The following is a 63,931-nucleotide window of genomic DNA, read 5'->3' on the forward strand; positions in this document are numbered from 1 at the left end:
TGTTTGAAAGTTGCAAAACTCGGGTCGTACGGACAAGAGAAAGTTCGAGAAAGAAGGAGAGGGTGAGGGAGGTTTGGCACGTGTGTATATGTGTGTGGTCACATATTGGCCACCTTAAAAAAAAGTCTCAAGCCCTAATTGGGCTACAATGTTTAAGGTTCAAGCAATTGGATCCAACTAAAAAGAAACCAACCCAAATTCCACTTATTCATTTGTAACATTTTTGCTACAAACCCGATTCAGCCCTAATTCGTGCCAACACTCTCGTAACAACACGTATGATTTAATTACGTCAGGGAGAAAAATAATTTAAAACTATATACGTAAATCCACGTCACTAAGCCTCGAGAGCATTATGGTCACTTTACATAGTCAGGGATTAAATATATACAATAAATTGGGAAGGGACATTACATAAAGGTTTATGATCACCTCTCCAAAAAATCCTCTCTTTTTTGTACGTGAAGATAACCCAAATGTCTCTCTCTCTCTCTCTCTCTCTCGTTGATGAATCAATACAAGCCATGAATCCATAACTGAAACCCAACAATAAAAATCACTCTCTCACTCTCTCTCTCTCTCTCTCTCTTTCTCTCTCTCATTGATATATGAATCAATACAAGCCATGAATCTATACTTTAAAGGCCATCAATAAAAATCTCTTCGGTTGTAGCAATGGGCACGAAAATCTCATCGCCGCCACTAAATTTATTGTTCAACTATTATATCTCATCGATTTGCCACTGATTTCATTAATTCATGGCTAATCTCATTGATCATTGGCTAGACAAGTGGTTGTCAATCGAGTTCATAATAACAATGAGAGATCAAGAGGGGAGAGTGTTGTTGATTGACTTTACACAGAGAAAAGCGATGAAGGAAGGAGAAAGAAGGGAAAAAATGAAATTAGTTTATTTTCAATTTGGGTCTAGTTTTTGGAACGTGCAAGTTGATTTTTTGGGTTTTTTTTGTTGGGTTAGAGGTTTGGGATGAAGAACGAAAGACAAATTGGTTTTCAACATGTTTTAATTGAAGCCCAAATCAGATAATGCATAAAAAAAAACAGAACCAGAAAACGGACACTGCATTGCAGTGTCTGAATCAAAATGTCAAAAAAAAAAAAATAGAGTTAGGAAATGAACGCTGCATTTTAATGTCTAAATCAAAATGTAAAATATATATATATATATATATAGAACTAGAAAACTAACACTATATTTGACACACCCCGACCGGGATAGAGGCATGCTGGCCGTCACGTGAGAGTGACGTAGCCTTGTGCACAGTGCGGAAGCGATAAAGATAATAGTTATGAATAAATAAAAACAGAAAGCTACTAGAGTGCACTAATAAACGAGAAGTGTTAGGAGTAAGATACAAAAGTAAATACTCATAATCAGAGCATAGCAAGTCTAGGTGCAATCCAATATGACAAGTACTAATTATACAGTACCATAAGATGTCCTACAATTATTTGATTATGTCAGAACTGCCGAAGTCCTCAAGGCCACCAACAGCAAACTTACCTAAAACCTGGAGGGGCGTAAAACAGAAAACGTGAGTGGGCAAAACAAATGTTTTACAAAACCATTTCATTTATCAATATTTCTAACCCCTCACTGTAAAACATGTATAATTTTCCCAGAATTAGAATATAAGCATATACATAAATATATATGTAAATATATCAATTCAAATCATACTTCACATAATCATATTCATATGTATACCATGCCAAGATATAACAGAGTAAGTAATTCAGGTGAGAATAACTTCATAGAAATATAACATATTAACCGGAACTCCTGCATAAGTCTGTACGGCTGAATTCATAGCTCAATAGTCAATCTAGTCGGAGTCACTCTAATGACCTAGACAACACTATATTGCACAAGAGTCGAAACCAAATCAAAAGGTATGTACAACAATATTGGGTGTAATATAATTATACTCAACACTACACTCTCATAATAGTTGGGTGATAAATCGCTAGTCACCTTCGAGTCGGAACCATAGTAAAGGTCTGTACGACAAGACTGTGCACCTAAATTGGATCCGATATAAGCATATGGTGCGGGAGGTGACATTATAAACAGGCATGTGCCATATCTCTAGCTAAATCACAATCACCCTAGGTGCAAGTTTATAAATGCTATGCTTCACAATTAATCACAACTTTAAATCACATCACAATGCATAACTCATCTAAGCTTACCTATGCATCCACAGCACCATAATTATATATATCATGCATCATATACCAACTCATATACGAATTATAAATTTATATGCAAGGCATTCAAGGCATAATCTCATTTAAATGTATATTCTGGGAAAATATCAAGTATATAAATATATACTGAAAACCAAAAGCCCACTCACTGGTATGTCGAAGGGTTGTAGCCCTTGAGTCGCCCTTGAACGTGCTCGTCCTCAGGATAAATCTCACCTATATACGAATTAACTGAATAAACGTTATTTAAAGCACATAGATAAAACTAGCTAATAACTTCTCATACAATGCTCAAATGGGGTGTTTGAATATACCAACGTGATCTACACAACCTCACGAACATCCCTATATTTTTAGAAAAAATTTCCGACCACCCACGCGCCGCCACTCTCCAGCCAAGGCACAGCAACACGCGCGGCCACGCACAGGGAACCCTAACGGAAACCCAACTGCGTTAGGAATATTCCGTTAAATAGTAACAGAATTCGTTAAAGTTAACTAATGCCGTTGGAATATTCCGTCATCCCTAACCTCAAACCTCCGACAACCGTCGCCGTCGCCGGCGCCGGAAATTGGGAAATTTTTCTAAACCTTATATCTCCGTCGTTTTTCATCCAAATTCCATGAAACTTGAACCAAAATGAAGCTTAGGATGGATAGAACACAACTATACCTTTTAAAAGCTCTAAAACCCACGGAATTCGCCGGAAAACTCCTCGATATGCCTGCCAAACCTGTAACTCATCGAATCTCAACTTTCCGACATCCAAATCACTTCATTTTTCTTCTCCGAGCTTCGTGAAGACGATCTAAAGCTTCCTATGCCTTTAAAAACTCCTAAAACCTCACATTAATTAGTGCATGAACAATGCATGAAATTTTGAAGGTTTTAAGGTTTAAAAATGGTATATATGAACTCAGATACTTGCAAGGAGTTCGAATCTTACCTTCTTGACGTCGATCCGTGCACGAAATGGTCGGTTTGACATTCGTCCATACGTGAGGGAAGGAGAGAGAACACGGGAGAGGAAAAGAGTAAGTGTGTGTGTGTGTGGCACAAGTGGGTCACCCACCAAAACCAACAACCAAGTCCTTTTTAGTTCCAAATAATAAGGACTTAAAGAATTAGTTCACTCCCAAACTTAAATCACACAATCACTCAACACGTCCGAGGGCAAAATAGTCATTTCACATTGCTAAAACTGAATATTTCGAGACGGGTTGTGACAGTATTGCAATGTTTGAATCCAAATTTAAATAAATATATAAATAAATAAAAACCCCCAAGAAATAGCCACTGCATTGCAGTGTGTCTGAATCCAAATGTAAAAAATGAACCAAGAAACAAACGTTTCATTGCAGTGTCTGAATCCAAATGTAAAAATCAAGAGTCGCACGATGAGTGATGGAAAAAGCAGAACTAGGTCTGAATCCAAATATGAAAAACAGAATCAGGAAACTGACACTACATTGCAGTGTGTCTGAATCCCAATGTAAAAAATGAACCAGGAAACGAACGTTTCATTGCAGTGTATGAATCCAAAGGTAAAAATCAAGAGTCGCACGATGAGTGATGGAAAAAGCAGAACTAGGTCTGAATCCAAATGTGAAAAACAGAATCAGGAAACTGACACTGCATTGCAATGTCTGAATTCGTATTGACCTATTCCAAAGTATAAAATATGAGAAAGAGTTTGTCAGTTCAAGTGGGTGACAGCTTTAGTGGCAAATTTTGTAATTATTGCTTATTTTTAAATGCATTTAAGTATTATAATACATTATTGATCTATTTATAATTAACATAAATATTGTTGATCTATTGTCAATATTGTAACTTTTTATTGATTTTATACAAAATTACCCTACATTCTAATATATATTGCGTTTGGGTAAATCCTAAGTAGAGATATATTAGGAATCCTTCGGCATCTAGAAGATCTTTCTTTTAAACTCTTTTTTAGTACATCGATATTTTTACACTAAGGGGAGGGGGAGTTCGGCTAAGCCACAAAATGGGCAACCTAATTTGGTATCGAATTCATCATCCACGAGATTCGAACTTAAGACCTCTCACTTCCAAGTGAAGAGGAATACCACCAGACCGTAGTACTTAGTGGCATCCTTCTTATTAAACTTTGTATTACTTGTAGAACTAGTTTCTCTCCTCCTCATTACTATAAATAAAAGCACAATGACTGATGAATAAAACACAGAATTCCTCCAGCCTATTCTCTATCTCTCCCTCCCTCTACCGCACCTCTTAGTTAAATATAGGTCACAACACGTTATCAACACACTCTTGACATTGCGTTAAAGATAATTTATTTGTCTTCAATCAGGGTAACTTGTTGTTTGAGTCTATGAACTATTACCACATTTAAAATTGACCTCACGAATTAATTTTTTGAAAAATTAACCCATGAATCATTTGAAATTAGCCAATTAAGCCCTCATAGTTAAATTCGATCAATTTCATCCACATGTTGGTCACGTGCCAGTATTCAACGACATTGCTGCTTTTCTAACAAAGAGAATGTTAGAGGTGAGAATACATGCCAAAACATTGAATGAAATGTTTGATTACTTTCCGAAAAAGTAATTTCAGCCATCCAGATTGCCTTTTTGCTTAATGCTTAATGGTCCAGCTTTTACTTGGCGGGGCACGAGAAACGGATCACTGGTGGAAGAACGTCTGGACAGGGGATTATGCAATCGGAATTGGCAAGATCTTTGGCCAAATACGACGGTTACTCACGGGACGGTTTTGGGATCGGATCATTGGCCGATTATTATCCAAACCGAACCGGAAGTTAGGAGGGGCAGGAAATTGTTTCGGTTTGAGGTGTTTTAGGCTAAGGAAGTGGAGTGCAAAGAAGTAGTGAGGAAGAGTTGGGATTGTCGGGAAGAGGGGTGTGCCCAAGTGAGATGGCTAAAAAAGATTAATGACTGCCATTCTCATCTTATCTGGTGGAGTCGAAATAAATTTAAGATGAGGGGCTGTCAGATTGAATATATGTTGGATCAACTGGGGGAGTTACAAAAAAATTGGGGAGCTCATAGAGAGGAAATTAAAGAGAAGTCTAGATTGATTGATGCCCTCTGGGCGCAGGAAAATAGTTTTTGGCAACAAAGATCTCGGGTAAAATGGTTAAAGGATGGAGATGTTAACACCAAGTTCTTCCATCAGACCGTGTTTCAATGGTGCAGAAGGAACAAGGTGCTGAAAATAAGAAACACAAATGGTGACTAGGTGGAGAACCCCAATCAGGTTAAAAGGCTGGTGGACGAGTATTTTATGAATACTTTTAAGTCTGGGGGGATTCAGAACTGGGGGAAAACTCTTAACTGCTTAACCCCGACGGTGACAGAAGAGATAAATGCTATGCTTATGGCGCCAGTCTTGGAAGAGGAGGTCAAAGATGCAGCTCTTAATATGGGTGGACTGAAAGCTCCGAGCCCTGATGGTTTTCAAGGGGTGTTTTATCATACGTTCTGGGAGAACATTGTGGGGGATGTAAACAGTCTTGTCCGATCTCTGATTCATGGGCAGGACAGTCCTAGCAAATTAAACTCCACCCACATTGTTTTGATTCCAAAGGTGCAGAATCCTGAGATGGTGTCGCATAAGTCTATGCAACTATTCTTACAAGATTTTATCCAAAGTGTTGGTGAATCAATTAAAGCCTATCTTGACAGAAATTATATCCCCTATGCAGAATGCGTTTGTTGGGGGTAGACAAATACAAGACAATATTGGAATAGCCTATGAGGTGTTTCACTTTCAAAAAGTTCGGAAAGCAAAGCGTAGGTTCGAGGTTGGTATTAAGCTTGATATGCAAAAGGCTTATGATAGGGTGGAATGGGACTTCCTGGATGCAGTCATGGAAAGGATGGGCTTTGGGATTTTGTGGATTAAGCTTATTATGGGTTGTGTATCCTCAGTTAACTTTGCGGTCATTCTGAATGGACAACCTAGTGAGAAGTTTGCTCCTTCTCGTGGTCTTCGCCAGGGAGATCCCCTATCGCCATACTTATTTCTCCTGGTGGGTTTTTTCCAAAATGATTCAGGGGGCTGTTAAAAGGAGACGCCTGGAAGGGGTGAAGTTGAGTGTGTCTGGTCCGGTCATCTCACACATCTTTTTTTGCAGATGACACGTTAATCTTCCTTAAGGCGGATAGGAAAAATTGTAATAACTTGGTTGACCTTCTAAAGGATTACTGCACTACCTCTGGACAAGCAATTAATATGCAGAAATCTAGTGTTTTCTTCGAGACCAACATTCCTTCGACTTTGTCCGAAGAATTGGGAAACATCTTGGGAATGACTGTTGTGCCAGGTACCTACTTGGGGGTGCCTGCTATTTGGGGTCGCTTGAAGAGACAAGGACTAGCTTATGTGAAGGGCGGGATCGTGGGGAAGTTACAAGGATGGAAGCAAAGCATGTTATCCAAAGCGGGAAAATAAGTGTTGATCAAGGATGTTGTTCAAGCCATTCCCGCATACCCAATGAATATCTTTAAGTTTCCTGCTATCCTCTGTAAGGAATTGGATGCTTTGATTGCTAAATTTTGGTGGGAGGATGCTAGTGGGAGATGGAAAACTCATTGGGTTTCTAGGGAAACTATAGGTTTACCAAAGCAAGTGGGTGGCATGGGTTTCAGAAACTTCCAGGATTTCAATGATGCTTTCCTTGCCAAGCAGTGTTAGCGTTTGATTGTTGAACCTGACTCGTTGTGGGCTCAAGTGATGAAGGCATGTTATTTTTCAAATTGCTCCTTTCTGGATGCTACCAAAGGCGGCCGCGCTTCTTGGACTTGGACAAGCCTTCTGGTGGGAAAAGAATTGATTCAAAAGGGAGCTCATTGGCAGTTTATGGGTAGGGAGGAGGTTCGTCTGTGGGTTGATAGATGACTGCCTACGTTACCATCGGGACATCCCTCTCCTTCGAGTGGTGTTTCAGTGACTAGGGGCACATAGGTAAGTTCTTTAATTTGCCCAATTTCCAAGACCTGGGACATTGATTTTCTCCTGCCCTTCTTGTCAACAAAGAATTATGCAGCAATTAGAGATACCCCAATTGGGAACCCTCGGAAGAATGACCGATTGGTTTGGGCGACTAACAGAAATGGCAGTTATTCGGTCAAGTCGGGTTATTTATGGTTACAACTGCGATCCCTATCGTTGAGAGATCATCGTTCCCCCATCATTCGTTCTGTTCCGGAGATGCTGTGGAAGGGAATTTGGAGGGTCAAGGTGCCGGCTAAGGTTAGACTATTTCTTTGAAACTCTCTCCACAATGCTTTATCAACTATGGTTGTGCTGTTTAGAAGACGTTCTTCTCCAACCCCTATATGCCCAATCTGTCTTTGTCAGGAGGAAACTATTGAGCATCTTTTTCTTCTCTGCCCATGGGTCAATTCAATTTGGTCTTGTGGGGCTCTTAAGTTCAATATCCATCTTAGGAGCTTCTCTAGCTGGGTTGTTTGGCTGCATTCTGTCTTCACTACTAATTTGGGGTCTTTGGCGAATAAAGAGTGGGTTCAGACTTATGTGGCTTTCACGTGTTGGCATATATGGAAGTCCCGTTGTGACTTTGTCTTTAACAAGGTCCCTATCATTCCCTCTAAGGTAATTTTGGGTATCAGTATTTCTGTTGCTGAGTTCTTTAATGCTAGGTTGGTACCTGAGAACTCGAGGACGGTGGAACTTGGTCGGGTCAAGCAGGTTTGCAGATGGACCCCTCTGTCTCCACTTTTGTTAAAGTGAATGTGGATGCTAGCTGGTCTAGGTTGAATAATTCTAGGTTTGTTGCGGTGGTGGCTCAGGATGCAAGGGGGGAATTCATTGCTGCAGCGAGGTATCACATTTCTACATCTTGTGTTGCGATGGCCGAGGCTTTGGCTCTGCTCTGTGGTTGTGAGTTAGCGGTCTCCCTAAATTTTAGCTCAGTCATTTTTTAATCTGATTCTCTGGAATCTATTTCATGTCTTTCCAAGTCTCTTCAGAATGGCAATTGGGAGGCTTTCCCTATCTTGGCAAATGCTTGGGATTTGGGTGAAACTTTCCAAAATTGTCGCTGGTCTTGGGTCCCAAGATCGGCCAATATGGCGGCGGATTCTCTTGCGTCGTTTTGTAATTTGGAGATGTGTAATGTTGTTTGGGTCAATCGACCCCCATCTTCGTTGATTTTTGTCTTGAACAATGATGGTTTACCTTGTCCTCATTAGTTTCTTCCTTTGGCAGTGTAGAGGGCGACTCCCTCACTTTGCTGCTGCGTCCTCATTGTTGTACCCTTCTGCAGTGTCTTAGTGGTTTGTTTGTGTTTGCCTTTGTGCTGGCTTTCGGTGTTTGCTTTGGCCTCTTGGTCCTGGAATGGATTTCTCAGTTTGCCAAAAAAAAAAAACGTTTAAGGGCCTGTTTAGGAATGCTTATGCACTAAGTACTAAACACTGTTAAGCAGCATTCACTTGATATAATTGATAATTAATATCAAAACATTCACTTGATATAATTAGGGGCAGCGGCCTCTCTATCTCTCTCTCTCTCTCTCTCTCTCTCTCTATGAATATATATTACATCACAACAAAAACTGAAAACTGCTGCAATCAGACAAGTTCAAAGAATTATTACAGCCATTTTCACTTGCATTGGGGATCGGATGGGAACTTGACCTAAGTTTAAAACATCGACCCCTCGGCAAGAGAAGTGGTGACACCTCATAAACTAAGTACTCCAGGGTTACCTTATTCCACAATTGCTTGTAAGCGAAGACATAAGCCTGGTCATGCAGTATTTTACTTGTTCCAGCTGTCGTTTTACACTTGTTTGTAGATGAGGACATATGCCTGGTTATGCAATACTTTACCAGTCCCAATTGCCGTGACCGAAGCATCATCAAAGCGTAGCCACTGACCATTGGAATAGAGAGCATCAGTTGTATAATGCCCCTTTGACGGCTCTCTCCCGTGATGAGTTATTGTAGCGACGAGTCTGTATTTTCGACCCTACATAAACAAAGCAAACGATAAAAAATAAGCAGCAAAAGTAATATTTGAAATCTGGCAACGACATTGCAAACCGCAATTGAAAACACCAAGACTTGCTACAACTAGGCCATAATGTTTAAGAGTTATCATAATGTTTAGTTGTTTACAGATGTGACTGATTTCTGAAGCCCCAACTCTGATCATAAAATGCCAGAAGGTGAAGTAAAGAATACACACACTATGACAGCTACGCACAGGTCGTTCATCACGAAGAAATAAGGGTCACAGATAAAAGTTTACAAAAAAAAAAAAAAGTTTGATTAGATATAACAGAGCATCCAACATTCACCTCTCCCAGACCCTGCGTAAAGCGGGAGCCTTGTGCACTGGGTACGACCTTTTAGATATAACAGAGCATCACCTCAGTATTTGGAGAAACAAGCAATTCACGGCCCAACACCAATTCAAGTGGAAAATACACAGGCTTATGCAGCTTATGCTTCCTTGACTTCCATAACCAAAACGCATCAAATGCAATATCATTATCTTTGAAAGTGTCTTTATCTTTATGGATTTGCTCGCGGTCACAATACCGGTCTGAAAAGCATTAATATACACATAAGTCAAAACAACACTTTAACTGTATGAAACCAAAGTATGTTCAAGGTTAATATTGATACAAAGCCTAGGCTGGGGCACTTATATAGCATCTCAGTTGCATTACCTTTAAATTCAAACCATTTTACTCTGGGTAGAAGTATACATCAGAAATTAAAAAATCGAAATGAGAGTATACCTTCCCAGCTGCTGATGTTCGATACCCCTCAAGAGTTTCTGGTGCAGAATACAACTTAAGTGCATCTTCAATGGTACCAACAGCGTCAGGGTAAATATCAAGGTGGAACAATAAATATGGCTGAACAGTAGCCGAAGCATTATTTCCTGCTCAACAAAAACCAAATGAACACATGAACTCCAGATAGAATCAACAGTGAGTGGCAAAAAACTCCAGAGCGAACCAAAATGCAATTGATTCAACTCGGCTAGCAAATCGTATGCTGGCCGCTGATCTCAGAAACATTTCAAACTACATTTCCAATTATGAATTCCATTACACTTGTATACATCATCTAGACTGCCAAATACTGCATCTAACTTTTTAACTACAGAAAGAACCACGAATTCCTGCTAAAAGTCATCCATCTTAGATAAATAAATCTTTTGATCAGTTCATAAGCACATAGGAAATGTTAAAAATCTTGAGAATCAGAAAAACAAACTGTTCAAGCTGTATTTAAGTTTAAATTTTCAAACAATAGAAACGTGTTAATCAACTGTAATTGTTTACCTATTTGAATTATGAAGAAAAATTTTAGGACTCTTAGCCTCAGAATGCAAGTGTGGACGGAAAGAATTCAATAACACAAAGATATATCTATTATCTAACAAAGCTTCCAGCAAAGCTTTACAAACTTAAAACGGTGATAATAATAATAATAACGCAATCGCCACACCTGTTGCCTTCACCACACTTCTCAATTGTCCTCCAAAAATATCACTCAATTCTGAAGGAACAAAACTCTGTGTCCTGGTTACTGCAGATGTATTCTTCAGGCCAACTGTCTCCCATTCATCATCTTCTGCTGAAGATATAAGAGATTATTTGCGCCCATTAATGCTTGGGGATTGTCCTTCAAGCTTAAGTAATTCATCATGCATCTGATCCATGATAAAGCTAAGGAACTCCTGAGCATCCTCTTGTCTAAAAAACACCAACAGATTGAAAAGGAAACTTAAAACAAATCAAAAGCGGAATATATACATAATGGACACAGAAACATATGCCAGGCAGAAAATATTGACCAAGATCAGACACAAACCTTGGCCTGCCTGAGATGCTTGGCGGAACATCTGGAGTGAAATTTTTAAGAATGCCTTCAAACATGGCAGGGCTAAAAGGCCTACCAGTCTCGAGAACACTTGGATCTTTGTCCTTCGAATTTGAACCACTAGGCATGTCAAATTCAGACACGAACTCTGCAAATGCACTCAATGTCGGATAGCCAACCTAACAAACTCAAGTTTAAATGTCCATCATATCAGTCAAAGTGATAAGCCAGAAAGGGAACAAGGGTTAGGCAAGGCAGCTACTCATTTCTGAGATCCGTATTATTCAGTGCACATAAATTTTGTCAGCATTATAGAAATTCTCCTCAAACCAAAAACGAAAATAATTGAACAAACAGATCATCTAAAAAATGAGGAAGGAACCTTAGGTACTTCAAGAGTTCTCAAGTCCGGCAGAAGCTGAACAAAAGGAGAGCAGGATAGAAGAGCCTGCAGGGTTGCATTTAGAAAGCATAGATTTCCTGGAATTGATTAGACCACGAGGCAATAAGATTTTAGAAACTGTAACAGGCGCATTTGAAGCCTTCTGTAGTTCCCCCTTAATCTTAGAAACAGACAAATCATCAGCACTTGAAAATTGATTGGAGAGACCACCTTCGTCCTTGGATAAAGGCAAAGAAGTTGAGTTAACATTATCAGTTGTCACCTCTTTAACACCATTACTATGGGCAGAACAATTAACATAATTATCGGTACATCCATTCTCTGCCGGAGTTGCTGACGATACAGGTAAATTACCATCTACTGCTTTTACAGCCTTAACTTCATCCTGCTTATTAAGTGAACTTAACGGCTGAAGTTTGGTGGGCGCTTTCAAAGAACTTTTTTGTCCGCTTGATTCGCCATTAAATTGAACCGAAGATTTTGGAGTAACAAAATTTATACTACTCATCTGCTGAAGGAGATACACTCTCTTACAACTAAGACATATATAGTCTTAGCGGCATTAACGATTCAATAAATATTTTTCACGCGTTCAAGAAGTGCATTACTCGTCCAATAAATACTTGTCATGTGATTACCAAAGTTTCGATCATGTGGAAGATAGACTGAATTCGATGAGATGAATCTTGAGAGACAACGATAGTCTGGAAATATGGCAGGCAGAGCTAGATGACCAACATAGAATACTAAAAGCTGATGTTTAACTCCCAAAACCCCACCAGATAAAAAAGTTTGCTTAGTATAAGAGCCAAAGAATCTATTCTTTCACTAAATATTCACTTTTGGGGTGTTTCCAACTCCACAGTTCACACATATTCTTCTCTTAATCAGTGGAGTCAATGGTAGAGCTAGCATGGAGTCATTGGTTGTCTTTGACCCCAATAACTCCAAAAATCCAATATATATTTGTATGTACATTGTATTTGACCCCTATAAATAGCTGAGGTAAACTAAATTACAACATCTTCCTCCTACTTCTTCTGTTTTCTTCTATCATATTTGTCTTCCTTTTCTCTCTTCTTATATGAAATACTTTAGTTGAAAAGGCTTGACAGTCCTCAACATTACTCCATAGCATCTTGCATCCACCCTCAACGAGCCTCTACAAATAGTAGGAGTTGTCGACATATGTTGGCTAAACTTTCAGCGTACGTTGTCAGGAATTGGTAGGTGCCTACTAGGTGCTCGACAAAATGGCCCAATGAAACTTTTTGGTTGATTTTATGACCTCCTTATTTGAAAATCATGTCTACGCCACTGAGTGGAGTTTGGTATTCTATATGAGTTTGTCGCACTGTCAATTGTGCATGTGACACGTTATATAAAAGAACATAACATGTTACATTGTCCGGCAATATCATGCATAAATGATCATCTTTTTTAAGTTCTTCCTTTCTAGATTTGCATTACGTAGATTCTTCATGTCTTCCACTTGACTATATCTCTGTTAATCACATCTTCTATAGTTCTATGCTTTATCTAATTAATTATTCCAAAACAAACATTAATGCATTGCAATTATTGTCCAACAAAAAGAAGTGAATGTTCTTGAAGGTGCATGAACTAAAAGACGTTTAATTAGGAAATTGAGTGACACAAAGAATGACTTTCTGATGGCTTTTTCACAAAACTTGACAACCCCTACTTATGGGGAAGGGCTTCTATAATATGGATACACTATTGTTGTAGCATTTCGTGCTAATAATACAATGTTAAGTCGAAAAAAACTTACACAATGCTATATCATTGGCACAGAACGACAAAGTGGCGATGTCTTGATGCAAATGAATTTGATCTCCTACTTGTTACTCTTCTTCATAGATGTTGTCGAATAGTGGATAGATATGTAAATTATACTATCGTGTGCATTTTTATTAAAACTAGGATCTGCTTTATCGATTCGGGGACCCTAGCTCTGCCAGTGCCCAAGATCCGAGCCAGTTACCCTACTAAATGAGAGATGCTCGTATGTAACCAATTCAGTATGTAACAAGTATCTATTGGGCAAGTGATGCCATTAAAACTATGTATTAGTCACAAGAGAGAACCTCTCCTACTTCAGACACCATCGTTAGTCATCATTGTTAACCTTGAGCAGAAAAGAATTACATTTACAAAATTCAAGCTTTAATAATGAAAGGAATGGCTCTATGATTTCATAATTTTTATGCTTCTATAATTTCGTACACTATTTGGGCTCGTCTAAATAGCAGCTACTCCGTGTCGAACCAGAACCACCAAATTTCTTGGTTCAATCATTCACCACTTAGGGAGGGCCTCTCAAAACGTACATAACATAAACACCACGTCATATTATATCCTGCCTTCGTTGCTACAGTACTACGACATCATATGTTGCCTTCGTTCGTTGCTAAAGTAGTACAGACCATTTGGACGAAATTTTTTTATGCGTACTCGGAACAAAAAATTGTACACCACATGTTATAATATATAAGTAAACAACAGAGTTGACATATCTCACTTTAGGGTAATATTAATTTTCTAATGTTCATTCACTTATATTATAATATGTGATATCCTTTTGTTCTAAGTACATTAAAAAATCCTAAGGTAATTAAGATAATTATGCGGAAGGAAACTACCAGCTAAAGCGACAAACATCATTTTTAAAGTAGAGCTTTATTATGTTCACCCAAACAATTAAGGTGATGTTTTGACCACTTCAATTGTGCCTTTTAGATTAATTAATTATAGACTGCTCTCTAATTTGGGAGAAATTTTTTATTGTGACCGGAACATAGGAGGGTACACCACATGTTTTTATATAAGTTATGGGAAATTTTATGTTTTAAGTTATTAACTTTTTAATACACATATCTCACCATTTGTATAGTGACACGTGATGTACCACTTCGTGTATCGATCACACTGAAAAATTTCTCCTATTATTAGTGGAAAAATCAACTAATCAAAGCAGCAGAAGCACCTTTTAGAGCAAAGGAACCACTGCTCAAGTTGAAACAAAGCAACTGGCTGGCTGGGTTGGGCACATTTGGCAGAAGCACCTTTCAGATGAATTCTGCTTTTGGAATTTGAATATTTTATTTTGCTTTCGAATTTCGATTTGCTTGTTTTAAAATGCATTGCACAAAAACATTGCCTTGTTGCCTCATGCTTACGTTTAAGGGCCCGTTTACAAATACTTAAGTATTAAATAGGGTAAATTACACAAAATTACCTCAACTATGGGTCGAACAACACTATCATACCTCATCTTTTAAAAATGATAATGTCATACATCATCTTATGAATTTGTACCAATGTCAGACCTCTGTCAGTTTTTCTGTTAATTTCTCTTTTAAATGTTGATGTGGCTAGAGACGGGGCCACTCACTAATCCAACTGGTTTAAAACATAATTAAATATTCAAAAATTCAAAATTCAAAAACTAAAAAAAAAAAAAATGGCCTAAGGAATCGAGCATTTCCTTTCCTCCACCAACACCAACCTTTTTTCTTCTTCTCTTCGACAGCCACCAAACCCTTCCCCGTCCCCCCAACCTTCCTCCACCACCATTTTTCTCTCTTCTCTCTCTCCTTTCTCTGGGATGCGATCTCCCTCCTCTGTCCCTCTCCCCACTCGCACTCGTCCTTCCCTCACCACCACCTCCCAACCCGACCCATCCCTCCCTTAGTCCCTCCCTTAGTCCCTCCATACCCAACCTTCCTTCACCACCCCACTGAAGAAACTAAAAAAAACTAAGCCCACACCCAGATCCCACACCAAAAAAAAAAACAAAACAAAACAAAAATATCAAACCCACACCCAGATCCCCTTCCCCTCCTACACACCCATCACCCTCCTACCTTCTCTCCACTCGTCCCTTTTTTGACCTCTCACCTCCGTCTGATTCGTTGTCGACCCCACACATATCCCTATTCACAACAGATTTGACCATCTTTAGTCCATCGTAATCATCCTCACTGATCTAGCTCTGCTCTCGACTTCTCGATTTCCTCCTGCTCTCAGCCGTCAAAACCCTCCTCTCATTTCCACCTCTCTCCTCCACTCTCTTGCCTTCAGACCCTTCTTCTCCTCCCTCTCTCCGCTGCTCCCTCCAAGATCCCCACTTCCCTCTCTCTCTCTTTCCACCTCTCAGGCCCATCTTTGAACTCCCTATCCCAAACCCTCGATTCCCTCCCCGCATTTCGTTGCAACCCGTTGTCGCCACCCTGGGCTTCTAACCTTGCCGCCTCCTTACGCCAGCTCATGCACGATTACGCCTAGGACCCCGTGGGAAGGAGAAAGATGGCGAGTTGGTGCACACTAGCCTTGGCACCGGTGGTTGCAAAGAGAAGAGGGAGTTAAAGTGGGAGAGAGATGCGGGAGAAGATAAAGAGAAGAGAGATAGAAGGGCTAGCGCAGGTGGAAGAAAGGAATGCCCGCATCCCTAGGCATTTTTTATTTGTTTAGTTTTTAATTTTTTAATTTTTTAATTTTTTAATATTTAATTAATAAAAATATATTTTATTATTTTTTTAATCCAATTGGATTAGTGAGTGGGTCCCATCTCTGGCCACATCAGCATTTAATAGAGAAATTAACAAAAAGACTGATGGAGGTCTAACATTGATACAAATTCATAAGATGAGGTATAACATTGTCATTTTTAAAAGATGAGGTATGACAGTGTCGTTCGACCCATAGTTGAGGTAGTTTTGTATAATTTACCCTATTAAATAGCTCATAAATGCATTTTACTAAAAATGCAGAAAAAATAATTATCAAATACCTAAAATGTTGTGACATACATTCTAATACATATGGCGTTTGGGTAAATCCTAAGTAGAGATATATTAGGAATCCTTCAAGATCAAGATCTTTCTTATTAAACATTTTTTTTAGTATATCGATATTTTTACTTAGGGGAGGGGAAGTTCGAATAAGTCACACAATGGGCAGCCTAATTTGGTATCGAATTCGTCATCCACAAGATTCGAACTTAAGACCTCTCACTTCCAAGTGAAGAGGAATATCACCAGACCGTAGTACTGAATGGCATCTTTCTTATTAAACTTTGTATCACTTGTAAAACAAGTTTCTCTCCTCCTCATTATTATAAATAAAGGCACAAAAACTGAGGAATAAGACACATAATTCCTCTAGCCTATTCTCCATCTCTCCCTCCCTTTGCCGCACCTCTCAATCAGTGAAGAAAATATCTCGTTTTTTTGGGACCCCGATATTTTATTAACTATCCAACTTGTTTTCGGCAGAATATCGCGATATTATCGATAATATCGCGATATTTTCGAAACTATCGCGATATTTGGTATGGACTCATCGGAGAACACAGCCGGAGCAAATAATCCGAACCCCTAAATCCCCAAATTCTAATTCAAAGCAAATGAACTGAATCTACAATACAGGATTACCTAAAATCGATTTCAGTACAAAAATCAACATGCAGAAAATCTATACAAAAATTGTAATTTACAAGCCGAGAAGAACGATTTCAGTACAAAAATCAAAGCAAATGAACCGAATCCATAAATCCCCAAATTCGAATTCAAAGCAAATGAACTGAATCCCTAATTCCTAAATCCCTAAAATCGATTTCAGTACAAAAATCAAGCAACATGCAGAAAAATCGCAATCTTTACAAAAAATAGAAACCCTAATTCCTAAATCCCTAAAATCAATTTCAGTACAACAAAGGTGCAACATGCAGAAAAATTGAAATCTGTACAAAAATTTAAAGTAAAAGTCGAGAAGAAGAGAAGTAGGAGCCTGGGAACATCGTCTTCCTCACGAATCCAAGACGGCTGGGACAATGTCGTGCTCCTCAGTGGTGTCGACGGCTGGGACTACGATGATTTCCGGTCGATCTCCATGGATCAAGGTGGTTTAGAAGGCGGTTATCGAGTGGTGTCGACGACTGGGTTTAGGGCGGGTGAGATGGGAGGAGCAGAGGGAGACAGGGAGACACGGAGACACGGACGAGGAGGATCGAGATTCGAGAGATGATGTCTCTATGTGTGTGTGGAAGAACTGGAGAAGGGGGAAGGGAGGGAGAAGACTGAGAAGTTCTCAGTGAGAACGAAGGCTCAGACCTCAGAGAGAGAGAAGAGAGAAGAGAGAGATTGAGAGGATTCGAGAATATGTGGGAAATGAATGATCGACAGAGAGACTGAGCTCCGTGTGTGGTGTACATGTGTGGTGTGCGTGTGTGGTGTGGTGTGGGGGGTCTCGAAGTGTGTGTGTGGTGGAGTGTGAGTTCTTCAGTCTTTTTGACTGTCTGAGTGGTGGCGTGTAAGAAAAAAAAAGCATCCAATGCTCCAAATTATTCAAAACCAAATCATTCCAAACCTATGTCTAGCTCTCTGATCTAATGATCCAAAGAACTTTTTGCAATTTCAGAACATGGACAACAAATAATACTGCTTTCATAATGAAATCGTGTGACAGTCAGTAAGAGTCTTTCACATGCAAAACAGTGTCAATGTCTGTTATATACTTACATTCTTTCATCCAGTGGAGTATCAGAGGCATTCACAGAATTTTCGTTTCTTCTTCTTCCCATACCATTTTCAAAACCATTCCAGATCCTTTCCAAAGCCAAGCAACACAAAGGCTTCCATATTTAAGGTAAGTTTACAAACTTAAATTTATATTATTGTAATTTATACAACAACAAATAAATTTGTGTGGACTCGTATGTTAATTTTTTTAAGTAATTAATACTTGCATGTTAATTTTTGTAAGTAATTAAGTAATGTTAACAATTACATGTTAATTTTTTAAGTAATTAAGTAATGTTGTATAATTATTCCCTAGGATAATTTTAATATGTTTAATGTTATTTATTATTTTATTTTCCTTACCATTTTCAAAGTCATTCCAGATCCATTCCAAAGCTTGAACACAAAGGCTTCCATATTTAAGGTAAGTTTACAAACTTAAATTTATATTATTGTAATTTATACAACAACAAATAAATTTGTGTGGACTCGTATGTTAATCTTTTTAAGTAATTAATACTTGCATGTTAATTTTTGTAAGTAATTAAGTAATGTTAATGTTAATTGTTTTAAGTAATTAAGTAATGTTGTATAATTATTCCCTAGGATAATTTTAATATGTTTAATATTATTTATTATTTTATTTCCCTTACCATCTTCATTATCAAATTGGATTATTATTCATTAATATTAGGTTTTTTTATTATCAAATTGGATTATTATTCTTTAATATTAGATTTTTTTATTATCAAATTGGATTATTATTCATTAATATTAGGTTTTTTTATTATCAAATTGGATTATTATTCTTTTATATTAGGAAATTTTTTTATCAAATTGGTGGATTATTCATTAAATTGGATTATTATTATCAAATTGGATTATTATTCATCACCATGTTTTATATTAGGATTATTTTTTTATCAAATTGGTGGATTATTCATTAAATTGGATTATTATCAAATTGGATTATTATTCATCACCATGTTTTATATTAGGATTATTTTTTTATCAAATTGGTGGATTATTCATTAAATCGGATTATTATCAAATTGGATTATTATTCATCACCATGTTTTATTTTAGGATTATTTTTTTTTATCAAATTGGTGGATTATTCATTAAATTGGATTATTATCAAATTGGATTATTATTATCAAATTGGATTATTATTCATCACCATGTTTTATATTAGGATTATTTTTTTATCAAATTGGTGGATTATTCATTAAATTGGATTATTATCAAATTGGATTATTATTCATCACCATGTTTTATTTTAGGATTATTTTTTTTATCAAATTGGTGGATTATTCATTAAATTAGATTATTATCAAATTGGATTATTATTATCAAATTGGATTATTATTCATCACCATGTTTTATTTTAGGATTATTTTTTTTATCAAATTGGTGGATTATTCATTAAATTGGATTATTATCAAATTGGATTATTATTATCAAATTGGATTATTATTCATCACCATGTTTTATATTAGGATTATTTTTTTATCAAATTGGTGGATTATTCATTAAATTGGATTATTATCAAATTGGATTATTATTATCAAATTGGATTATTATTTATCACCATGTTTTATATTAGGATTATTTTTTTTATCAAATTGGTGGATTATTCATTAAATTGGATTATTATCAAATTGGATTATTATTCATTAAATTGGATTATTATTCATCACCATGTTTTATTTTAGGATTTTTTTTTATCAAATTGGATTATTATTATACAAATTGAATTATTATCAAATTGGATTATTATTCATTAATATTAGGTTTTATTATTCCATATTATTTGTATAATTACTTAAATTTTTACAATCATTTTCTTTACTTTGTATTTAATTCTTCTGTAGAATAACTTTATTATTTAGGTTCTCTTATTTTTATCAAAAAATAATTGTCTAATTTTCATGAAAAATAAATGTAGGTACGTTTAAGATGTCCAGTAAACATGATCCAGCTTGGGAACATGGAGACCCAATAGACGGAAACAAACATGGCACAATTTGCAAATATTGTGGTCGGGTAATGAAGAGTGGCGGAGTGACACGACTGAAGTATCATCTTAGTGGATTAGATCCATCAAAAAATGTCCAACGATGCGATAATGTCCCCCCAGAAGTGAAGGCATTCATCAGCACATTATTAAAAAATAAAAAACAGCAGAAGGAAAAGATAACACAGGGAATGGAAAATATTCGAGCTGGGCTACGGGGAGAAGTCTATGGCCAAGCGGTTGACAGTGATGATGATGACGATGAGGACGAATGTGATGATGACATGGGACCTGAAGAACGACGCAGTTTGAAACAAGCATTACGTGCTTCCAAACAGTCAGCATGGGAAAGAGAACACCTTCATAAAATTCCTAATAGGGGACAAGGTTCCGGGACAAGTGGTGGTGCACAAATGAGACGGGGAGGCAGTCTTAGAGAATCACAACCAACACCACCAATAGCCCCAAGTTTATATAAGTCATCCAACGCACGTCAAAAGAGTGTTTGGAGTTATTTCAAGGGAGGTAATGTGAAGGAGGGAATGGGGCGTCTAATTAGCAAGTTCTTTATCTATGAAAATGTCCCTGCTGCGAAGGCATCATCACATCATTTCAAAAATATGGTAGTGGGATGTCAACAGGCCGGTGTTGGAGTACAACCTCCCACTCCCTATGAGATAAGAAACAAATATTTGGATATGGAGTATAAAGACATTGGCGAGTATGTTAACAAGTTGAGGTCAAAGTGGGAAACTAATGGTTGCACAATCATGTGTGACGGATGGACCGGCCTGATCAGATTATCTATCATCAACTTCATGGTATACTCCAAGGGAAAGACAATTTTTTTGAAGTCTGTTGATGCTTCAGACCATATAAAGAATTACAAGTATATTTACAAATTATTGAGGGATGTAATCATGGAGGTGGGAGAGCATAATGTTGTCCAAGTCGTGACCGACAACGGTTCTGCATTTGTCAAAGCTGGAAAAAAGTTAATGAAGCATCATAATGTGTTTTGGACATCATGTGCAGCACATTGTATTGATCTTATGTTTGAGGCAATGGGGAAGAGAGAGAATGTTGCTACTGTGGTCAAAAGAGCTAGAACGATCACAAATTATATTTACAATCACGGTTGGTTGTTGGCAAAGATGCGTGAATTTTGCAGAGGAGAAATTATTCGTCCAGCTACCACTCGATTCGCCACCAACTATATTGCATTAAACAGCCTACTCAAGAAGAAAGCAGGGTTGAAGCAACTATTCACTAGTGACGATTGGGCCAACCACAATTTCAGCCGCTCAAATACAGGTCGTATGGTGGAAAGTATAATGCTTGATCATGCTTTTTGGAGTCAAACAGAACATGTGTGTCAAGTGTTTGAACCTCTTTACAAAGTTTTACGGATCGTTGACACAGAAGTGTATCCTACTATGGGGGCAGTATATGAGTTGATGCGTGTAGTGAAGGATGAATTGGAAAGAAAACATGGTGCAAGGTGGGTCGTAAAAATAATTGAAGACCGATGGTATAAAACATTATACCACGATTTGCATGCAGCAGGTATAAATTATGTCATAATTTGCAATTCATTTCTTTAGTTGCATAAGTATTATTTATTTTATTAGAGTATGTGTTTCTTTGAACAGCATATTATTTGAATCCCCGATACCAATACAGACCCGGTGTTGGAGATGATGGTAACCTTATACGTGATGTACATAATGTATACTCTAAATTAGACCCTGCATCACCAGCAGTTGGCCAATTTGGAAATGAGGTACACAATTACTTAAATTATAATAATTACTTTGTTGGATTAAACTAACACAATTTATTGTATTCAGCTAACATGGTTTAAAGATGCAAGAAGAACATTTGGAGAACCAACATCAGTTGCTTCTCGAACAAATATGTCTCCTAGTGAGTATAAACATATTTCACTATAAGTTTATAATAGAATTTGTTGGAGTTATTAGGCTTATCAACATTATTTTTCATTGTAGCTGAATGGTGGATCATGTATGGGACCGATGCACCAACTGTGAGAAAGTTAGCAATAAAAGTATTATCACAAACAGCTTCCTCATCTGTTTGTGAAAGAAATTGGAGCACATTTGCACTCATACACACAAAGCAAAGAAATAAGTTGGCTCATAGTAGCTTGGAAAAATTAGTTTATTGCTACTACAACATGAAGCTTCAAATTCGAGATAAGGAAGCAGAAATCGATCATGTCGACCGTGGTGACCCACTAGATGTGTTTGATATTGTTGGTGAAGATGATGATACGGAGGGTAACCAACTTTTTTAATGGATTAGACCTCTTCATTTAGATGATGATGAAGGCAACCCAGCTCCCAGAGTTGCTGAAGAAGCACGTAATGAAGGGATAAATGTAGAAAGAGTATTAGAGGAGGAGGTGGGATCTAGCAGCGCTGACTCTTTCGAAGAACTTTTGCACCCAAGACCAAGCAACACTGGAATTCCACCTTTTTCCAATCCTACACAACCACAACATCGTGCTGATACTAATGATAGCTCTAGTACAAGATCAGGAGACTCACCTACCACCGGAGGTGGGAATGATGAAGGACATAGTGGAGCTAGAGGTAGTGGAGCTGGAGGTAGTGGTGGTGGTGGTGGATATGGAAACTATTATGGACCACCACCTCCCGGATATATGAGCCCCTTCACTGGTGAGGCAAACTTCACGCATGCAACACAGGATGATGACCATGGCAGTAGGCGGGCAGGACCAGGAATTGGTGCCATAGGGAAGGACTATACTCGCAGAGAAAGAGGCAAAGGGATTTTGTCAAGTCAAGAAGATGACTCGTTATCTAGAACTTCAGACTCTGTTGGATTGGGAAGTAGTAACTATGGTTATACTCATAACCAACCATTTCCCTACCCTTCATATCCCATTCCTGTTGGGATGGAATCGAGCGACTCTTGGAAACAATCCCAGCCTCAATCTTCAAATGATTTTTCTTATGGACAACCTCAACCAATCTCAGATCCATATGGGTGGCATATTAACAATTACATGCAAAACTATTTTGGGGATTTATCATTTGATAACTACTCTTCACAATACACTCATTCTACACATAGAGATGATGAAGATAGTGACAAATTTGAACCTCATAGGAACTCTATGTGGTACTAAAGTGTAAAATATTGTACTAATTCATTATATATAAATGATTATGGTGTGTTTAGACTTCTTTCATTAATTACTACATATTTTCTACACTCATAATGTTTGTCAGATCGCTATATAATCAACTTGATAATGTTAAATCCATCATGCAATGCATTTCCTTCCAATTTTTTGTGATAAACTAATAGATAATTGACTAAATAAACATCCTACAAAGTTTCAATAAAAAATTTCAAGTTTTTCTTACAATTTCCGTGGTTTCCATATAATTTTTATCGATATCGATATTTTACCGATATTTCCATCGATATTTCCGTGTTTTCGGACTACCGATATTTCCGATATCACCGATATTTTCTTCCTTGCTCTCAATTTAATATAGACAACATGTTATCAACACTCTCTTGACGCTGCGCTAAAAATAATTTATTCGTCTTCAATCAAGGTAAATTGTTGTTTGACTCTATGAACTATTACCACATTTAAAATTGACCTCATGAATTAATTGTTTGAAAAATTAACCCATGAACCATTTGAAATTAGCCAATTAATCTTAGTTAGATTCAATAAATTTCATCCACCTTGTTGTCAAACAGACACTGAAACAACTTTACTCTCAAGAGTAAATCACGTGTTGATCACGTGCCAGTATTCAACGACATTGCTGCTTTCCTAACAAGGGAGAATGTTAGAAGTGAGAATACATGCCAAAACATTGCATGTAATATTTGATTGCTTTCCGAACAAGTAATTTCAGCCATCCAGATTGCCCTTTTGCTGAATGATTACGTTCAAGGGCCGGTTTAGGAATGCTTATGCACTAAGTACTAAACACTGTTCATCGGCATTCACTTGATATATATATATATTACATCACAACAAAACTGAAAACTACTGCAATCAGACAAGTTCAACCATTTTCACTTGCATTGGTGATCGGATGGGAACTTGACCGAAGTTTAAAACATCGACCCCTCGGCAAGAGAAGTGGTGACACCTCATAAACCAAGTACTCCATGGTTACCTTCTTCCACAATTGCTTGTAAGCGAAGACATAAGCCCGGTCATGCAGTATTTTACTTGTTCCAGCTGTCGTTTTACACTTGTTTGTAGATGAGGACATATGCCTGGTTATGCAATACTTTACCAGTCCCAATTGCCGTGACCGAAGCATCATCAAAGCGTAGCCACTGACCATTGGCATAGAGAGCATCAGTTGTATAATGCCCCTTTGACGGCTCTCTCCCGTGATGAGTTATTGTAGCAACGAGTTTGTATTTTCGACCCTACATAAACAAAGCACAAGACAAAAAATAAGCACCAAAAGTAATATTTGAAACCTGGCTACTACATTGCAAACCGCAATTGAAAACACCAAGACTTGCTACAACTAGGCCATAGGGAAAATTCAGTATTTCTTATCTTCTTTTCCTCGGGTGAGGTTTAGAGTTATCATAATGTTTAGTTGTTTACAGATGTGACTGATTTCTGAAGCCCCAACTCTGATCATAAAATGCCAGAAGGTGAAGTAAAGTAAAGAATACACACACTATGACAGCTACGCACAGGTCGTTCATCAAGAAGAACTAAGGGTCACAGATAGAAGTTAACAAAAAAAAGTTTGATTAGATATAATAGAGCATCACCTCAGTATTTGGAGAAAGAAGCAATTCACGGCCCAACACCAATTCAAGTGGAAAATTCACAGGCTTATGCAGCTTAGTGCTTCCTTGACTTCCATAACCAAAACGCATCAAGTGCAATATCATTATCTTTGAAAGTGTCTTTATCTTTATGGATTTGCTCGCAGTCACAATACCGGCCTGAAAAGCATTAATATACACCAAAGTCAAAACAAAACTTTAACTGTATGAAACCAAAGTATGTTCAAAGTTAATACTTAATACTGATACAAAGCCTAAGCTGGGGCACTTATATAGCATCTCAGTTGCATTACCTTTAAATTCAAACAATTTTACGCTGGGTAGAAGTATACATCAGAAATTAAAATATGGAAATGAGAGTATACCTTCCCAGCTGCTGATGTTCGATACCCCTCAAGAGTTTCTGGTGCAGAATACAACTTAAGTGCATCTTCAATGGTACGAACAGCATCAGGGTAAATATCAAGGTGGAGCAATAAATATGGCTGAACAGTAGCAGAAGCTTTATTTCCTGCTCAACAAAAACCAAATGAACACATAAACTCCAGATAGAATCAACAGTGAGTGGCAAAAAACTACAGAGCGAACCAAAATACAATTAATTCAACTCAGCTAGCAAATCGTATGCTGGCCGCTGATCTCAGAAACATTTTAAACTACATTTCCAATAATGAATTCCATTACACTCGTACACATCATCTAGACTGCCAAATACTGCATCTAACTTTTTAACTACAGAAAGAACCATGAATTCCTGCTAAAACTCATCCATCTTAGATAAATAAATCTTAAGCTTCAGTTCATAAGCACATAGGAAATATGGTTAATAATCTTGAGAATCAGAAAGACATACTGTTCAAGCTGTATTTAAGTTTAAATTTTCAAACAATAAAAACATGTTAATCAACTGTAATTGTTTACCTATTTGAATTATGAAGAAAAATTTTAGGACTCTTAGCCTCAGAATGCAAGTGTGAACGGAAAGAATTCTATAACACAAAGATATATCTATTATCTGACAAAGCTTCCAGCAAAGCTTTATAAACTTAAAACGGTGATAATAATAATAACGCAATTGCCACACCTCTTGCCTTCACCACACTTCTCAATTGTCCTCCAAAAATATCACTCAATTCTGAAGGAACAAAACTCTGTGTCCTGGTTACGGCAGATGTATTCTTCGGGCCAACTGTTTCCCATTCATCATCTTCTGGTGAAGATATAAGAGATGATTTGCGCCCGTTAATGCTGGGGGATTGTCCTTCAAGCTTAAGTAATTCATCATGCATCTGATCCATGATAAAGCTAAGGAACTCCTGAGCATCCTCTTGTCTGAAAAACACCAACAGTTTCAAAAGGAAACTTAAAACAAATCAAAAGTGGAATATATACATAATGGACACAGAAACATATGCCAGGCAGAAAATATTGACCAAGATCAGACACAAACCTTGGCCTGCCGGAGATGTTAGGCAGAACATCTGGAGTGAAATTTTTAAGAACGCCTTCAAACATGGCAGGGCTAAAAGGCCTACCAGTCTCGAGAACACTTACATCTCTGTCCTTCGAACTTGAACCACTAGGCATGTCAAATTCAGACACGAACTCTGCAAATGCACTCAATGTCGGATAGCCAACCTAACAAACTCAAGTTTAAATGTCCAACATATCAGTCAAAGTGATAAGCCAGAAAGGGAACAAGGGTTAGGCAAGGTAGCTACTCATTTCTGAGATCCGTATTATTCAGTGCACATAAATTTTGTCAGTGTTATAGAAATTCTCCTCAAACCAAAAACGCAAATAATTGAACAAACAGATAATCTAAAAAATGAGGAAGGAACCTTAGGTACTTCAAGAGTTCTCAATTCCTGCAGAAGCTGAACAAAAGGAGAGCAGGATAGAAGAGCCTGCAGGGTTGCATTTAGAAAGCACAGATTCCCTGAATTGATTAGACCACGAGGCAATAAGCTTTTAGAAACTGTAACAGGCGCATTTGAACTCTTCTGTAGTTCCCCCTTAATCTTAGAAACAGACAAGTCATCAACACTGCCATTCTGCTCTCTATTCTGCAATTCCAGACTTGAAAATTGATTGGAGAGACCACCTTCCTCCTTGGATAAAGGCAAGGAAGTTAAGTTAACATTATCAGTTGTCACCTCTTTAACACCATTACTATGGGCAGAACAATTAACATAATTATCGGTACATCCATTCTCTGCCGGAGTTGCTGACGATGCAGGTAAATTACCATCTACTGCTTTTACAGCCTTAACTTCATCCTGCTTAAGTGAACTTAACGGCTGAAGTTTGGTGGGCGCCTTCAAAGAACTTTTCTGTCCGCTTGATTCGCCATTAAATTGAACCGAAGATTTTGCAGAAACAAAATTTATAGACCCAAACTGCAATACATTCTTCTCCACAGGCTTCTCAGCCTTGACAGGTGATTGCTTTACCAGCAACGACCTGGTCTCGTCTTCAGAGAATGACCCAAACACTAGTAACTGCAAACGAGGAATAACAAAATTCAGCAGGTTTTAGAGCATATGAAAGAGTAAATCGTATTCAAAATCACATTTTAACCTAGCAGTAAATCAGTACAACCTCTCGGGCTACCAGATGCTAACACAGAAATGATCAAAACAACTTTACTTCTGCATTATTACTCAAAACCAAACTCAGAGTCCAGTGAGATACAACAGCTTTTTTCGAAACGGAGTCGCCATTGCCATCACAATAAATTCTCAAAATTCATATGCATTTCATTATTACACTTAGGTAAAAAAACACCCAAAAAGTTCACATTCATGAACAAACTAACCATACCAATAAAAGTTCCATCAAAGCATAAAGTAATTCACAGCTACAATACCCAAATTTTCGATCTGCCTAACTACTAAACTTCACAAAACCAGTAAAAAGTCATCGAAATTATCCCCCTCGAACGAAAATCACAACGAAAATACAAACTTGCCAAATGTGAAAGAGAGAAAACCCACCTTAGAATCACTCATTTCGTGCGCAGAACCGAATTGGAAACCCCAGAAACGCCCAAAGAAAAGCAGGAAATTTGTGTGTGAGAAGATTGAGAGCGAGGAACAAGTATGCCGAAAACGTCAGAACCGGAACCAAGAATTAGGGTTTTGTGAGGCCCTGAACGAGCAGAGGAGAAGAGAAGGACGTCGACTGAAGACATGAAATGAGAGGGAAATGGAGATTGGTGAAGGGAGAGAGCATTTAACGAAGAAACCCTCTTCAAGAACCTGCTCAACAAACCCTAACATCGACTGCAGAGAGGAAGGGATAGAGAGAGAGAGATGCTTGGGTTTAGAGGAGGAATTGGAGAGTTGTTTGTTTTGCTGTGAAACTTAGCAAAGGATTTAATATTTTAAAAAAGTTATAATTATTTATATTATGATATTTAGTGTATCTAATTATATTTTTGTTATTTTGAAAATTGTCTCGAGAACTTGTTGGGCGGCGGCAGGCTGCCTATTTCCGCTTGTGCCTGATTTTATGAGAAACATTTTTATTGATGAGGCCTTTTGTTAGAAGGGAAATCAAGATTTTCACACACCGTTTTTAGTTTTTACATATCTTATTCATTTTTGTTTATTTATTTTTGTTGTTTTATTTAATTTAATGACTATAAATTAATAAGGGCGTGTAAGAGAAGGTGTCACATCCCGTCCTGGGTTTCACCACATCCCATATTGTCCGCTTTGGGCCCTGACCACACCCTCACGGTTTTATTTCTGAAAACTCATGCTAGCAGAACTTCTCAGTGGGTCACCCATCTTGGGAATGCTCTAGCCTCTTTCTCGCTTAACTTCGGAGTTCCTACGAAACCCGAAACCAGTGAACTCCCAAATGGCCTTGTGCTAAAGGAGGTGAGCATGTACATATAAGGCACATCACCCTCTCTGTTGGTCGATGTGGGATGTTACAATACACCCTCCTTAAGGGTCCGACGTCCTCGTCGACACACTCGCACCACACAGCATAGTGGTTTTGATACCAAATTGTCATATTCCGACCCAAGTTCCACCACATCCCTGACTCAACTCCGTCGTAGCACGATATTATTTGCTTTGGGCCCTGACCACGCCATCACGGTTTTGTTTTTGGGAACTCACTCGAGCAGAACTTTCTAGTGGGTCACCCATCTTGGGAATGCTCCGGCCCCTTTCTCGCTTAACTTCGGAGTTCCTACGGAACCCGAATCCAGTGAGCTCCCAAAATGCCTGGTGCTAAAGGAGGTGAGCATGTACATATAAGGCACATCACCCTCTATCCGTTGGTCAATGTGGGGTGTTACAGAAGGATAAGAGTGTGTATAAATGACACGCCCCAACCCGGAATGTCCACCTGGACTCCGAATCGAGTTGTGTTGATCGACACCAAGAGAGTGACGAAGCCATAAAGTGTAGTGATGTGAAAAATGTGAATAAATTTAAACTTAAAAGTGCCTAAATATAAGAATGTGTTTGTGAGTGGAAACGAACTCATTTTACATATGATGTCAGAGCAAAAGTAAAATACAGTAAAGTAGGATGAAAATTATACCATCGAATGTAATCTCCAATGCCAATATTTGCCAAAAATCCTCGTCGACATAAAAGCACAACACTAAAACATGGAGTGGCGAAAAACAAGGGTGGGTGGGCCTAAAAATAAAGCTTTGTTAAAAAAACCTTTTCGAAAACATAATAACCTCTTACCGTAAAACAAGTATAGTTTCTAAAATATACATACTACGTATAGTAAGAAAATACTTACCGTAGCCTACAATATCTCAAGAATTCAGTACGGCATAATATTTCGTAAGTAGACACATGACATCCGTAATCACACAATCTTGCATAAGCAAACATATCATATCGAGTGCTCATCGACACATGCTAACACACGAGTTCATGCAGAGATATTCTAACATACACATGACTAGGTGTAACAATGATATACGATATAGTACTACAATTACGTGAAGACTGACGCTATGCGCAGTACATACAAGTCCTAATTGCCTATAGCAATATAGGACAAGACTGACACCTACAATGGATTCAAAGTGAGTATACGGTGAAATGTGCACATACACGTGAAATATTGGTCCTGGCCCGGACGAGTAATAACACCAGTGCAGCAAACGATGAACAGATAACATAAATATAGTCATACCATAGTGATTCAATAATTATAGTCAACATAACCTTCATCATAGTCGTAAATTTAATTAAGGCATCCCACAATAGTATGCATACCAGTGCATCCCACATGATTCAGAATAATTTCGTAAATTCCGTCATTTTGCTAATTCTTATAAACATTAGTCTGATCTAGGTATGCGTAGGAAATTCTTTTTCAATGTATAAATGGAAACTAAATAAATATATACTATTTAAAAGCAAAAACCCACTCATAGTTACTTACAATGTCACATCCATTTAAGTTAGAAAGCTCAACTCTCCGATGGTAATTGCACTTAAGCATAATATTGGGACCCATTAGTAAACTCCACTAAGACAATTAAATTTGGGAAAACAGAGTGCAGTTTTGGAATCAGGGCGTCGAAATACGCTAAGGAGCGTCTCGAGCAATTTTCATCAAATCACTCTTTTAAAATTTATAAAACCATAAAATTAGGGATGAGTTGTCACAATATATCACATCCCCTGTTAGAATTTTTTTTAGTAAACATGTTGAAATTTATACTACTTATTGAGGGTTTGTTTGATAATTGCTTAATTTTCACTTTAAAAAAAAACTAAATATCTTCTGAAAAACTGAATTGTTATTAGCATTTCAAAAATTTCATTTTTCACTCTTGTATTTTTTTTATAAATATAGAAAGTTTGGAATGCCAAACGTGAATTTTGAAGTATCAATAACAATTCTCTTGAAAAATATTTTTAATTTTTAATTTAAAAATAAAAATAAAAATATAAAATGCAAGCTACCTTTTTTTTTAATTTTGAATTTGAATTTTAACTTTTTCAATTGGACTTTTCTTTGTATATGTGTTTTTTTAATTTTATTTTATAAACTGAATTGTTATTGACATTTTAAAAATCTCATTTCTCACCCTTGTATTGTTTTTTAATAAATATAGAAAGTTTGGAATGCCAAATGCGAATTTTGAAGTGTCAACAACAATTCTCTTGAAAAATATTTTTAATTTTTAATTTAAAAAAAATGCAAGCTACTTTTTTTTTTTTTTTGAATTTCAATTTTAACTTTTTCAATTGGACTTTTCTTTGTATATGTGTTTTTTATATTTTATTTTATAGGAGTTTTTATGTTGTTTATGCGTATGGAAAGTCCCAGTAAATTTCTTAATTCAAGTAATATCGGTGAGCTTTTCAAGTACTTGCAAACTTCCATTCATCGTTGAGTCCAAACAACAATTATTGAAGACAATGCCGCTTATGAATCTTTTGGTAAGTGTTTATGTGTGATTAAAAGCAAGGTATGAAAAAGTAATCAATAAATCAAAATTTTTAAAATAAAAAGTAAAATGCAAAAGAGCATTGGACACTTAGCAAAGAGCATTGCACACATAGCATATAGCAAGATGCTAATTTAGAATACAAATGTAAATTAAATCTAATATCATGAAGTGTCTATATATTTGATAACAATTAATTGATTAAATGATTTTTATTTTAATTGAATTATACGAATATGTTTTTTTTTATATAGTAATTTATAATATGACAGATTGCGATCATAAACACAAAATTTTCTAAAACGACTTAGAAAACACCTCTCAAGGAAAAGGAATACCACGAATTGCACAAGAGGACTACAATAAGAGTAGTGCTATCCATACATTTATTTTTATATTTCACACATACCTTTCAATTTCTAATCGTCGAATTTTTAAATGAGTTAAAAAAAATAGATAAAAATTAATAAAAATGCTTAAAAGGTAAAAAAAGGTGCGTAAATAATATTACCCTTCGGCAAAGCTTGGAACGGACAGAGTAAAGAAAGACCATCCCCGACTCTCACAACTGACATAAACGACCATGACCAACCACCACCACCACCACCTACATGCCCCCCTCCGCTCAGCGCCAGCATCCTCCTCCTCCTCCCCTCAAACCTTCACATCGAAGCTCCTCCTCCTCCTCACTCTCCTCCCCCTCTCTCTTGCTGCCTTAGCTTTCATCCTGCAATGGCGTGGCGGCATTCCCGACCCCACCACTCGCTGGTCTCCTCCCGGTTCCCACCACCTCTTCCCTGGCATGGACGCCTCTCCTCTTTCCTCCGCCGTCGTCCACTCCTCGTCCTCCGATTGCTTCAATCTCGGCCGTTCAGCTTCGCCTTCGATTCCCTACTATCAGAATTGGAAGTTTGATTCTGCATCCAATTTACGACCAAAGGTATGATTTTTTTTCTTGCTTTCATGGATTTAAGGTTGATCTGGTTCTGGGTTGTGCTTGTTGTAGATTTGGGTTTAGTGGGTTTTTACTGCTGTATTTGAAAATTTGAAATTTCTCAGTGGTCGTGTGGATCTGTATCTGGATTTCCCATTTGTGGATTGAAGTTTATGGCTTTGAGGCTGTTTATACATGTACTGTGCACTCCATATCAAATGCTGTGCATTTTTGCTTACAAATCTATAACGAATCTCGAAATTTAGTTAAACTCGTCTATAGGGAATTAATGGTGTGGTGAGCAAAAATGCCGTCTCATTGATCTGTGTAATGTGAACCAACTTCATCCTGCTTCTGGCAATATCCAACCTTGCTTTCCTAATAGACTTGTTAATGCAATACACTATGCAATATGCTTTATACTTGTGAAGGAGCAATCTTCTGCTACGAATTATAAGTATTAAACCCATGGAGTCCCTGCTCTAGATCAAACATTGACAATGGCAACTCAAGTGATTCTGCACAGCTACATGAGTGTTATGTATGGTCTAGTGTTTATGCATGAGGGGCTTGGTTGTCCAATAGATCAACATAATACGATTGTTTCATTAACGACCTGTGATTGCAGTGAGAAAATATGATAACACCACCATTTACTTATCAGACTTTATCACACCAGTATTCAGAGTAATTTGCTGGGTAGTGGAACTTGATTGTGTGAGCTACATATCATTTAAATCTTCCTGTTCTAATTGTGTTATATTTTGAGAAATATCCCCCTTCCAATCCTTTTTAACAAGTGTGATGCTCTGCATATAATGCGAGGTCCGGTTTCATCGTTTATAGAAAAAAAATTATGTAAGTCAACTGTTTGGTTGATCGGTGATAGCTTGTTAGGTAATGAGTGCTGCATACTAATATCAGGACAACATGCATTTTGGTGGAATGAATTTTTCATTTCTTATTAAGTAAGAGTTTTGTGCAGATATGTATTACTACAAGTACGTCAGCTGGTTTAGAACAGATTTTGCCCTGGATGTTTTATCACAAGGTTATTGGAGTGATTACCTTTTTCCTATTTGTGGAAGGAAAGGCTGCATCTCCTGAAGTATCAAAAGTTCTGGAGTCTATTCCTGTAAGTTAAATAATACATAACTCTGATTGTCTAAGTTCTGTTCAGTTGCCTTCTTCTCCCCTTTATTTTTCTTTCTGTGGTTTTTTTCTTTGTTTATTTTATTTTTTAATTTTTTTGCAAATGCATTTTTACAATGCTTAATAGGGTGAAAATTGTCGAGCATAACTTTTGTGGTACTTTGTCAGGGAGTAAAGGTGATATACAGAACTAAAGAGCTTGAGGAACAACAAGCTAAAAGGTGAGTTGATTCTGCCGCTGACACTCGGTGCATGTCTTGTGCTTAATACAAATATAATCTTCTAGTATTTTTAAGACTTAATACTCCTGGATATTTTGATTAACGTAATCAACATCTCTAAATGCTTGAACGTCTTCTATTTGTTTATCCTTTTTCAGTAGACTGGTAGATACACACAGAGACACACACATTTATATACACACACAATCCGGCTTTGGGATGGTAACCACAATGTGGTACCTGGATGATTCAAATGACCCCTCTGGCCATTCCATTTTCACAGTAAAAAGGAGCAAAAACAGTTGTTTAGGGCTTAGGTTTTAACTCCTGATTTCAGGGATACTAAGTTTGTGAAGGGGAGTTAAAATTTAAAGCCTAAGCCCTTAAATCGACTCCACACAAAATTAATAAACCTTGTAGGGAAATGGATTGTAAACTAGACTAAATAAAAGAAACACAACGTTAGTGTGCTGTTTGAACAGCAAGCACAGCTGTCCAAATGGCGGTTGTGCGGTTGTCCGCTTCTAAAATAATTCTACATACATTTTCGCTCAAATCACTTGTATTTTATGTTTCTTGTTTTTTGGTGCGATCAGCCGGATTTGGAATGAGACTTGGCTGTCCAGTTTCTTTTACAAACCTTGCAATTATGAGCTATTTGTGAAGCAATCTCTCAATATGGAGATAGCTATAGTCTTGGCAAGGGTACGGAAGATTCTTCTCATCTTAATGGTGCCTCTGTTGTTATTTTTACCTTATGGTGATAGGTTTTCTTAATTTATTAATCTTTTTTGTTGCTTGGGACTTTCTGTTGCATATAAAAATACTAGGATGCTGGAATGGACTGGATAATTCATCTTGACACGGATGAGTTACTGCACCCGGCTGGGGCCAAGGAGTATTCTTTGAGGCAGTTGCTGCTTGATGTGCCTGGGAATGTGGATATGGTTATTTTCCCGAATTATGTATGTCAAATATTTAGTTACTTTTAAGTTGTGTACATGTAAACATGATTAAGCATGCTAGTCTTGTTACTTTTTAGTATTGGCACCCGTTTCAGCCCTGATGCATGTTATTCGGTGATTTAACTAACTTGTTTGTATTGTGTAGGAGAGCAGTATTGAACGGGATGATATTAAGGAACCATTTACTGAGGTGAATTTCCTCTGTTGTCCATCATTATTGCTTCTTAATTGCTTCAATAAATTTCATTAGATCTCTAAAGTTCAAGAATTACGAGATTGATATTTGTTATTCTATATGGGCAGTCAGCTTGGTAAGGTCTTTAACGTGCATACCATAATGAGTTTGTAACCTTATCCATACTTTTAGATTTAACATGCTGGGAAGCAGCAGTATATTGTTGCCCTGTTGAACTATCAAGGATATGGTTGTCAGACGGTGACAAGCATATATCCCGGATTAATGGATTCGATTAAACATGTTATTCTAAACTTTTACCAAGATCTGCCTCTTTTCAAATCTAGACATAAAGCTAGGAAGTTAATGTGTTAGTTCGAATAAGGGCAAATTGTTTAAAGGCAAGTACATAGGTGTGGGATTAGAGTAAGTAATATTTATGATACAGATGGTGCTGCATTACGATATGGTAGTTGCGAGCAATCGGGTCGTAGACAAGGACCTTCTGACTAGTTTGTACTTCCAGAATGAGAAATAGTACCTTAAATAAATGAATCCCAGTTAATTCTAGGAAATGCTTCACTTCATCTTCATCTTAATTTTTACATTTTAATTAGCATGCATGTACTTTGTCTTATGCTTTGCTCTTGTATCTATGCAATCAGGTTTCCATGTTCAAGAGGAATTATGACCATGTACCAAAAGACACATACTTTGGCATGTATAAAGAGTCAGTTCATGGTAACCCAAACTACTTTTTGACTTATGGAAATGGGAAATCAGCTGCTCGAGTCCAAGATCATCTTCGTCCTAATGGTGCACACAGATGGCACAATTATATGAAAACTCCGAAGTACAGTAATTTTATATTGGAATGAGCAGTGTTTTTGGTTCAACTTATTGCTCATGGTAATCATATATATCCTAATTCCTTTTAGCGAGGTCAAATTTGAAGAGGCTGCTGTTCTGCACTACACATATGCCAGATTTTCAGACTTAACATCTAGGCGTGATCGGTGTCACTGCAAGCCTACAAAGGAAGATGTCAAAAGATGCTTTATGTTGGATTTTGACAGAGCTGTGAGTTCAATTCTTTCTTTGGTTCTTTCTAAACTCTTTAACTACCGGAACAAGATCATCGAGCACATAATGTGATCAGTTAACTTCGTAAAGCTACCTAGTTGGTCCATGCCGAAAAAAGTTTTATAATTTGACTGTAAGGTGCTGAAGCTTTAAAGGGCCGAATATAGAAACTAAAGATACTTGTACAACTGGTGTGGAAGAAATTCCTGATGAGAAGGGTAATGTTGGAATAAGAAAAGATGATATTGCAAATGAATTGCAATCTACTAGGTTTGAAAAAGTTGTCAGTTTAAAAAGGTTTTGCTATTTCATTCAAAGCATTCATGGGGACTATTTTGATATATTCGGATTCAGTAGCGACTGCCATGCATAGTTGTTGGTAGAAATAGAATTCTTGAAAATTTAAATATATATCTATCGGTCTATTGGTAATTTGGTAGAGGTTACTCGGAAATCTAAATGGGAATTAGTTTTGTTGTTTTCCAACTCCAAGTGTAAACTTAAGGTGCTGCATATCTGACAAAGTGGTTTTCTAACACCATTTTGCAGATTTGGCTAATATTCTACGAAATTTATAATAGAACAGTGGAATTGTCTTTTCCCTTACATTTCCCCTTTCTTCTGGTGTAATAGCTGTCAGCTCTTGAACTTGTTTTTTCATTGCATCTCTTCTCGCTAACTCTTTCATACACTGACAACATTTAGCATTGCAGGCATTCATAATTGCGTCAACCGCAACTAAGGAGGAAATGCAGAAATGGTGAGGTTTTCTTTACAAGTTATTACATTTATCTTGATCCTCCTTAACTATAGAATTTGAAACATGATGATTCAAATGCTGTACATTAATGAGAGAACCTTGGGAATTAACTTTGTTTCTCTTTCTTTTTCCCTTTTCAATCCTTTATTGTGAATTAAGTTTGCGCTTGGCTTTTGTTCTAGGTACCATGAACACATTGTATGGGATGACAAAGAAGTAAAACTAAAACTTTTGAGAAAAGGCATTTTGACTCGGATATATGCTCCCATGGTAAGCTGATCAACTCATTTAAATAATGTATTTAGTAAATGATTTTCATGAAAGTATTGACAACCTCAAAACCTAGAGTTAATTACATTTCTACTTCCACCCGGTCAACAGATACTTTCTCCCGATCTGGATTAAACTCATTCTGTAGCATTTAACCCATCACTTATTGTCATTTCAGGCCATAATACAAGGACTAAGGGAGTCGGGAGTCTTCAGCTCAGTTATTGCGTCTGCCCCAACAACTCTCTCAAAAGAAAAGTTTTTGTTGACAATTGATAGTAGTAACTCCTCAAGAGCTGCTACCTCCGAATCCCTCCCGTCGTCGAGGAAGATTGGTAGAAGCAGAGAGAGTAAGGCTACCGCCAGGAAGGCATTGGATATCAAAGCTGCTGAATTTCAAGAAGTGGCTGTTCCACCGTTGTCCCCCCCAGGAATGGACGATAATCAAGCCAGTGTGGAAGTGTAAAGTAAGGTCTCGTTTCCAAGATTGGCTCAGCTGTTCCTTCTTCTTAGTGTGACCTAGTTTATATATATTCATATACCACGAAGTGTAATCTAGACATGAAGTATTTGGAGCTAACGGAAGACTTGGCGCAAGACCGAGCGCAGTAGCGTGCGAAGATTCATACAACCGACTCCACTTAGTGAGATAAGGATTTGCTACTGCTGCTGCTGTTGTTTGAGTGTAATCTATTTTTTTCAATTTTGTATAGTCAAAAGTAACATTTAATTGAGAATTTGAGATTCACATGTGATGTCATATGTGTAAGCTGGTAGACAAAACCTTGACCCGCTGTAGCCGCAGGTTTGTCACAACTACAGATATTTCATGTAGACATTGAAATTCTCTACGAGGATTTGGTTCCCGATTCATTCCAACTCATAATATTTTTCAGTTTTTTTATGTAAATGGGAAATTGTGGTTAAATCTTACCATGAGTCAAATTTTGATTGAGTAGTAATGCCATTAGGCAATGTCTGTGGCACGTTGAGACCCACACAAGTTTTTGGCGGGTTCATGAAGTTCTTTACAAAAAAGGAAATGATCTGAGAGTGGTAATTCTCATACGTTTGCAAACAAATAGATCAAACTATGGGTTTGCCAAAGAAGGGTCATGCTCCCAACCTTCAGTCACACCGGTGTTTATCCACAAGGGTACCCTGCTGCACAATAAGAACGGATGGATTAAAGGTTGAAGAAACTAATAAGTCCCCAAGAGGTCCCAGTTCGTCGTAATCGCTGCAATAATCCAATAACGACCACGCTGGGGATGAGCTTTCGTATCTTCTTCCCACTAAGTACAGATCATATTCACTCTCCAGGCCCCTTACAATATTTACAGTTTCTTCCCAGCTCTTCACAATCTCCTCCACGAATTGTGTGCTGCGATTGTGCATCGACTTAAGCCTAAACTCATCCATGCACGTGTCGTCGAGATGCTTCTGCATCCGACTATTTACCGCTTGATCGATGTCCCCGTCGTTGTCGTTCTGGTCATCGCATGTGAATTTGCCTGATGTTGCATTACTTGGGACCACAATAAACCGGACAACCCTTAGATTAACCCGAGGATGCCCGGCCATCCTCCATGCATACGTTAATGCCTCGCGGTCATCTGGTCCTCCAAAGAAAAACATGGCGAATAGATGGTACCCTGGGGAGGAACCGCTGCCATTTCTGGACTCGCTAATTTGGGACACACTAAGCCCACGATCAACGAAAATACCCACCGTGCACGGCGAATTTTTTATCAAGTTGTTGTTGACCCCCTTCAAATTAGGGTTGGTATCCTCCATGGTTCCGTCAATGGAAAATTGATTGTGGAATGGGGTTATAATAATGTTGATGAACTTCTCGTTGGCCAGATTGCATATGTATTCATGCATGGTGTTGTAGGAAGAAAAGGCTGTGAGTGTTTGGATAGAAACGTTTCCTCTATTCTTCGCGTATTTTTCGAATCGATTTTCGGACATGATGTACTCGGGTTGCATCTGGTTGCTTCGGTTAGAGTTTTCTTTGCAAACTTCCTGCACGATGAGCATGGCCGAACCATGGTCTGTGATCTCCACAAGTTGAACGGCGAAGATGCAGATTGGGGATTGTCTCGTCGGATTTGAAGCCTCGAGGAGGTCGATCATGCCGGAGACGCTACTTGAGGTATGGGTGCAAGTAAGGATTTTTAGCTCCGTCTCAGGTCCTACGCTTTGTATGTTCCTGAGTTTGTATTCTGCGGTGTTCTTGGTGGGCTTGAACACGAGGGCTAGAAAGGGTCCGACCGGAAGCGTCATTAACCACATCGCAATCATCATTACTCCAAACGTTCGGTTGTCCAAGACCTAGACCATATTTGCACGTAAGTAACAGACTTCAGAGGTATAGCATATGGTTCTAATAGTATAAATGGAAAATGTTCCCTTAATTGCACATTTTGTAACACACTTTGCAAGACTGCTACCAAGGAGCTAACCACACTAAACTTCTTTTATTTGTGGAAAAAAAAAACTTTATGATACTCATTTATCTAAAGTGTTGATGATATCAAGTATTGTTTAATGTGCATGGTTCAGATTTATATTTTTAGACGTAAGCATTTGTTTAGCAACATAATCAAATTTGATAAGAAAACAATACTCTCAGTCATTTATTGTGAATAAGTAAAAGCAAATAAACAGGTACAGTATTTCAAGTGATGCATGCATGCAATGTAATTGTACGTACCTTTATGTCCTTGCCAGTGCCGAGTATTATGAGTCCCATTAAGCCTTTGGTGTTCATGAGTATCCCAAGAGCAAAACTATCTCCACGTGACATTTTGTACATCAAGCCGATGATATAATTACTCAAAATTTTCGGAATGTTAGCAAGAACGACAACCGCCACGACACGCCACAGGTTAGTATCTGCAAGTGTGAACTTTGGATTTTCGTTGGTTAAAATATAGCTAAAATTAGTTCTTAGCCCGACGGTTAAGAAGTATAGAGGCATCAGAAGGTGACTCACGAAGGTTTGGATCCTGTCAACCAGGACCTTCTTCAGCTCTCCACTAGGAATAATGGTTCCCAGCATAAAGGGTCCCAAAATGGAGTGCGACCCAAAATTGTCACTTACGTACCCGAAAAGCACAACCACCGACAGAATGAAGCGGACTTGCTGCTCGTTGTATCCGCTGCTATCGTTGTCGGTGGTTGTATTGCGGATGAACCACGGGATAGCCGGACGTAGTACAAAAACGCATAGTAGTATGAATATCACGGCGCTCATGGCCCCGATCGATTGGTCAGTATATGCGAAAGTCATGCCCGCAAGGAGAAGAAGCCAGGATAACACGTCGGAGATAACCGCCGAGGACAAGGCGAGGCGGCCGAAATCAGAGTGGAGGAGCTTTTTGTCGGCGAGGACTTGGGCAAGGTCGGTGAAGTTGGTGGAGGCCAGGGCAATGCCCCAGAAGGCGTAGCCGTTGTCGTTGGCAATTTGCTCAGCCAGTGCCCTACCATAATCATTGAAGAGTACGAAGCGATATAAAAGCCAACCCCAGATCAAGGAAACGAGACTGCCAACTACGGCAACGCTAAGAGCCCTTTTTCCAGCCCGGATTATAGGTACAAACTCAAGCTCTAAACCCATGATGAACATGTGATAACCAAGCCCTAAGTTTGCCACGGTTTCTATGTTGACCAGGCTGAAGAAAGGGATTACGTATTGAAGAGCAAATATGATAGTACCAACGAATGCCGGACCCAACATCACGCCACCCTGTAATTAAATGATAATTTAGTCATATTTTTTTATAAACAATAATGTTATCGAGTTAAATTGTTCAATATAAGGAGGAGAAGATCAGTAGTGATCTAATCTACACTAAAGTGTATAGACATTATAACTTTTCGCCACTATAGTATGCACTATATGTGACAAATATATTCATATATATGCTGCCCATTTGTGACAGGTATATAACACAAGGAGTTCAAATTTTCAATTCTCATATGTATGGTAGCAGCCTGAAACTCGATTGTTAAAACTTAAATCTAATACCTAATTTGCTAACAGCCTTATTAAGCTAATGTTATAATTTAAATTCAAATCTCAAGTTCGAATAGCAGCCCCGAAACTGGAGAGTTCAACTTTAAAATCTAATCTCTATATTGCTAATTAAGATACGATAATTTTGAACACACAAAATTAATACAGTAGCTAATGGTGTGTCAGTTTTGTATCTAAATAACTTTAATAAGAATTAAAAGAGTAAGAACATGTTTGAAAGTGCATTAAAATAACTACAAACACCTCCATATTACCAAAAAAGTAAAAAAAATGTAGGTTCTGACCATAAGTTAAAAGCTCTTATGTATTAAAAAAACACTTACATTTTTATTAATCATTTCATATTGCTTTTTTTTTTTTCGTCGAACATATTGCTTCTAATTCAAGCTCTGTTACTAAAAGCACTTTTACGCAAAAGTAATTTTTAAATAAGGATTTCTATATGGGTGGTGTATGCAGCATAAATAATTAAATATTAAAAAAACACAATTTTGACCTGAAAAGCCTATTGAACTTGTATTGTAAATTTCAAATCATGAGTTCTTGGAGTTAGGGCCTAGGCCTTGTAATTAAGAAATATGGAAAGAATATTTATCCTGCTTAATAGGAATAGCAGATTAATGAATTAATTAATAGGGACATGAACCGTAGAACTCACAAGAATATCGGAGACAATACGAGGTTGGTGCAAGGGCTTGAAGAGATGATAAAGAAGGCGAGTGATGGACATGGCGGCGATCAGTTGGACAATGATCATCGGAACAGATCTGAAAAATGTACTCTGCACACGCCATATCTCTCCTGTCTTGTACACTGTCATGTTATAACATATCTCCCAAGTACCTTCCTGAAATGAAGTACCTTTTGCAATCGCTGGTGGTAGCGCATGCACGCTTGGTTGTTCATTCATACTTGTCTGAGTAAAATTGATGTTAACTGGCTAATAAATAATACGACGCTGACAACTCGCTTGTTCTTTCTCTTGCAGTATTGATCTAATTAAATAGAGCAAAAAAGAAAGAAAACTGTGACAAGGTCGCTTAGTTGTAACGTAAGGTGTAGATATCAATTTATATAAGGTGTCCTCTCCAATTATTGTTATTATTTGAGGGTGTTTGTTAATCTTAATTTTTAATCTTCAGCTATAAGCGGGTAGTTGTTAGTATTAACTCAATATTCATCATATTTACATGACCAACTAATTAACCCTCTTAACATAATCAACCAACTAATTACCATCTTCAATATTTCGTCTTAGAAGCTGTTCTGTTTTCCTCTCTCTCTCTCTCTCCATATATTTTTGGCTTTTGTTCTCGAACATTCTTCGTTCGGAGATGATTTATATGAAATATAACGGGTGCTTGAGTTCTACACTATCTGTCAGATATCTGTAGAGTTAGATTTTATTTTTCTCTTCTTTTTCAACAGAAAATTAAAAGGACGTATGTCAACAAATTAAGTAATCAACAGCTGCATGGATTTGTTGAAATGACGAATACCTGTTTAGATGCCAAAACAAAATCTGGCAACATCTTTGTTGAGGGATAATATTGCGAGGGTGGTTTCTACTATTGCGGCTATTTGGAAGGTTCAAAATAAGTTTATTTTTTATGGCCAACCAGTCAATTTTCATCATCTCTGCATGTCTATTAATTCTGTGATTTTTCATGATGGAAAGTTTATTCCTGGTTACTCTCAAGGTTTTGACGCTCGAATCATCTCTTCAATGGGGATCTGACCTATCTCTCACAAGGTGCCTAGTATTCTTCCTGTCCTTTGGTCTCCTCCTTGATTTCCTTGGATTAAACTTAATACAGATGGTTTATCTAAAGGAAATCCCAGTCCTGCTGCTTGTGGAGGAGTTTTCAGGAATTGCCATGATCATTTTCTTGGTGGTTTCTGCTAATGGATTGGTTATCACAACTCTTTTTTTGCAGAATTATCTGCAATTATTATTGCTGTAGAGTTTGCATATCAACTGGGTTAGCATTGACTTTGGTTGGAAAGTGACAGCGCTAGTGTTATTTTTGCTTTTCAATCGTCTGATTTTGATCCTCCATGGTCTCTTCGTATGCAATGGTCTATTTGTTTGGACCGCATTCAGAAAATGACTTTTTACTCATCTCACATGTATTGGGAGGAAAATTTTGTTGCGGACAATGCTTGTCTTCTCCAACTTTAACTTGGCATGATTCTCCTCCCCCAACGGCTCATGCTGCATTGTTTTCAAACTATGTTGGCTTGCCTTGTTACCGCTTCTCAAATTAATGTGCATCTTGGCATCTAGGTTTGTCTTACTTTCTTTTTTTCCCTAACTTTGAGGTGTTACTCAACTTGTTTTGCAGGTTTAGACCTTTAGGTTTGGTTTTAGAGGGGTTAGGTTTCATGTCCCCCCTCCCTTTTTTCTTTATATCTCTCTTGTTTTAGTTTCTAAAACTGTACGGTTTATGTCCCCCCTTTTTTTGTTATCTCTGTTTTATGAGGGATAAGGTTGATGTTCCCCTTGACTAGGTATAACTTCTTTTTTCATTATCAATACAATTTCCCTCGTACCGTCGAGGTTTCCTAAAAATTAAAATAAAATAAAATAAAAAATTGTTGAGTTTGTTAGCTGATCATTTAACGAAGCCTACCACTGGTGTGAGTATGCAGCGCAATCAGCTAGTCCGATAATTTCGGACATTCAAATTTCTTCTTACATAGGTCACAAAAAGGAGAAAGATATGACACAGGTAGACCACTACAATGAGTAAGTGACGTTTATATCAATAATATAAGAACATGTGATACATGTCTTTAAATCATTAACATAAGACCCCATTTGATAGTGTATCCTTGCCATATAAGCTACTCCCCACAAAAACATATACTTTGAGCCATACATTGACATAAGGGACTACATAAATCTACGCATCTATTCCATATTAAAGCTCCTGCAATGGGGAAAATAGATAAAGATTGTCATTACAAGTATACAAAACACGACTTCTTTATACAATGCCAAGTGTTTTTTTATAACAAATTATTTTTGTGTTTTGATATATAAGGTTGAGAGTTAATTAGGACATATCCTTTTCTTTCTAATAACGTAATGAGTGTCATCAGAAAGACATATCTTTCCTCGGGACAACCAAGTATCTCCCCTCGTCTCTAAAAAAAACGTCCTCCCAGCCACTTAACACTATAATTTATTAGTATTTCTCTTTACGTGAGAAGTCTTAAGTTCGATTCTCGTCAAAGAAGAATTCAAACCAAATTATTATGGCTAGCTCATTGTAAGGCTTAGCTCACTCCCCCAGCTCTTAGTATAGATATTATCGTATAGGATAAAAATAAAACTCTCCCCATTAGACATATACTTGGCTTCGCATGTCAAGTACATGGACTCAATTAGAAACCGGAACTGATATTTACACTCCTATTTTTTTCCTCCCTCACTCCTCAATTTAATTCTATTCATTGATTTTGCTTTTAAGAGAGTGTAAAAATCATTTCCCTTGTGTGTGTGTGTATATATATACATCGACATTTTTACACTAAGGAGAGGAGGAGTTTGACAAAGCCACACAATGGGCAACCTAATTTGGTATTGAATTCGACATCCACGAGATAAAAGGTAAAGAAAAGTCGGAGTCTTTTTCTTTCTTAAATAACATACAAAGAGGAATGTTTGACTCTTAAGATTGAGAAGAAGTTTCTCCTCAAAATATAACGTGGCTGATTTACAAAATTTCATTCTTTATGATGGAAACTTTTAATATTATAAATCGTTATGTAGAGATTGTCTCTAAAAAAATCAATTAAAATAAGGTGGTTTAGTTAATTAACTATAACAAATAGATAGACGGCTAACAATACATTTACTGAATCCGATCATCTGTTTTATACAACTTGATGACAAAATGATCTCATATCTATTAAATTTTTGTAGAAATGATCTTTACAAAATGATATGTAATATGAACATATCATAAACACAAATTTTCGTGAATTAGCCACAAAAAAACTTTGACCAAGAACTCCTCCTCATTGATTGAGTAGCTAAGTTTACTAGCACACTTACAGTTATTTTATAAAAAAGCAAGATGAATCGGTGATAACATTATCCACTACGAGCGGAAGGGCTCAGCTGTTATCATGGCAAGGCTTCTCATCTCCAACACAGCCTCACTTACTCTCTCTCCTCCTCCACCCGCCCCACCCTCACGTGGTTCATTCATCCCTCCGCACGTGAACATATCGCCGGCGTCACGGTATCCCGGCCGGCAAACCAGAGGCCTAGAGGTGGTGACAGGTGCGGGGCCCACCACGAGCCAGTACGTGTTTGCATTCGTTTTGCCGCTCTCTCTGATCGCCGTCACCGTTTTCACTTCCATCAGAGTCGCCGATAAGCTCGACCGAGACTTTCTTGAAGAGGTTCGTCGAATTTCTGCAACTCGGTTTTTTTATTTGCATGCTGTTTAATGCTTTTGAATATTTGAATTCATGTGGTGATTGAAATGAACAAGGTTGCCAATGTATATATATGTGAGTGTGCGCGCCTAATAAATGCTGTTATTGCATTCATATAGCATATGAATTAACTCGGAAGAGTCAAGTGCTTTCCGACAATAAAAAATGCTTCTGACTGCGTGTGTGGCAGTAGAAGCGCTTTCTAGAGCAGGTAGTGCTTTTCAAGGAACAAAAGTACGAGGATTTTTCATATATATTTTTTTGGATATATTTATGAGCAGAAGTGCTTCCTACACTAGCAATCCCAAAAGAGCTCAATCTGTCTTGCTTTGTTATGGATTAATGATTTCTTCAGTAGTCATAGTGTTTGTGTTCTTGATGTAGATGGCAATTAACCAAGCGATCCGGGAAACGGATGAGGAAGGCGAACCTGACAAGTCGATAGAAGAAAAGCCTGCGCTTTCCGGTACTCGCAACCGGCCCAAGAGGGAAGTCTAAGCCTCATTTTCTTGCTCGGTAAAGCTTCAGTTTTGTACTTAGATCAGCCTGCGGCCGTGCATTCCGATTCTGTCAATGTTATCATTTTATGGACAATTTTGTATGTCAAATGGATGTTAACGTTAGTACGTTGTGTCAAGAGCTTTTGAGAACAACACCTTCTCTTCCTTGAGAATAAGAGCGAAAGGCGAGTTCGAAGGTGATCCCCGTGAATGCGTGCGCAGTGTATTTTGTGTGTAGAAAAAGAAATATGGAATGAACATACATCAGTTGTACAACAGGCAGAGAACATTTTGCTATTAGTGTTTCCAATATGAATGCCTTTTGTTTGCCAAATGGGATTGTAAAGAAATAATCCTTTCATATTCACGTAAGATGGTTGTTGGTCTAGTGGTACTTCTCTTCTCAATTTTAGACGACGGCCCTAATTCAAATCAATGCATTTATGCAAGGATACGATCGAATACATGAAATTAGCAATTCAATTGCAGTCACAATTTCTCTGGACAGATTATGAACATTATATATCTGGAATCTTCGACCGGTCATTAAAAAATTCAGGGTACCTCGCTCCTGCAATCTGGAACTGCTTCTCTTCTTTACCTCACAGATGAATTTGTATATGCTGCGTCTTTAGCACCAGAAGAGTTGTTTATCTCCCACTAGGAAACGATACTTGCGTTAGTTTACAAGCAACGACCAAACTGAACGACCAGCAAGCCAACAAACAGAGTCTCAACCAGGGTCTCTGAGCCAAATTGTACACTGAAGACTGAACCTCCAAATCACAAGGAGACCACAGGCGATAAAGTTGTAGAGAAACAAACAAAGCAGGCTAACCACATTCAGAAGAATCATACTGGTGAGAAATACACTTGCTGAGCAACCCGAATGACAACCTGCCAAACCAAAAAATCTAGCTTCCATAAGAGTTCACTAGCCTCGCCTACTATTTAGCTGTATGCATTTCTACGATCTTGTAGCTGAAGTAGGTTAAAAAACAGATTTTTCTTTCTGTGGTTGCATAATAATTTGAGTCCTAGACTTTCTGATAAAAAAAAAAATAGTAACAATAATATGATTGACAGAATAGAAAGATGCATCACCACTTATACACGGATGAAGTTTCGAAGTAAACATAGCCCATCAAAAACTACATGCAGGGCTCTCTGCTACTGAAAACTTTTCAACCCATCATCTCCGCCATTTGGGATTTGCATTGTTGGCAATAACTTGAAGCTAACGTGAACACTTCTTTGTATTTGATCTCTAATCCCAAAAGATGCCGAACTAAAAGCAGAACAAGCAAGAATCAGTTCACTAAAACAAATCAACTGAACATAAACTGTAACAGTATTGCGAAACATCAATGGCAATGACAGCTAACAAAATGCCTCACAAAAAAAAAAAAAAACCAGTGTACTTCCTCCATGGATGCATCCTAAATGGAGTGTTCTCACCACTCTGATACAATCCACGCATGATAAGCAAATTGCAACAGAAGGAAAGTCCGAGATAACCAGTGATTTCAGTTCCTGCCTTTATAGTTTATAGTTTCATCCTGACAGCAGCTTAGAACCCTTTGCTTTCAACTTTTTTTCGTAAAGGAGAAGAATTTCGAAAGATCATCAATAACAGGAAAACCAAATTTCTCCATCTGTGCAAGCATCTCGCATAACTTATCCATTCTTCTTGTCTCAACGTAGAACACCAAAATGGGATTCACCGTAGCGAATTCTGGCTGAAGACCCTCTTGAACTGTTACTCGGAAAATCTTATAAGCCTTATCAACCCTCTTCACATTACATAAACCCTCGATAGGAGAATTATATATCCCCAAATCTGCCCTATACCCCGAATCCACCAAATCCTTCAACAAATCACACGCCACCCCAACCTTCTTGTCTGCCACAAACCCCTCAACCAACACCCCATAAATTGCTCTATCAATCAAGAAACCCTTTGCCTTCATTTCCCTAAACAACTCGTACCCTTTCTCCACCCTTCCACCCGTACACAACCCTGTAACCAGAGTTACATATGCCATAGCGTCTGCCTCAACCCTCTCTCTCTTCATTTCCTCCCAAACCCTCAAACACCCATCCAAGTTTCCCTCCGAAAGCAAAACCTTAATCATTGCCGTGTATGCAAACACGTCCGGTTTGCACAAATTCGCCCTCATTCTCTCCAAAAGCTGCAACATTTCATCAATTCTTCCCATTTTACACATACTCTTTATTAAGATCATGAAAGTAACACTCTCCTCCACCAATCCATCACCACGAAAATCTTCGTAAACGAATAACGCCAAATCCAAATAACCCGTTTTCGCCAACGCATCCATGATCCTATTGTACAAGAAAACCCTAGGTTTAACCGCAAATTTCTTCATTTTTTCATACACATAATAAACCCTAAGACCTCTATTAGCATCAGAGTGCATTCTGATGAGAATCTCAAACTGTTTCTCGCTGGGCGGTTTGCCCTGCGAGTCCATCAGCTCGGCGACTTGGTCCGCCGACCAGAACCGGTTAGATCGGTTGAGGCAATAAGCCAAGGCATTGTATGAAGCATAAGTGTGCTTGAAACCCTTTTGCCAACCTGCCCAGGGGAAGAACTTGGAGGCTGAAACGGGGTCGTCCTGGACCTTGAGCACCTCGGCAACGAGGTCGGGTGTGACCCGGCGGAGCTTCCGGAGCTCCGAGACGACTGGAGAGCCCCAGTGGTTCCGGTTCTTGCGGAAAGCATCGAGTATGAAGCGGGCGATGGGGGAGAGGAACGAGAGGAGGGTCGTGTCGTCGGGGTTGGGCGAAGAAGTGGAGGGCAAGGAATGGGGCAGGTGTGGGTCCCACTTGGAGAGATCGAAGGGTTGGGATTGAGGGGCGGTGGTGGGGTGTTTGGGATTCGGGTGAGAAACGCGGTTGGAGAACCGCGGACGGTGGGGCGGTTTTGTGCGGGCTTGCGGTGGCAGTGGAAGAAGGTGAAGTTTTGGAATTTAGGTGGTAGGGACTGAGGTGGCATTTTCAAAATTTGTTACTATTGAGGTTAGGGGTGGGGTTCGGTCCAGTTCCACCCTCAAAATGGAATCGGAATCGGAAAATTTCAACGATTTGGTTCGGTGCGGTTCTGTTTAAATTTATTACTAAAACCGTACAGTTCAGTTCATAATGATTCTGGTTCGGTTCATGTCGGTTTATGGTTCTAACCAAAATTATATATATGTTTTTTCTAATTTTCTAGTTCTAATACCAAACACATATTTCAACTACAAATTCAAATAAATTTGAGTGTTCACTACTAGATCTACAAGATTTGTGACTGAAAGATAGAAAGTGTGCATACAAATATAAATCAAAATATAGAAGGGCTCATATCAAGACCAAAGTGTAGATCTTAAACTAAAACTAAAATGTACATAATGCATAATATACTGGAAAAGAATGGAGAAAAATAATGTAGGGAGGAAAAGTGATAAAACAACAAAGGAGGGGAAGAGAAGTGAAGAAAAATATTGGGCTTATGCACATGATCTTCTTGAAAAAATATCTTTTTTATATAAAAATAATAATAAAACAATAAGTTATATTAAAAGCGGTTCGGTGCGGTCCTTTCGGTTTTAATATTTCCAAACTGGAACCGTTTGAAACGGTTCAGTTCGATTTTTGTTCCAATTTTGACTTTTTTGGTCAATGCAGTCTTTTACAGGTTTTTTTTTGTCACGATTCGATTCAGTTTTCCGGTTTTTATGCCCACCCCTAATTGAGGATCCAAGTTACAACTGGTTTCTATAAAATAAAAAATATTATCGAGGAACTACTTGTATGCTATGGTAAATAGGTTTATTGTCTCGTATTATTTTAGGTTCTTTTCAAATTTAAGGAAGAAGATGGGTTGTCTCTGAGATTCCAATTTCTATGTGACCCGGATTCCCTAACATATGGTGTTGCTCTCGTTCAAAGCCAGAACATATGGTACCGTTTGCGCATCAGGACGGTAAGCGATACCATATGTTCGGTTACCACTCGCGTGATGCTATAAGCAGAATGCTGCTTTTGAACAAAGCGATACCATATGTCCGGTTACCACTTGTGTGATGCTGTAATCGGAAAGCTGCTTTTAAACAAAGCAGAAAACAGAACAAGCATTCAAAAGCAGAAAATCAAACACACCAATATCCAATCAAGAAATTTATAAACTTTGCCAGTCAATTTAGTATTGTGAGCTTATCCAGCAAACACTACACGTATCTCACTTCTTTCTGGGAAAGTAGCTGCAGGGCAACGGCCTGATAATATAACATTCAAAGAATTTTACAATGATACATGCTGCAAAAGTTGAGAGTAATTATCAAAATTCAAAACCCTCAACACGATAGATTGATCGGATATATTCTGTTTACAAACCGGGAAGGTCGGAAGATCCATCGAATTGCATTCTGTGGAAGAACATAATTACCCGTTTCCTGTCGCAGATGAGATAACAGAAATGACATACATATAATATGTAGAACATGCCTGCATATCTGCTTCTATTATGACCAGCTGGTGATTCAAAACACACGAACAAAAAGCAACCCCTTGTTTTTTATCACCCGCTACTCTTAGGCGAAACTGACCCTCTTTCTGTTATTTTCCCTGCTCCAGTAGTTACCTGTTTGATAATCACTCCCTTGCAATCTTGAGCTTTTATAGCCTGATCTGTACTGGTGAGGGTGTCCCCTCTTATGGCCACCATCGTTCCTTGCTCCCCGACCACTATTTGTTATCCCAAAATCCAAATTATTTTTCTGGTTATTATGGCTCTCCCACTGTTTCTGACCCCATTCATCTCCTCCACGATCTCTCCATTCTCTATCTTTTAGAGATTTTCTGTTTTGACTAAGACCATACTTCCAAGAATTTTCACCACGACCCAAGTTCTTTGACTCCTGGTTGCAGCCCCAAGAATTAGATACCGGATCAGCCCATCTACTACCTTTCACAGAGGCAACATCCTGACAGCCTCCTTCCCAAGGATTGACACCATTATCCCAACTCTTTGGCGCAGTGATACTGTCTTCCATCTGGTTCCATCCCCGCGACTCATTCCTTCTATCTTCCCATGCATTCTTCTCCGTCTCAGTAGTTCCATTGCCCTGAGTAATTCCACGTTCCCAAGGGTCGTCACGATTAGTTTTCCACTGGTTCCTGCCCGGAGCTTTATTTATCAAATGTCCACTATCCTGAATGTTGTCACATTCCCAAGAATTTGTATGAGTATCAGGGACAGTGTTATGTTCATCGGGAGGAACAAAATCTGAATATTTTGCCTTCTTGTTTGTTTGCCCAATCTTGCCTTCCCCTTCTCCCTCATCAGGAGCAAAGTACTCTCGATCCACTTCCTTAATGAGTGCAGGATCGATGTTAGGGTTCCAATCTATTGCATCAATATAAATATTTGGATCAGGCAGAGATGCGTCAAAGGGGAGACCATTGATGTCTGCCCAAAATCGCTTTTTTGCACTTTGAAATGCCTCCTCTGCACCTGAGTCATTCCAATTGAGTACCATACTGCTTCCATACATATAATTCTTTGCATCTACTACCTTCCACCATGGTATAGACCCCACCAACGTGCAGTACTGCTTTTCCCAATAAGGTACACCATCCTGCCGACTCCCTATGAATGAAAAAATAAAAAAAGTATTAAGATTCAAGTAATATCCAACGCCATTGGTGCTGCCAGAACTCCAACATAAGTTGAGGGCATTGCATGAAAAGGAATTAATCTTGCAATGACGAAATTATTAAGACATACAGAATTAATGCGCAATATGTCCTATGCCGCATGACCAACCACAAAGAAAAGGGAAAAGGAAAACGGAAAGTAGAGCACACAAATCTCTAACAACTTTAAACTAATGCTAAGAAGCAGACGATAAGAAAAAAACTAATTGAACAATTTCAAGAATCTAAGCAGTTTATATAGAAACCTTAAAACACACGAGACAGAACTAGTTATGTTATGGTTTCTTCTTTTCTTCACAATGAACTATTAATGGAACCGAAAAGCCTACCACAACTCAAATAACGAAAATTTGTATCCACAGATAACAAAGATCTAGAAATGAAATAGCCGCCTTTCGAAACAGCACATAACACATATTACTACACAGGAGCCCAGTAAAATTTAGAGTATAATGTAGAATCTGTATCCAATTACCGGTCTTTAATCCAAACGAGTGTCATATAATAAGTTCTTTCTAGCATTGCCCTCCAATGTTATCAAACCCACCATACATTTTCAATAATTTTCTCAGTTGAACAAATAAACAATCAAAAACATCAATGTTCTCATAACTCGATATTTTCTCGGCAACCAAACAAAAATCACTGTTTCATTACTGGGAAAAAGGGGTAAAAATTGAAACGATAAAAACCCACCAAGAAAAACCCACAAAAACCAACAATTTAAGAAGAACCCAATTCAAATTTAATCATAAGATACACACAAAAAAAACAAAAAAAGAAAATTAATTTTACCAGAAGGAGGAGGAGGTTGGGGGTGAAATGGCAGAGGCGACGGGTCCGGAAGCTTTTCCTGACGGCAGAATCTACGGCGGGGACGATGAATCCACTTGCCCATTTGCTCAATTCCAACAACACATCCACCGAGAGGCAGAGAAATTGGATTCAAATCAAGAAAATCTAGCGTTCAGAAGTACTATTGCAGGATCTTCACCTTTTTGCACAGATAGAGAGAGAGAGAGAGAGAGAGGATTTTATAGTTGAGAGCTGTTGAGTTCAGAGGGAGGATAATGGGCTTCAGTTGGGAAGATGGTACGCTGTAAGGCTGACAGGCGGCGACTCAGGAGGTTTTGACAGCGGAAATGGTGGAAGTCGGTGCTCTACTCGATCCGCTATTCAGGCCCACGTTTTAGGTCCAACGGAGTCCACTGGCTGATGACCCAATTTTAGGCCCAGCCGAAGTTTTAAGTTTAACAACTAGCACTGGGCCCACACACTGTGTGTGAGAAACTAAGAGCGACAAGTTAACATGATGAACAAGTGGTGGGGGAAAGTTATCTTTCTCTTCTTAAAACGTGGGGATTTTTTTTTTGTTAAATTACTTTAATGTCCCTAATTTGTTTTCTTGATATTTATTTCTTTCAATTATGCATGGAAGGTATACTAGGGAAAAAATCATCATGACACAAGGGAACGGGAAGCTCGATAGCTAGCAACCCATAAACTTTACTAATAGGGGCCCTTTATTGATAACGATAGAAAGAGCGGTCCACATAAGCTATTAAAACCAAAATAAGAGCAGTCTAACCAACACGAATAGGATTGGATCAAACATCGCTCTATTAGTTTTTCTTTAGTTTTTGGTTGACAAATAAAATTTTATTAATAGATAGTATAAATATTTGACACAAAAAATTGAAAGTATTGTGAAAACACTTTTTGGAGGAGCACCCATAATGCACTACTCCAAGAAGCAGGCCCGGCCCAGACCCAGTGCAGGCACGGCGACTGTTCGAGGCCCAAAAAAATTGGGGGCACCAAAATTGTTAAGGTGAAATATTTATATATGTTTTATAAGAGTATAAATTTATAAAATTTGGTTTAATGACAAAGAAATTTAATTAGAACTGGTGGTTTTGTTCAAACAACCATGTGTGCTTATTTACATTCCAATTTTTACAAATTTCTTTTCATAAAGTATAAATTTATAAAATTTGGCTAAATGATCAAGAAGTTTAATTAGAACCAATGGTTTTTGTTGTTTAAAATTAACGAGAGATCCTAAGGTTTAATTTAGTATTCATTCATTACTTATACATATCCTTAAAGACTCAAAAATATCAATATTTTTTTAGTCTTATATTGATGAGGTTAGTAAATAAGAAAAAAATAACTCACGATTTATACAAAAACACTTTAAAAGTTCAGATGGAAAACAAAACTCATAATCCATCTACTTATACGTCCGAAGTGTTTTAGTTTCCTTCTCTTGATACAAAATAAATAAATTATTTCATGTTTTAAAATTATTGAGTTTGAAGTGTTTTTCTAAATATAATTTTATCGATGTCTTACGCGTGAAAACAAATATTTTTTTATATGAAATGAGGGCACATTTTTTACGTCACCCCGGGCCTCAAAAATCTCTGGACCGGCCCTGCCAAGAAGCGCTCCAAGAAGTACTTAAAGCCCGATTTGGAGTGCTTATGTAGGAAATACTTCTACTCTTGAGCACTTTTGGCTAGAAATTCAGTTTTTCAACAAAATAAAAAAAAAACACTTTTAGTTATTAAAAAACACTTTTAACGGTTCGGTGCGGTTTTGAAGCCAAAACCGAAATGAAACCAAACCGTTTGGTTCGGTTCGGTGCGGTTTCAAACGGTTTTGGTTTGGTTTTTAAGAAAAAATATACAATTTGCAATTTAACATATTAATAAGCATTTCCCAGTAGCAATAGGAAAAAGACATTTGTTATTATATAAACAATTAGCATGTTGCATGCAGTTGTTATGTTAAAATATGTTTGTGCAACTAAAAGGTGTCCCGTACAAGGTATAACATAAAACAAGTTGAATAACTTTGAATTCATTAAACATGAGCGAAACTTTCATACTAGAATATGTGATATCATGCTTCAAATGAGTGCACTTCATTAGATCATTGTTCGACTCTTGATAACAAGATTAGTCCACCCTTGTACATATATGTGTGTGTGTGTGTATGTGATGGTATAAAATAACAAAGGTCCTTCAACTTAATGAACGAAAGAAAGTGATGAATGATGATATTCTAGTGTGGTTGTGTCCATACTAAGTGCATGGATTCTAACAAACAACCAATTAAAACATGAAATTTAATATGGACATTTAATTAAATGTTTATTAATATTTGCGGTGCGGTTCGGTTTCGGTGCGGTTTTCAAAAGCCAAAACCAAAACCAAACCGTTTTCTATGTTGCGGTTCGGTTTCAAAACCAAAACCGTTCCAAAACCACAAAACCAAATCGTTCGGTGCGGTTCGATTTGGTTCGTGTTTCGATTTCGGTTTTTGGTTTCAAGTGCCCACCCCTACATACAATCTAGTAATTATATAGGACCATAGGAGGAGGCTTAAGAGTTAAGAAGTGTTCTCCACACTAGTTAATTTTTAAAAGAGGCACGAGAAGATTGTTACGTATATACATTTACTTAATACATTTGTCATCTAACGGTTAAACTTGCAACTCAAATATAAAATAATTTATATATAATCATATATGAATGCTAATATATTGAGTAAAATCATATACCATAGCCAAACCCGAGAATGTAAATATGACAAGATGACTCATTAGAGAGATTTTTCAATCTACCCGAAACACAAAGTGGTACATCACATGTTATTGTACAATTAGAGAGATACTTGAAAAAAAAATATTTTCTACCAATTATATAATAACATGTAATGTACTGTCTCACGTTCCAAATACACTGAAAAATCTCCCGTCTCTTTGGGCCCTTCAACAGCTGTCCTCCCTCGCTCACACAACCTAATAATAAGTCTTGCTTTTGTTTCCTTTGTTTTTTCCCCCACATTGGCACATTCTCTCATCTGACTCCCCCACCTCCTTCAATAATTCCTCTCTCTCTCTCTCTCTAAATAGTGGTGGGGTGTGTGGATTATGGGAGCAGTCTATATCTGCCTATTCTTTTTCTATGACTCTAACGCTTAGTCACAAATGTATACATTAAAGTAGTTGCGCATGGTACGTTATCTTTAAGCTTTGAGTCCCACATACTTCCAACTAATTGGTACAACACTACTGTTTTGCGAGACTGACTAAGATATTACTCATCCCACAGAAAAAGAACGAACCAAAGTTCTAGTCAACAAGGAAAAGGAAATATCCAGGCTTCCACTTCAACCAAATAAGAGAACCTCTGGCACGAGAACGCTGTCACAATTGTGTCTTGCATTAATAATACAAGAACATGTGAAGAGAAATTAATACTATGTATCCTTGTATTATTGGAATGGAACGCTAACATGAGAGTTTATTTGCGCCATAAGAGTATTTGAACAAAATGAAAATACAGATTCATCCCAAGAATTGAGAATGGTGAAGAGTTTTCGCGCGTCTGTTTTAAACTTTTGTCCTAATAGTTGGTAATAATGTCACATCAACTATACTTTGTTTATTAAGTGCTTTTCGCGCTCATTTTCTCCTTCTACACTGTACATGTAATTGTTTATTTTGTTTTAAGTTTGATTCTCACCAAAGGTAAAGTTAAATCATATTATTATGACAAGTCCATTGTAAGGCCTAGTCTACTCCCTCATTCCTTTAGTTTGGATACTATATATTGTTTGTTAAAAAAAATTAGAACAAACACAGATGTCCAAAGAAAGAGAATGATTGTGTGAAAACCATTCCCCTTAATTTTTTGTTTTGTCAATGATTGTGTGAAAACCATTCCCCTTAATTTTTTGTTTTGTCAAACGATAGATTTGCTATATTAGATGTTAGTTAGGGAGCCGACTGGATTCGAACTCACACCGTGGTGCAAAAGTAACACTCTTCTCTATCACTGTGGTAGATGATCACTTGCCTAAAACAGGAACAAAAGGAAAGAAAAATACACGATGCCAATATAGTTTTAGTGGTTAGCGCTTGAAATTTGTACATGATTATCTAGTTAACCTCATTCTCTCTATAATCACATACAACTGTAAAAAAAAAAAAAGGGAATGTATGTACCTAAATGTTTGTATCGGAATGTATATACCAAAATGTGTGTACCTAAATATATGCACCGAAATGTATTATAAAGAATTTAATGTACCTAAATGAAGAAGACCAAGTATATCGAAATACATTGTATAACTCAAATTAGTTTATCTAAATATTTACAACAAAATATATTACAATGAATGAAATGAAAAATTAATACATTAAAATTAGGAAGAAAAAGAGAAATAATTAAAACATCAAAATGTAATTAATAAATGAGGTGATTAATGTATCTAGAGACTAAAATTAGATTTTGATGGTTTTAATCTAAAAGTCATATTTACCTATGATTAAAATGAAATTTCCTAAAAAAGAAAAAACTCTCTCCACGTCAGCTAAACCAACTATAGCTAATGTGGCATAATCACTAATTATTCTCGTAAAATATTCAGTTTGAACTTTGAAGTGCAGAATTCCACATCATACATGATGGATTGCAGTTGCATGGTATCAAAACTGACCCAAGTGAATGAAGGGGATATTTCAGTAATTTGATTCCTGGCAGACATTTGAACATGTTTTGCTGCAGCAGCCGTGAAAATGGAGGGCTGGAGAAAGATGAGAAGGCCCCATCAAAAGCGTGCTTCTCATAATTCACTAAGACCCTCCCTTCCTCCCTCCATGAACACATACTTAGGTCCACTTTTTAATGGAGGGCTGGAGAAAGATGAGAAGGCCCCATCAAAAGCGTGCTTCTCATAATTCACTAAGACCCTCCCTTCCTCCCTCCATGAACACATACTTAGGTCCACCGAGTGAATAGAAGAAACTCATCATCAACAACAAGAATATATATGTATGTATATGTATATTATGTGAATTATAGTGATTCGACGTGAAAAATGGAGCGTCAGCTGTTGCTACCTGACGCCCTCCTCCTCCTCCGCCAGCTGTTGCTACCTGACGCCCTCCTCCTCCTCCGCCGTTGGATTGAAAAACAAACATGCCCTCTTCAGAATTTATATTGTCTTATCAACTTGGAAATTTAACAGGACCTTTCTTAAGAGTTTGTGATTACTCGGTTTCCAAATAATAAACAATTGTTTCTCTTCCTCCTTTCCCCAACAACTTTCCTAATGAACACCCTTTCCCTTATACTTATACTAAGTATATGAAATTATGAACTTTTGAGTGCATTCTAAGTGATCTTCCCTGCACTTTATAAAAGTGGCATTCAAATTCCTAGTTGCTGATGCTGTGATTCGTGTTCGATAATCGAATGGCGCGATTTTCGGGAGTCGGGTGAGATTCTGTTTAGATCTCAGTTTCACAATATCTGCGTAGAATTTGGTAAATTTACCATTTTTGGTGACTGTTTCCAGCTATGATGTATAAATTCATTCGCTTAATTTAGTATTCTTTGCTTGATTGTTCGTGCAAATGGATAATTGCTTCTGCAAAACCAGCTTCATATATTCTTCCACTCAGTGTGGTGTGATGTGATCAATCTGGTTCATCAATGGCAAAGAAGAGCTGGCTCAGTATAGTAAAGAGGTTCTTTGTTTCAGACGCACAATCCAAGCAAAAAAATGTAAGCATTCTGCTTGTCTGCTTTTATTTATTTATTCGCAGTCTGGGAAGTGATTTTCACACACCATTTATTTCGCTCTGTTTAAGTGTCTATTTATTTATTCAATCCAAAGATTAGAGAGAAACACGAGTGTGCAGAGGGGGGGAAAAATGGTGTATGTAAATCGCTTCCCTTAAGGTTTTGAGTTTCAGTCCTCATTAATTAATTTGCTCAATCATTTTAAGGAGAAGAGAAGGAGATGGATTTTTGGAAAGCTTAAGATCAAAAGACGACCCTCACTAACAGCACCTTCACCAACATCGCCGTCGAAAGAGAGAACACGAAACGAGGCAGATGAAGAACAGAGCAAGCGTGCAATGTCTGTGGCTATGGCGAGCACTGCTGCTGCAGAAGCAGCTGTTGCAGCAGCTCATGCTGCTGTTGAGGTTGTACGGCTCACCGGCACCCAACCATCTTCTTCTGACCAATGTTTGGAGGAGGAGGCAAAAGTGTCGTCAGTCACTACAGCTCAAAGAAAGGCAACTGAATTGGCACATCAATGTGAAAGGGTACAAGAATCTGCTGTTGTCAAAATACAAACTGCCTTCAGAGGTTACCTTGTGAGTTTAATTTCCCTCTCTTATACAAAAATTACATGATTTTTATCAGTTTTTGCTGAATGGTTTCTGAATTGTTCTACTAGACATCCAATGTTTGGTATACATCGCATTTTAAGTGACTTAGACTCGCCTATTAACTTCCCTTGAATTCTTCTGTGCACATCCAGCCATTATATTCAGCAATGTATGTCATACATGGACGTCTACAATTTTTTTTTTTCAGTTTGAATTGGTATTGGAAGTTCGAGAAACATGGAAATTAATGTTACATCTTATGTGAACATTGCAGGCAAGGAAAGCTTTGAGAGCACTGAAGGGTATAGTGAAGCTACAAGCCATTATCCGAGGATGGGCTGTGAGACGCCAAGCAATGACCACGCTCAAGTGCTTGCAGTCCATAATAAACATCCAATCGCATGCCTGCGCAAGGCGACTCCAAACCATTGAAGACGCTTACTACGGTGATGAACACAATGAGTTCGAAAACTTGAGAGACAAGATAATAAGGGTAGGTCTCGCAAATGGCTTTCACAATGTTAGCAAAAGAAAATGTGTTCCTTTTCTCCATTTAGGGAAATCTTTGCATAATGTGACATTTGATGAAATTGTGAAATTTTTAGATGGATTCAAACAGCCAAAGAAGGTGGGACGACAGCGTTATTTCAAAGAAAGAGGCAGAGGCCATGTTTCTATGCAAGAAAGAAGCTATGCTCAAGAGAGAACGGATAAGGGAATACTCGTATAGTCATCGGGTACGCTTCTCTACTTTATAATCTTCATTTTGTTTCTCCTTTAAGATGACAAGTGATTTCCGCAATCGTTTCTCCATATACCCTTGTTTATTTTTGCCTTTGGATTGAATGAATCAAAAGAAAATCAAGGGACGTAAATAAATAGGGGCAGGCATTAGGAGAAAAAAGACATGTGAAAATAATTTCACTATAAGAAATAGCTTCTCCTACTAAGTTGTCTACGAAAGTATTTTGCAGAAGTCAGCAGAATCAGAGAGAAACAAGGCAAACGGAAGATGGAGATACTGGTTGGACCAATGGGTGGATACACAACTTTCTAAAAGTAAAGAGCTTGAGGACTTGGACACAGTTTTTGCTTCAAACGCAAGGCGAAAAGAGGAATTTGGAGAAAAACAACTTAGGATGAGAAACTTTCAGAAACAAAATATTCAGATCGAAGGAATGGATTCTCCGGTTTTTGTTCCAAGAAGATCTTCGTACCACAAAAAGCAGTGCTCGTTAGGGGATGAGAATTTGTTCGCAAGCTCTCCTGTTGTTCCAACTTATATGGCTGCAACAAAATCTGCCAAGGCAAAAACAAGGTCTCTCAGTTCCCCCAAGGTAAGGGCAGGGAATTTTGATACTTGCTCAGAAAGCTACTCGCCATGCAAGAAGAACATCTCTCTTATATCTTCTGTAGTCAGTGAAATGCCGATAAGCAGTACTACCGCACGAAAAATGGGAAAGTCCAGTAGTCTCCAGCAACGATCTCCGAGCTTGAGGGGCCTTGCAAGTCCTATAAAATCAAGGCAGACTCCGAAGGATCGAAGCTTCGACTCAGAGTGCTCAATCTCATATTGGAATAGACAAAGCACATGCAGATGATGATTTCAGTTTGCATTAGAGAAAGATAATTTGGTCAGTGTGTTTGGGTTGGATTGCAGAAGTGATAGTAAATTACAAGTGAAGCCCTCTATGAGCTTCGAGTCGTATAACATGAAGAGAAATTAGCTCAAATGATCAATTCACAAATCTCAGTTGATGGAATAATCATTTGTAGTATTTGATCAATATGTTATTAATGTTTGGTCGATGCGTCATCAATGTTTGATTGATATGTCGTCAATATTTGATTTTGATCAATTTAACAATTAAGATTTCTAAAATGATCATTTCAGTCAGTTTTCAATATTTTTTCACATTTCAGGAAAGAAAAGGCAGCTATGCATAGATTTTTTTAAAAAACTTTGGTGTTTGAAACTTGCAAATCACATGTTTTAGAAGCTGTCGGCTTAATATTTATGTTCTCCAGGGCCTAAGAATGTGTTGGTGTAAAAGATGGGCTAGCTACAAAGCTAAAGATGATGTGACGAGAATTTCACATTAGATAAGTACAATAATAATCTAAGTTTAAAAATAGGTTGTTCACTTATATTCGCACATATGTTTTTTGTGATAAAAACCTCACACTTAAAGTCCAATGGGTATGACATTACCCGAAGTATTAGGCCTAAGTGGTTAAGTTAGAGATAATATCGATGCATGACAGCCTTATGTCCTTAGTAGTAGATGCTTATGAAGTCGGTGGCACAATAAAATACTTGTCATCCAAAGATTTCTTAGGGGAAAGAAGGGGGGCTTTTGGTTGAAATAATCCACTTTTGATTGCTGAAATGTTTCTTTTTTATCATCTTCTTGTTATATCGTCATTGTATCGTCAATAAATGATCGATTTGTCTTGGATACTCAATTTCCTTTATTCAGCAGCAAATGTAAAAAATGGATCAGTTTAGTTAATTGCCCGAAAGAAGGGCTAGGAGAGCCCACGCAAATCTAAAAAAGGGGAACCTGTTGGGTGTGATTTGACCACCCAAAACTCAAAGGAAAGAGAACCATAACAATAAGCCCAAACCTAAACATTTTTTTCGTAAGGGGTCAAGGGTTTTGAAACCTAAAGAGTGATGCTGTCCTTAATACGTAAGATCCTCACCTAATTACCATCAACTTTGACAGGCGATTCTTTGCATTTTGAGTATAATTTTCTAAAGTTGTATCCATCTTCTAATTCTCCAACGCAAGCCAAAACACCCTGCACATCTAGAGCAAAAATAAATAAATAAAGTTCTCTGTCGTTGGCCCTTGTCATTAGCCTTGGAGTCGGCGGCAATTTTCTTGACAATCACTCTTAGTCTCTTTTCTCTCTGTTTTCGTTTATATAGTCGTCATGGTAGTCGTCGTTTTTTGGCCCATATACAAAGTAAACACAAGGTTTTGGTCCAATTATCTCCTTCAATATGGAGTTGAAGTTAGAAGCCATGGAAGATGTATTGCATCGGAATCGGGTTTAGCTAGTGCGACACTATGGGTTTAGCCGGCGCGGTTATATAATTATCCGAAGTCCGGAGAATATGGAGTGACGATATGGTTTTTTTCCTTTTATTTTAATTTTGTTTAGTTTCCAAGAATTGTCTTGGAGTTAGGTTTTGATTTCTCTCTTTATGAAAGTTTCTAGTTTGATTTCTCTCTATAGGAGGGTTGCTTCTATCAAATTTCAATCTACATTTCATTTGGATCTTTGTGTGAAGGGTGGAGCTGTTTGATTTGCTGGATCTACTTGGTGTTCTGGGATCGTAACGGTGATGGGGTGATGCTTGTACTCCATGTCTCAATATATGAATTGAGATTTTTGTTCTCACATAATCTCCGTGTAACACGTGGTTTAAAGGTTTTATTAATCTGTGTAATCTTGCATTTTCGGATGAGCTCAGACGAGTACTTGATATCTACTCATTACTTTACGATTGATGATGATTTATTATAATATTTTTAGATCTAATTTATAAAGATTCTTTGGAGCAAAATTCTTCAATATATTTGTAATGCTCTTTTTTTCAATGACTAAAATATCGTTTTAAAAAAATAAAAACCTATCATCTATTTTTTTTTAAGAGAATATCCATCTCTACTTTTTTTAATCAAGTCAATTAAACAGTTTGAAATAGGTTCAGTTGTTAATTTGACCATGTCATTCAGACATAAGTATTGAAGTATGTGATGTTCTTTAATTCAATAAGACTATTCAGAAACCCTAGCCTCCGCCGCTGGCCTCTAGCTAAGGCTAGGGGCCGGTGGGCAACATGTCCCTCATCTTTTTCTTCTCCTAGCCTTCCTTTCTTTCTCTCCTAGCCATCCTGTTTCAGCCCTCCACCTTTCTCCCATCCTGTATTCTCCCTTCCGCCCAACCTTCAGATTTATACCTTGCCCTATTGTGTCACTTTGTTTTGGGTCCGAATCAGTGTTAGTGTTTGGTTTTGGGTTGTTGGCAGTAGGTGTCATCTCTGCCTTTCCCTCTTGGTGCCAGGAGTTACGCTTCGATTTTGCCAACGAGTTTTCGGGGGTTCATCCGCGCACAGCCTGAGTCGACCTGGTTGGAGGCCCATTATCTGTGGTTTCGAAATCTGGTTGTGGCCCCCTTCGGCTAGTGTGGCTTGGTTTTGGTGTGTGGATGTCGGCATCCCACTGGCCGGGTATGTTGAATTGTGGTTCCCTTCTTGGTTTCTTTCCCTTTGTTTCGCTTCGGGTGAGTTTTTGCAATTTTAGTTTAATTTAGTTTTCATTTTTTAGTCTTGGTATTCCTAGGAAAATTGCTCTCTAGGGTTCCTAGGTCTCCTTAGGTTCTCTAAGAGAGCGTCTGTATGAAGATTGTATGCAGCGTTTGGCGTCGAGTTACCTCCAATTTGTTGGTAACATTTTCAGCTGGTGGTTCAGGTTGGTTTTGCTGCGTGTGGAAAGGACTATGGAAGCCATGGTCGCATGTTTTGCCGCACGATTGACGCTCACAGCACAACAATGGTTATACGCTACATGTTTGGTGGGTGGAAGATTCCCCTGATTTGCTTAGGATTTCTTGTAATTTGTTTCTGTATTGACATTTGGGGATAGTTCCTTTCGTCGTGTGGGACACTCTTTTTCCTTGGACTGGGTTCTCCGGCAAGGTTTTATCAAGGCCCAATATGCACACTATCCTCAGTTTGTTGTCAATTTGTCCTTGTATTGCTTTGTTTGCAATGAATATCAAATATTGTATTTCTCTCAAAAAAAAAGTATTAAAGTATGTGGAAAAGGCTTACTTTTAACTACACGTCGGCACCTATACTTACCGGCGGATCGATTTAAGGGGCAAGGAGTCAGCCAACCTTTCGAATTCCGTTATGAATTTACATGGATGGCTTGGGCACTGCTTTTTTGGAGGTTGGATTTGCCCTTCATACATGTCCTCCAGTTACTTGATAAAAATATCTATCCTTCTTATTATTATTTTTAATTATCAACTTGGGCATTATATTCTTGATATGCGTTCAAGTAGTGAATTTTATCAATTGAAATGAAT

The 63,931-nt window shown here is 37.8% G+C and overlaps 5 protein-coding genes, 1 long non-coding RNA gene and 2 pseudogenes across 10 annotated transcripts; 3 read left to right on the top strand and 5 right to left on the bottom strand.

Moving 5' to 3' along the window:
* Positions 1 to 8,677: 8,677 nt before the first annotated feature.
* On the bottom strand, positions 8,678 to 12,035 carry LOC114822158 (ubiquitin carboxyl-terminal hydrolase 24-like; annotated as a pseudogene).
* An 11,900-nt stretch (positions 12,036 to 23,935) lies between these two features.
* On the bottom strand, positions 23,936 to 28,283 carry LOC114822153 (ubiquitin carboxyl-terminal hydrolase 24-like). The gene is made up of 7 exons (XM_029096321.2): positions 27,901 to 28,283; positions 26,746 to 27,405; positions 26,355 to 26,542; positions 25,989 to 26,236; positions 25,270 to 25,415; positions 24,887 to 25,063; positions 23,936 to 24,526 (listed from the first exon to the last, which is right to left on the bottom strand). The coding sequence occupies exons 1-7, from the start codon at positions 27,913 to 27,915 to the stop codon at positions 24,338 to 24,340; spliced, it is 1,623 nt and encodes a 540-aa protein (XP_028952154.1). The 5' UTR covers positions 27,916 to 28,283; the 3' UTR covers positions 23,936 to 24,337.
* Positions 28,284 to 31,852: 3,569 nt separating this feature from the next.
* On the top strand, positions 31,853 to 37,788 carry LOC114822155 (glycosyltransferase-like KOBITO 1). Of its 2 annotated transcripts, XM_029096331.2 has the most exons (12): positions 31,853 to 32,289; positions 33,269 to 33,418; positions 33,604 to 33,656; positions 34,253 to 34,361; positions 34,487 to 34,621; positions 34,767 to 34,811; positions 35,462 to 35,649; positions 35,735 to 35,876; positions 36,593 to 36,639; positions 36,822 to 36,909; positions 37,088 to 37,376; positions 37,469 to 37,788. In XM_029096331.2, the coding sequence occupies exons 1-11, from the start codon at positions 31,933 to 31,935 to the stop codon at positions 37,373 to 37,375; spliced, it is 1,602 nt and encodes a 533-aa protein (XP_028952164.1). In that variant the 5' UTR covers positions 31,853 to 31,932; the 3' UTR covers position 37,376; positions 37,469 to 37,788. The 2 variants fall into 2 exon arrangements, with proteins under 2 accessions (XP_028952164.1, XP_028952160.1); XM_029096327.2 differs by having other exon boundaries at positions 37,088 to 37,788.
* Positions 37,789 to 37,826: 38 nt separating this feature from the next.
* Positions 37,827 to 41,751, bottom strand: LOC114822152 (cation/H(+) antiporter 15-like). Its single transcript, XM_029096319.2, has 3 exons — positions 41,613 to 41,751; positions 39,629 to 40,663; positions 37,827 to 39,246 (listed from the first exon to the last, which is right to left on the bottom strand). Exons 1-3 carry the CDS (start codon positions 41,709 to 41,711, stop codon positions 38,038 to 38,040), a joined length of 2,343 nt encoding a protein of 780 aa, XP_028952152.1. The 5' UTR covers positions 41,712 to 41,751; the 3' UTR covers positions 37,827 to 38,037.
* Positions 41,752 to 44,954: 3,203 nt separating this feature from the next.
* On the top strand, positions 44,955 to 46,240 carry LOC114822161 (uncharacterized). Its single transcript, XR_011578551.1, has 2 exons — positions 44,955 to 45,370; positions 45,791 to 46,240. It is a non-coding gene; the product is annotated as an uncharacterized lncRNA (long non-coding RNA).
* LOC114822159 (pentatricopeptide repeat-containing protein At4g20740-like) lies at positions 46,175 to 48,940 on the bottom strand (annotated as a pseudogene).
* A 1,138-nt stretch (positions 48,941 to 50,078) lies between these two features.
* On the bottom strand, positions 50,079 to 52,816 carry LOC103411975 (uncharacterized). Its single transcript, XM_008350585.4, has 2 exons — positions 52,426 to 52,816; positions 50,079 to 51,562 (listed from the first exon to the last, which is right to left on the bottom strand). Exons 1-2 carry the CDS (start codon positions 52,526 to 52,528, stop codon positions 50,505 to 50,507), a joined length of 1,161 nt encoding a protein of 386 aa, XP_008348807.2. The 5' UTR covers positions 52,529 to 52,816; the 3' UTR covers positions 50,079 to 50,504.
* A 4,686-nt stretch (positions 52,817 to 57,502) lies between these two features.
* Positions 57,503 to 60,707, top strand: LOC103412507 (protein IQ-DOMAIN 11). Of its 4 annotated transcripts, none has more exons than XM_008351057.4 (6): positions 57,503 to 57,922; positions 58,087 to 58,211; positions 58,436 to 58,810; positions 59,100 to 59,318; positions 59,431 to 59,562; positions 59,800 to 60,707. In XM_008351057.4, exons 2-6 carry the CDS (start codon positions 58,140 to 58,142, stop codon positions 60,424 to 60,426), a joined length of 1,425 nt encoding a protein of 474 aa, XP_008349279.2. In that variant the 5' UTR covers positions 57,503 to 57,922; positions 58,087 to 58,139; the 3' UTR covers positions 60,427 to 60,707. The 4 variants fall into 4 exon arrangements, with proteins under 4 accessions (XP_008349279.2, XP_028952189.1, XP_070674001.1 ...); XM_029096356.2 differs by having other exon boundaries at positions 57,642 to 57,970; XM_070817900.1 differs by having other exon boundaries at positions 57,784 to 57,922; positions 58,442 to 58,810.
* The last annotated feature ends 3,224 nt before the right edge of the window (positions 60,708 to 63,931 follow it).

The sequence above is a fragment of the Malus domestica genome, chromosome 02 (assembly GCF_042453785.1).
Source record: "Malus domestica chromosome 02, GDT2T_hap1".
NCBI lineage: Eukaryota > Viridiplantae > Streptophyta > Magnoliopsida > Rosales > Rosaceae > Malus > Malus domestica.

Coding starts and splice junctions, on each gene's coding strand:
- LOC114822155 (XM_029096327.2), top strand. CDS start 31,933: ATGACCAACCACCACCACCACCACCTACATGCCCCCCTCCGCTCAGCG. Junction 32,290..33,268: donor CATCCAATTTACGACCAAAG/GTATGATTTTTT, acceptor AGTTTTGTGCAG/ATATGTATTACTACAAGTAC. Junction 34,812..35,461: donor TTAAGGAACCATTTACTGAG/GTGAATTTCCTC, acceptor CTATGCAATCAG/GTTTCCATGTTCAAGAGGAA.
- LOC114822153 (XM_029096321.2), bottom strand. Junction 26,543..26,745: donor GAACTCTTGAAGTACCTAAG/GTTCCTTCCTCA, acceptor TGAGTTTGTTAG/GTTGGCTATCCGACATTGAG. Junction 25,416..25,988: donor AAGTGTGGTGAAGGCAAGAG/GTGTGGCAATTG, acceptor TTTGTTGAGCAG/GAAATAAAGCTTCTGCTACT.
- LOC114822152 (XM_029096319.2), bottom strand. CDS start 41,711: ATGATCATTGTCCAACTGATCGCCGCCATGTCCATCACTCGCCTTCTT. Junction 40,664..41,612: donor GTATTGTCTCCGATATTCTT/GTGAGTTCTACG, acceptor ATTTAATTACAG/GGTGGCGTGATGTTGGGTCC. Junction 39,247..39,628: donor GCACTGGCAAGGACATAAAG/GTACGTACAATT, acceptor AATATGGTCTAG/GTCTTGGACAACCGAACGTT.
- LOC103412507 (XM_008351057.4), top strand. CDS start 58,140: ATGGCAAAGAAGAGCTGGCTCAGTATAGTAAAGAGGTTCTTTGTTTCA. Junction 58,811..59,099: donor CTGCCTTCAGAGGTTACCTT/GTGAGTTTAATT, acceptor TGAACATTGCAG/GCAAGGAAAGCTTTGAGAGC. Junction 59,319..59,430: donor TGAGAGACAAGATAATAAGG/GTAGGTCTCGCA, acceptor TGAAATTTTTAG/ATGGATTCAAACAGCCAAAG.
- LOC103411975 (XM_008350585.4), bottom strand. CDS start 52,528: ATGGGCAAGTGGATTCATCGTCCCCGCCGTAGATTCTGCCGTCAGGAA. Junction 51,563..52,425: donor CCAACCTCCTCCTCCTTCTG/GTAAAATTAATT, acceptor TTTCATTCATAG/GGAGTCGGCAGGATGGTGTA.